At 46.3% G+C, this 60,948-nt stretch overlaps 1 protein-coding gene and 1 pseudogene across 1 annotated transcript; both read right to left on the bottom strand.

The window, feature by feature from the left end:
• Window positions 1-38,246: 38,246 nt before the first annotated feature.
• On the bottom strand, window positions 38,247-42,466 carry RGS1 (regulator of G protein signaling 1). Its single transcript, XM_047755119.1, has 5 exons — window positions 42,289-42,466; window positions 41,838-41,918; window positions 41,361-41,422; window positions 39,777-39,940; window positions 38,247-39,050 (listed from the first exon to the last, which is right to left on the bottom strand). Exons 1-5 carry the CDS (start codon window positions 42,423-42,425, stop codon window positions 38,865-38,867), a joined length of 630 nt encoding a protein of 209 aa, XP_047611075.1. The 5' UTR covers window positions 42,426-42,466; the 3' UTR covers window positions 38,247-38,864.
• A 13,161-nt stretch (window positions 42,467-55,627) lies between these two features.
• Window positions 55,628-55,719, bottom strand: LOC125113106 (uncharacterized; annotated as a pseudogene).
• Window positions 55,720-60,948: the final 5,229 nt, after the last annotated feature.

The following is a 60,948-nucleotide window of genomic DNA, read 5'->3' on the forward strand; positions in this document are numbered from 1 at the left end:
GAACCTCCATATGCTATGGGAGTGGCCCTAGAAAAGGCAAAAAGACAAAAAAAGAAAAAGAAAAAAAGAAGGATAGAAACAGAATGTAGCTATATAGGAGTAAAGGTGTGAGCTCCTTTCCCTGGAGCAGTTATTAAAGTCCCTGTGGAGTTCCCACTGTGGCTCAGCAGTAATGAACCTGATTAGTATCCATGAGGATGGAGGTTTGATCGCTGGCCCCACTCAGTTGGGTTAAGGATCTAGTGTTGCTGGGAGCTGTGGTATAGGTCGCAGATGTGGCTCAGATGCGACGTTGCTGTGGCTGTGGGGTAGGCTGGCAGCTGCAGCTCCTATTTGATCCCTAGCCTGGGAACTTCCATATGCCCTGGGTGCCACCCTAAAAAGAAAAAAAAAAGTCCCCAGTGCTGGCAGATCTGTTGTAGACCTTGTCTACACATCCACGGCACCTCGCCTCAGACCCCCAGTTAAAATGTCTCATTCTGTATCTTTTTGCCGTTCGTTCCGTACCCGATGCTTCTTACTGGGCGCTTGGATGTTTTCCAGAGCTTAGTGACTGTGAACTTTGGGATCCGACAAACCCGAGCTGAAATTCCGGCATCGGCAGTTTTTTTGCCAGGTGATCTCAGGTGCGATTTACTTAAACTTATGTAAAAACGGATGTTTAATCACACAAGTAATACACAAAACTCTTCTCCCTGTGAAGAGTAAACAATTACAGATGAAGTTAGATAAAGCTCCGTGACACCCCTTCTGCGCCCTGGTGCCTGCCTCCCTCGGGAAAACACTGTCACCCTTTTCCTCCCCTGCCCGGTGGGTGTGAGAAAAACTCCTAACCAGGCTTGTGGTGAGCCTCCCTCACTCGGGAAACTGGGTTAAAACCCACTTGCTTAGAGAAGCCATTCCCTATCTTGATCTTCCACCTTACATTGGATTTCCCTGCTCTCTGCTCTCACAATACCACACTTCTTCATAGCACTTTCTTGCCTGTGACTTGTTTTCTTAATTACAGTAGAATATTATTTACCTAGCACATGCAGGACCTGGTCTGCAAAAGACGGATGAACTCTGCAAAGCTTAGATAATATTAATCCCAGAGAAAATAGAGCAAGAAAAAAAAAAATGTCTTGTCACCAGTCCATGTATTCCATGCCCAGGGTGTATTTCGTATCTGTCTAGAAATATATATATTTGCATTCTCACGACGCTCAACAGTTGAATCAATGTGGATTTCAACCCCTTAGCTCATGTACTCAAGACATGAAATTTCTCATGGCCTCTAATGTGATGTCAGAATCTCTGGCTGTTCTGGAAGTTCATCGAACTGTCGCATGAGGGTAGGGACCGTTAAAAAAATAAACTGAGACATATTACAAATTTTAAGAGTTTATTTGAGCCCGTGCTGACTCGGATTGGGCAGCATCTGATCTAGAAGGCAGAGAGGCGATGCAACGAGCTGGACCACGGGAAAGACGTTGAGGCAGAGGGAGCAGAAACAGGGGAAGTATCTTTGCAAAAAGGCGGGGACTGGTGATGGCACCGTCACTTTCCTTTAAGGGATGGTGGGGCTATTCCTGGGGCTGATCAGGTGGATCCTGATGGCCTGGGTTAAGATTCCCTTTCTGGGAGAGCCAAAACTCATGAAGTCTCCGTGTAGTGATGTGGGGCTTAGCCTAAGCGACTCCGTTTGGGGCCTGTTGTCTTGTTTTTAGCAGAAGGGACCACCTGGTCCTAAGTTCTGTCCTCTGTCCATCCTGGCATCCCTCACACTGCCCTCTGGTCCTCGGTGGGCCAGCCACGCCGATGGCCTAGCATCCCCACTCCTGGCTGGTCCCCAGGTGTTGCAAGCAGGTGCCTGCTGAGTTCTCCTCATCTCTGGCTGCAAGGTCTTTCCCATCCAACTCTGCAGCTCTTCCCGAGTTCCCCGAGACTCAGGCTGGGGCTGGAGCTTCTGGAGACCCCGGGCGCTCTTCTCTGCGGCTTTTGTGTCTGTCGGGTGTGGGGAGCCCCCGGCCCATGTGCTGCTTTCTCAGAATCAACCCAGCACCTTCCTCCGCACCTGGGTCCCGTATCACGGAGAGTCGGTGAGACTCCTCCCCGCTGCCTGCCGCTGGAACCTCTTGACAGGTTGGGCCCAGGCCCTTGCTCCTGGTTCTCCCAGAAATGTCCTCCCGTAAGCACACAGCTCGGCACGCTCCTCCGGTGCCAGGCTCTCGCATCACAGGGACTTGCCCCGAGCCACCCTCTCTGCCCCGTTTTCGCTTTGCCTTTAGTCCCATCATTTTCCCATCTGAGCACCTGCTGCCGGTTGTTTCCCTTGGTTGCTTGTGTTCTTTGGTTTCTTCTTTCTTCCTTCCTGTCTTTGCGTCCACACTTTTCCTCCCTCCCTCTTCCTCTCCGTTGTCATCAGTCTCTCCCACTGGAAAATTGGCCCAACAAGGTGAGGACCTTTCCAGGTCCTACTTTGTCGTATCCCAGCCCTTCGCACTTCATGGACCACTGACCTTCTGAAAGAACAAACCCACGAATGAATAGATAAGGCACCTTCTCCTTATTATTATATTTCCTTTGGAATACAGTTTAATTTTCTTCGAATGAACAGAGCTTTTTCTATTTAATTCTTTCATTTTCTTCCAATTAACTTTTCCTAGATGCCTCAATTTATAACTTATTGATTTTAGCTTTTAACCCAATATTGTCTTCGCTAATTACCTTCATTGTTCATTGACTGACTGCTTTCTCTTGTGACTATTTCTTCATTCTTTTTGTGATGAATATTTAATACATGTTTTCTTTTTTAAAAAAGAAGCTATGAAGTTGTGATTTACTGTGTAGAGATCTCAATTTTGTTGCCCAAATAGTTCTGTATTTTATTTTACAAATAGTCCTTTATGTTTTCCTTTGACTTGAGGTTTTTGTAGAATGTTACAACCACAAAACTATTTTTGGTTTAAATGCGTGCTTTTAATATCACATTTTTATTGCATGGTGGCCTGCGTAATTTCTTCTTTTGGGACTTCACTGAGGACTTTCTTTGTGATGAGCTTCTCTAATATTCTCTTTGGTCTTTTGAAAATGCAGCTATTTTCTCTCTCTCTCTCTCTTTTTTTTTCCCTTTTTAAGCCATATGGAAGTTTCTGGGCCAAGAATCAAACCCGAGCTGCATTTGTTGCCCCCAGCGCTGTGGCAACACCAGACCCTTAACCCACTGAGCCACAGTGGGAACTCCACGTGTATTCTGTCTGGAGACGGTACACACATGTATGGGGTCAGACGGATTTTTACCCATCTTTGGAAATGCGCCATGTTAGAAGCATTTGGAAGAAACACCGTGGTAGGTTGCAGTGGTTGAGAGGACGGTGTGGGAGACACAGTCAGCGGCTGACATCTTTGTGCTGACCATCCCCCGTCCCAGCCTGTGCCATCCCCCGTCCCATCTCCAGGGCTGAAATGCCCCGCGAGGCTTATCCCGTTCTGTGGGATGGGCCGCTGGCCCCGTGGCTCCCCATTTCCCGTGTCTTCTTGGTACTCACCTGTGGAGTGCAGTCACTTGAGGATGCTGACTTCTCCCAGCCCTCCTGTATCCCGGGACTTGTCCTTTCTGCATGTACACGTGAAGAGAGAAGTTGATGACACTCTGACCAGGAGACTGGACTCAGAGTGTCGGACGTTTATTTGGGTCATAGATTCCTCCTGACTTCCCGGAGACGGGTGTGTCAAAACTGTCTTCTCTGTAATAATCTACGAATTTAGAAAAATCCGCATGATTCAGTGGGTGCGAAATTTACTCTTGTAGCACATCTTCACAAATACTTTATTAGGAAGTTTAATCGGGCTCTTAGGAATGAAATTACAGTAATGATTGTTTATGCACATTGTAAAAACTCTTAAGGAGTTCCCTTGTGTTGTATAGTGGGTTAAGGATCTGGTGTTATCACTGCAGTGACCCAGGTCATTGCTGTGGCATGGGTTCAATCCCTGGCCCGGGAACATCCACATGCTGGGGCACGGCCAGGAAAAAAAAAGAAAGAAAGGAAAAAAAAGAACCTCTGTGGCATATGGAGGTTCCCAGGCTAGGGGTCGAATCAGAGCTGTAGTCGCCAGCCTATGCCACAGCCACAGCAACGTGGGATCCAAGCCACATCTGTGACCTACACCACAGCTCGTGGCAATGCCAGATCCTTACCCACTGAGCAAGGCCAGGGATCGAACCCGCAGCCTCATCATTCCTAGTCAGATTCGTTAACCACTGAGCCAGGACAGGAACTCCAGGTGATGTGTTTATTTCTGATGGGTGTCATTTTCTCACAAGGTCGTATACAACAGCACTAAGATAGAGACACAGTTTCTGCCTCAACTGTTAGAAGTAAAATATAATAGATGCAGAAATGGAATTGCATTGCGTTGTTAAAATCCAGAACACAACTGTTTACATCGTATCTATATCGGCACGTGAAAATGTTGGGCATTTCGACTCACTGCTCATGTGCAGATTTTACAGTGACATGCACATGCTGTGTACAACGGGTAGTTTTTAGGGGTCGGTGATGAGGCTAAATGATGTCAGATGACAAAACCCTTTTCGGAGAAATAGGTCAGCCCCTGATGAACGGCAAAGAGCACTGGTCTTGGCCCGGGACTGGGGGTCTTTCGCCATGTCTGTTATTTGCAAATATCGTGACACTGAGTAAGTCATTAAACTTTGAGTCTTACCCTAAACAAGAATAATGAGAATGCCTGTCTTTTTAAGCTTGTAATTTTTACAGATAATAGGAAGAAAGAGAAGGTAGTCTTTTTTTGCCGTTTCTAGGGCCGCTCCTGCGGCATATGGAGGTTCCCAGGCTAGGGGGTGAATGGAAGCTGCAGCCGCCGGCCTACGCCAGAGCCACAGCAACGTGGGATCTGAGCCGCATCTGCAACCTACACCACAGCTCACGGCAATGCCCGATCCTTAACCCACTGAGCAAGGGCAGGGACCAAACCCGCAACCTCGTGGTTCCTAGTCGGATTCGTTAACCACTGCGCCACGACGGGAACGCCAGTAGTCTTTTATTAATATATCAGGTACTGCTATAAGTATCTTAACTTTGCATTGACTCTTCAAAACAATTTCCTGAGAAATGTTATGATATCTGTTTTACAGATAATACAAATAACTCTATTGCCTGAGTTCACAGGGCTAGGAGGCAGGATGGTTGGGATTTAAACTTCCCAATTGTTGCTCAGTCCAGGACAACGCACTGCATGCATAAGCTCTTTGTTCATTCCGAAACACTGCACAAAACTCATAATCCCATATATGGATGCTGTTTTAGCTCATCCCACGGACTACGTACTCATGAGTTTTTGCCCTTTTTCTCCATCAAGGCTGACCAGCTAAAGAGACAGGGAGCGTGCACCACTACGCACTAGCATTAGAGACGCAGCCTCAGCTGGGATTCCAGGTGGTGATTGCAATACAGTTGTTCAGCATCTAATACTCTTTTGGTTCAGCTGGAGTTGAAAATAATGGCAATTTGTTGTCATCTTATAAACTTTCTTTGGCAACATTTTTATTCATTAAATGGGGTCCGGGATAGTTAGCTAGCCCATTCTCATGTCAGAACTTTATAGACTTAAGAAAGTAGTGGTTGGAGATAAGTAAAAAAAATAAAATTAAAATTAAAAAAAAGAAAAAAGGGAAAAAGAAAATGGAGATAGGAAAAAAAAAAAGTAGTGGTCTCTGCCTACCTCAGTGAAGCAAGGCGATCAGATTGTTTTCAAAATTCCCAGGGTAGAAACACAAGTCACAAGGATTAATTTTAAAAAAACCAAAGAAGTACAAGGTAAGCAAACACGTCACACATCTTTGCGTCTTGATAAGGTGATGACTCTTCTGTGTGGAGTTAGATGCCGCTCAAAAGCAGAGCCAGGAGTAAAAATAGTCCCTGTGGTCAGACATGTGAGCCCACAAAGCGGAAGGAGTCTAATCTTGAGCCCTGTGTATTTTTTAGAAACATCCTAGTGCCCATTTATTTACAGCAACAAGCTTAGCCGTTCCCCAGTCACAAAAGGGGAAAGAAGCAGCTGATACAAATGCAAAATTTTAGCTTTTCAAGTTGAATGACTGTAATCTCAAAAGACATCATTTCTAGAGGGTTATGTTAAGGCAATAAGTGAATTTTATATAGAACATTATTCGCATAGCATTTGTGTCATATGGTTTTCATAATGTTATCTCGAGAAAGACAGGGTCATTGATTTTATTGTCCTTACGGTGCGAATGAGGGAATAAGGTGAGAGAAGTTAAAAGACTCGTCCTGGGGCTATGTCTGTTCACGGTGGAGCCCAGACCCAAGCTGGTCTCTGGTCACAAGACTGTCGTCTTGGAACATAGCCGGACACCTTAAAACCACCGTCCAGGTCCATTTCTGTGCATACGGTCTGCATGTTTTTGAATGAACGTTATCTCAAGAATCTGTTGGTAGCAGATCTCCTAGTATTTCGTCCAATCCCGGAATTCTAAGACTCGATAGATCCTGGAGATCTACCGGCCTCTCATTTCACTTGGTGGTGTAACATTTCCTTTCTGTTAATCCATCAAAACCAGATTTTATCTGTCTATGTTTGTCAAAAAATACAAAAAAAAAAAACAACCCACAAATAAATACAGTGAGTGGGAAGTTGGATCACATGATGCTAAATACTTTGTTTTAACGTACAAGGAAGTCCTAACTTCGTATATTGGGACAATTACCATAACCTCTCAAGAGAGGATATGACTTAAAACAGTTCATCCAAATCTGTTTACGGTATATGGTTTATGTTTTACTCTTCCCAGTAGTGTTTTTTTCTTTTTCTTTTTTTTCCCCGCCTTTCGCTTTTTAGGGCTGCACCCACGTCTTATTGGAGGTTCCTAGGCTAGGGGTCCAAATGGAGCGACAGCTGCCAGCCTACACCACAGCCACAGCAGCTTGGGATCTGAGCTGTGTCTTCGACCTACACCACAGCTCACGGCAACGCCAGATCCTTAACCCACTGCGCAAGGGCAGGGATCGAACCCACAACCTCATGGTTCTAGTCAGATTCGTTTCCGCTGCGCCCTGATGGGAGCTCCCCAGTTTGTTTTTCGTGTCCTTATGATACGCATTCTTTAGATAAAGACCAACAGCGCAGTAGAATTTATATTGGAAGATAATTGAAAGCTTGAGGATAAAATTTTTCCAAAGCTTCAACGTCATGTAAATGATCTAACTATCGTTCCATATCTGTATTTTGGTTAAACGTATAATCTAACACTTTATAATTTATTTTATAAAAATTCCACACAACTCTCCTGTTTTGAAATATGCTGATCATGGACATGCAGGTCGTGTGGAGTCAAATATCTGTTATGTAACTGCGTGTTATTCGCAACAGTGAGGTTTTATTCCTGGGGGAACAGAGGAGGATTCGACTTTTTATGTAGTACGGATTCTAACGACGTCCACGTTCAGAGAGGAGAGGTTACTGAAAAACTCAAGTATTTTTGTTGAAGAAGCATTTGAAGGGGGCTTTGAAGGATAGATTTAGCTTTGCAGAAGAGAGGTATCGCATCCTACAAATGGGAGCAGCAAAAATAAATGGGACTCATAGAAGCAGAGAGTAGCGCGTGGTCCCCAGGGGCTGAGGGCTGGCGCAAGTGGGGAGGAGCTGCTCCAAAGTTTCAGAGTTTCCGCTTTGCAGAAGAAAGGCGGTCTGGAGAGCTAATGTACACTGGGTGGCTGTACGTAGTAATACTCCCTTGTAAACTTAAGATTTGCTAAGAGAGTCACTCATAATTGTTCTCACCAAATCAATCAATCAATCAATCAAATAAAAAAGAGAACCATGTGAAATGGATGCTCAATCGTGGTAATTACTTCACAATGTATGTGTATATCCAAACATCAGGCGTTCCCTTTGTGGCTCGGTGGGTTGTGAACCTGGCTAGTCTCCTTGAGGATGCAGGTTCCATCCCTGGCCTCGCTTGGTGGGTTCAGGATCTGGCGTTGCCCTGAACTGTGGTGTAGGTTGCAGATGCGGCTCGGATCCCGTGTTACTGTGGCTGTGGTGTAGGCTGGCAGCTGCAGCTCTGATGTGACCCCTAGCCTGGGCACTTCCACATGCCTCAGGTGCGGCCCTAAAAAGCAAAAGCTCAGCAACAGCAACTGCAACAACAAGACACGATGTCTCTTAAAATCACGGAATTTTCGTCTTTCACTTATACTTCGATAAAAGTCGGGGTGGGGGGGACAAACACATGGGAGTGGAATGAGTGTTGTGGATCCTGTAAGGCAAGGGCAGAGTTTGCTGGTCGGATGGGCCCGCCTGCGGCGCTTTAGGAGTGAGGCTCAAGGGACTCAAACCGAGGCCCGCTCTGGAAGGTGAGGTCAAGGTCATGTGAGAAGTGGATCTGTTGGTCCGTCTGTGCAGCCGGGACCTTTGCCGAGAGGAGGCCACGTGGGCAACTCTCGTCGGGGGTCCACAACAAGGGCGAGTCAGCCGGGAGCGAGGCTCGCCGTCAGCAGAGGGTGAGAGAGCAGCCGACATCCGGAGGGCCGGGAGGTGGGCAGCCAGAGGAGGTGCCTCCGGGGAGGCCTGGCAGCAGCGCGTGCCTGGGGGTTCCTCCAAAGTCAGTTAGGTCAGTGCGAGGTGCTGCTGCGGAGAAGAAAGGGCGGAGGTTCCTCCTGCCAGCGTGGACGTGAGCAGCAAGGGCAGGCCACCCGCCACCAGAAAGGCCTTCCTAGCTGGACTCCCAAATTCCCTCGTTTTATGCGTAGGATTTTCCAGAGCCTGGAGGTGGCGTTGAACCTGTGTGTAGGGGTCCTGAGGCTTCAGAGGTAGGACGGATCCAGGGGTTGGGAGCCAAACGCGCCATTCTCCTCAGGTGGAGCCTAGAGCTCGCGTGTAAGTCCCGGGAATAAATGCCGTAGAAACGGGGAGAACAGACCGGGTTGGATGTGGCTGATCTGCAGGAGGTTCTTCGGGGGGGCACCCCCCTCAGGGTAGCTCCTCACCCAGCCTCCTCTGGCCGTGGCCCTGGAGGTGGAGGGAAAAGGGAGGTGGGCAGAGGGAAGGGCGAGTCGTGGGGCCTTCACCTCATGTGTCAGGCGGTTGCAAAGACGTTATGAGGGTGGAAGTTTCAGGGCCGTGGGTGGAAAGTGAACAGGAAGTGAGTCGAGAGAAGGCCTGGGCGAGAGGAAAAATGAAAAGGAAAGCAGTTGGAGAGGAACTCGGGGTATCGCTTTTATTTTCAAAGAAAGAAGTCAACTGACCATTTCTCTGTGGACGCCCGAGTTAAAACACTTCTCTGCTTTCAGGACCAAGAAGGATGGCACTTGTGGGCAATTCTTGTGGGTTTTTTATTTACAGACGCTTTTGACGGTGAAGTTGATCAGGTTTTTCCATTTTGCTTGACTGAAAAAAATTCAAGTTAACTCTGATCCAACCGTAGGAACTGTATAGATCTATGGATTTTCAAGCTTAATCCCTGGCTCCATTTTATGGCCTTTGTCTTAATTTTCTCCCATTTGCTCCTGTTTTCAATGTTCTCTTTTCCTCCCTCCCTCCTTCCTTCCCTTCCTCCCTTCTTTCCTTTGTAAACTTATAGTCAGGTATGTTACTTCCTGGAATTAGATGGGGATATGAATTAATTATACTTCTAATACTTGTAAGTATGGCTCTTGGCACAGTCTTACATAGGGTAGGAAGTTCATCAGTGTTTCCTAAGTAAATTAAATAAACTGAGCCTAGAAAATGAAGAAAAAGAAAAGTCTTACTGACCCTTTGAAGGATGACGTGCTAGGGTTGAGTAGCAAATTGGATACAGGCCCAGGAGTGAGCACAGGAAATGGGGAAAGATAAGTCTCCGTTCTCATAGGGAATATAGGTGGGTATGAAAAAGTAATGCAGATTTACGAAAATTGATTAGCTTAGATTTGAAAACCCTCTAATTGGCTGTCAAGCATAAAAAGCTTCAACTTTTTGGCACTCAGTCGATGCCTCTTCTATTCCTCTTGTATGAGTTTACATGTTAAACTTTGATTTTCTCCTGTTAAACAAAGAGTAAACAATGTTCTTAATAACGTAGAATATGAATTGAAAAAAGGTAGCAGAAATAAATTTAAATCTCGTCTTTAGGTTCAAACAATAGGAAGTGCTTCCTTCAAAAAAAGTTACTGACAATGAGTAGGAACTTAATGTAATATGGTTCAAAAATGTTATGGGATTGGAGTTCCTGTCGTGGCGCAGTGGTTAACGAATCCGACTAGGAACCATGAGCTTGTGGGTTCGATCCCTGGCCTTGCTCAGTGGGTTAACGATCCGGCGTTGCCGTGAGCTGTGGTGTAGGTTGCAGACGTGGCTGGGATCCCGCGTTGCTGTGGCTCTGGCGTAGGCCAGCGTCTACAGCTCCGATTCGACCCCTAGCCTGGGAACCTCCATATGCCATGGGAGTGGCCCTAGAAAAGGCAAAAAGACAAAAAAAAAAAAGTTATGGGATTAAATAAGGAAGGGATAGGAACACAGACTGTGCTGACGGAGGCGAAGGGGCTCCAGGGAGGTAACAGTTTGATTGTGCTCTGCTGGAATCCTCTGCTTTCAGTCTTTGGCAGACTTTCTAGGGGATTTTAACTAACCAGGCACATTCCGCGGACAGTGACTCCAGTGGAGCAGGTTCTTGGACCCGCCGGGTCAGGAGTTGCCACAGGATATAGGCTGGTTAATTCTGGAGAAGAGGAGATATGTTAGATATTTAAAACCACGTCAGGGATGTCGTGTGAAAAACCAACTCGACTTGTTCTGCACAGCTCTAGGGAATATACCAAAACCATTGAGCATGAAATCATGAAGCAGTTATTGGGCATCTATTGCTGGATGCTGGGGAATGGGGAGAATTACATTGGGATTTGCAGCAACATGGATGCAACTAGAGGTTCTCATGTTAAGGGAAGTAAGTCAGACAGAGAAAGACAGGTACCCTGTGAAATCACTTAGTATGTGGAATCTAAAATATGGCACCAATGAACCTCTCTACAAAGCAGAAACAGACTCACAGACATAGAACAGACTTGTGGTTGCCAAGGGGAAGGGGAAGGGAATGGTGGGATGGACGGGGAGGTTGAGGTTTGTAGATGCCAACTATTACGTTTCGATAAGAAGCGATGTCCTGCTGTGCAGCACAGGGAACTAGATCCCGTTTCCTGGGATGGAACATGATGGAAGGTAGTGTGAGAAAAAGAATATACTTTTATACACTCACACACACACACACACACACACGTCTATGACTGGGACACTTTGCTGTGCAGCAGAAATTGGCACAATGATGTAAATCAATTGCACTTTAATAATAATAATGATAAGAAGAAGAGGAGGAGGGGCGTTCCCGTCGTGGCGCAGTGGTTAACGAATCCGACTAGGAACCATGAGGTTGCGGGTTCGGTCCCTGCCCTTGCTCAGTGGGTTAAGGATCGGGCATTGCCGTGAGCTGTGGTGTAGGTTGCAGATGCGGCTTGGATCCCGCGTCGCTGTGGCTCTGGCGTAGGCCGGCAGCTACAGTTCCCATTTGCCCCCTAGCCTGGGAACCTCCATATGCCGAGGGTGTGGCCCTAGAAAAGGCAAAAAAAAAAAAAAGAAGAAGAAAAAAAAAAGAGAGAGAGGAGGAGGAAGAAGAAGGAGAAGAAGAAAAAGCAAAGACAGGCACACAGGCACTGCATGGAAAAAGCGAGAGGTTGTAACACTGAAAGTGAACTGAGGTGAGTGCAGGAGGGAGGTGCAGGCAGACACTGTGGGGAGTTAGATATTTGAATAATTATTATGATTATGCATAAATGAAGTGGACTTCCCCGCGTCTGGTCTCCATCCTTCCCTGAGGAGTGCATGTTTCTAGCTCAGTTCTGGGAGCCGCCAGGTGGCTCTCTACGCACGACCTCACGGGGGCATCTCCTCGGGTTCAGGCGAGACTGATGAGAGAAGCTCTTGGTGTATTTCCAACTCCAAGAATTTAGACAGTTCTAAATCTTCCACTGCAAATGTGGGTATCTACTGAAGTCCCTTAAACCTTGTTAACCCAAGAGGTAAGGAAGCAACCACCAGTCTTTGTTATGTCCCTTTCTGCCGGGACCGAGTGCTCTTATCTATGAAAGGTGTGGAGTGGGTGGAGGCCCAGTGGTGTTTGAGGAGGAAAGAGGGTGGTTGACATCCTTCAGTAGCTGATCACCACCTCTGGGTTTTAAATAAACCTGAGGAGAAGATGCGTCTCATCTAGTCTCTCTTTTTTTTTCTCTTCCCTGAAGTTCCCCAAGGGCTGGTGCTTTCTCACTTCTTGGATAACCACAGTGAGAAGGCGAAGAGTCACACAGCGTGTGTGGCTATGTCATTTAGCTCGTCATCAGAAAGATGCTTGTCATCTTTAGTGATGATTTGCTAGCTCCTGTCTCATGGTGGCCCTGCTCTGAGTCCCTTCTCCGGAGTCTGGATTGTCCTGTGAAGCTTTCAGAAGATGCTCTCTGGCCTCTAGAGGCCATGAGCTTAATCATGAAAATTCCTCCTATTGGGTTATTTTCACGTAAAGTTAGATTTTAATAATGAAAATGCAGAAGAGAGTAAAACAGCATTGAAAGAGCCCCTCCCTGAAATCCCGGAGAGCTGACTTCTAGTCCCCTTTTGTTCTGGTGAGCTGTGTAGGTGAGGGCAAACCACAGTCCTGCAAGCCTCTGGTTCCCCAGGTGTGTGGTCAGGGTTCTGGGTGGTCAGCTCTAAAATCCCTGCCAGCCCTGCTCTTTGGAGTCTGTGGCCTCTCATGGACAGGAGGGCTTCCCTTTAACAGTGTGACAGCAGTGTCCTCGGTGGGTGGTTTGTATCGTTGATACAGCCCCACCTCAGTAAACATCCTCAATGAACATTTCATAACGAGCCTCCCAAAGCCTTTTCAAATATTACTAATTACTAGCAACAGTATCAGGGATTTGCATGGCATTTTATGTTTTTCACATCCGTGTCCAAAACAGTCTCATTTTGATTTTGGAGAGACAGCAGTGCATACTGCCTTGAAGCAAGATCTTAATTCTCTGCTCTGGAATTGGACCTGGGCAGCCTGGATGAAAACTAGGCATCCTAGCCACTAGACAAGCAAAAGGCTGAGAGCAGAATTGCCGTGATTCTTGCCCCCTTTTGAAAGCAAGAATGGTTCAAGGAGGCACAGATTGTGAAACCAAGTATAAAATTTATTGTTAGAAGCACAGTACAGGAGTTCCCGTCATAGCGCAGTGGTTACCGAAACCGACTGGGAACCATGAGGTTGCGCGTTTGATCCCTGGCCTTGCTCAGTGGGTTAAGGATCCGGCGTTGCCGTGAGCTGTGGTGTAGGTCGCAGACGAGGCTCGGATCCCACATTGCTGTGGCTCTGGCGTGGGCCGGTGGCTACAGCTCCAATTCGACCCCTAGCCTGGGAACCTCCATATGCCATGAGAGTGGCCCAAGAAATGGCAAAAAGACAAAACAAACAAACAAACAAACAAACAAACAAACAAAAAACCACAGTACCACATGTAGGAGAGCCCACAGAGAAGCAGTCTGTTTATTTAAGGCAGAGGCAAGGCAGTAACACGCACCCAAAGCAGGAGCGCCGGTGCAGGTGTCCCCCTCAGTGAGGAGCGCACCAGATTTAAACCACTTCCAGGCACCAGTTCTTCCAGGTCTTCGTTCTCCTTTGCCAAAGACCTCGTTTTTTCTTTCCCGCCCCACCCAGCCGACCCAGGGCCCTCCCCATCTGTGTGCGCCTCTTTCGGCCAGCCGGATCCTAAGCAAAGCCTCATGGGACGGTATCAGGACTTCCTGTGGCCTGGCACCCCCTCCCTTTCTGACCCAGAGGGGTCTCTCTGCGCATGTGTAGTTGGGGTCTCCCTCGCCCTAAGGATGGGAGTAGTGGCTTCTCGGTCTTTTGTCCAAAGCAGGGCTCAGTCTGTCTCGGATCCTTTCGTTACCATTGTTTAACAAGATCGCAGAAGACAAGTGCCAGTTATGTGCCTTGTGCCCGCGGTCATTTTTATGTTGAAGTATCGATAGATGGCTCGTTATAAATGTCTCTCCCAGAGCCCACCTGACTCCTGCCTTAGGAAGTATAAACGGGAGGAGGCTAGTTGGACCTGTCTCCTGCCTCGAGAAGGGGCCAGTTGTAAATGCCCATCCTGGAGCCCATCTGTCTCCTGCCTCAATTTGATGGCCGTAATAAACACACGATGTAAAGTAAATTAAACCAGTTCCGCTATAGAAAAGGTTCCGAGGTTCATCCAGGGTTTTGCTGACGAGCCAAGGCTCTATGGCTGATGTGAGTTAGACCACGTTTACAATTTCAGCCCGATGCAATTTCCATACTCTTTGTCAAATGACCAGCTCTATAAACGTGGTATTGGAGCTCCCGTTACAGCTCAGCAGTAATGAACCTGACTAGAATCCTCGAGGACACAAGTTTGATCCCTGGCCTTGCTCAGTGGGTTAAGGATCCGGTGTTGCCGTGAGCTGTGGTGTAGGTCATAGACACGGCGCGGATCTGGCGTGGCTGTGCCTGTGGTGTAGGCCGGCAGCTACAGCTATGATTTGATCCCTAGCCTGGGATCTTCCATATGCCGTGGGTGTGGCCCTAAAAAGCAAAAAAAAAAAAAAAAAAGTGTTATTTATTCCTGGCATTGGGTTACTTGTATGCAAGTAGAGACGCTGCCTGATTCTCTTCTTCAGCTTCTCTGGGGGATGTTGGTGTGACCTGAAGAAGCAAACACCGCTTATCACCCTGTACCCATTTTCTGTTTGAATTTAGCATAGATTAGCAAAGAGAATTGCTCAAGGCAGGGGCCTTTCAAAGATGCTTGGGTGATGCCATTTCCTCAGTCACTTGAGAAGCCTCTGGGAAGAAAGTTTTGATTCTCTTCAGGTCCACAGGGCCCTGGTGTTGGGTGGTCCTGCTTGTACCCCCAGAGCCGCCCTCCTGTGTCACACATTCACCAAAGGCCAGGCTGACCCACCCCCACCCCCGCCCCCGCCCCGCTGCTGAGCCACACAGCACGAACCCCCGGGGCTGGTCAGCTAGAGAATCGGGTGAAGCCTTCAGGCGTGTGTCATGGATTCCATGGGGAAGGCTGGACCCTGGAAAGTAAGATTAAAGGGAAGGATTCACAACCCAGAGTCCTGCCAACTCAAGTCTGGCCCTTGCCATCAGCCTCTCCACGGAGTCAAACCTGAGCCACTGCAGCGGCCGACCTGCCGCCCCCCTGAGTGCTGCTCAGGGTGAGGACCAGGATGAAGCCCTCTGTGCTCTGGGGAAACCGGAAGGACAGGCTTCCGATGGATATTTTCAGGAGATTTATGGGCCCAGTTCTTGCATCTCCTCATAGCTGTAAAACTTATCTATAGAAACGCTAAAAGCAGTCTTTTAAGAAAAGACTAAAATCCGTCCGTGATGACCGAGGTCTGTGTGACAGTGACCTTCAGAGGCCAGCAGAAATGCCCGTAAACTGGGTGTGCGGCTGCCTGCACCTCCCTCACCTTTGCAACTTACATCTTGATATGCCCCCTCTCCTCTTTAGTTAGTGGGCAAAACAAAAGATGTCACAGCCATCTGTGAGAACAGCCACTCCCAAGGGAGGGCCAGGGAGCCCTGAGGGAACTCAGGACAGCCCATCCGAGGAGTGATTCCAGGAAGCCCAGACCTTTGCATCGTCCCATAGGACCCATTTCCTGTAAATCTTAAGTAAATCTGGTGATCTGTAAATCTTTTGTCTCTGCCACCTCCCCTTTGTTGCAAAAACTCAAATAGCCTAGCTCCCCTCTTGCCTCCTCAGAGCGGTTTCTCAGGGCTACCTGAGCTGCTGTCTCCCGGGCTTACGTCCTAATTTCACCCCAAATAAAACTGAACTCTCAACTTTCAAATTGTAATTTTTTTTTTTAGTCCCCATCGCTGGCCTCTGGAGTCAGCCTGAATAGCTTGAAGTCTTGCCTTCCCACTGTAGCAGTGGGAATTTGTACAAATTTAACCTCTCTGAGCCGAGTTACCCCATCTGGATGATGCTGAAAATAAAAGCTCGTACCTTCAAGGGTTGCCTGGCACACGGGAAGAGCCAGGCAGCCATCCTGCTACCTCTCCCTGGTGTCTCTCATGCCATGACCAGGGACTTTTATTAAGAAGCCTGAGTTATGTTGGGAAAGTGCTTTGTAGTTTTACAAAAAGCGTGTAAGTATTAGGATTTGTTTGGGGAATAGCGTTTGCATAATGCTAACGAATGGAGATACATTGAGGAATAGGAAGATATCTCTGAACTGAGGAGTTGTCCTCACTTGGTCACTAATGAATTAGCGCCCTTGGAAGAGTTATTCTGCTTTCCTAAACTTTTGTACAAGGAGATCTAGCACTTCCTCCAGATGTAATAACCTATGATGCTCAAGAGTCTCTATATACCTGTTATTTATAGGTATAAACTACAGGGAGGTCTCTGATGGCCTAGCAGGTTAAGGCTCCTGCATGCTCACTGCTGTGGCTCTGGTTGCTGCTGTGTGGTGCAGGTGCAGTCCCTGGCCGGGGAACTTCCGCCTGTTGCCTGTGTGGCAAAAAAGAAAAAAATTAAAAACAAAGCCAACCCCCAAACCAACAACAAAAGAGAGAACCTGAAATAAAGGTTGCAACTCTCATTAAAAAAAAAAGACAAATATACTTATAAATTACATACATATAATTAGGTGAACATCAACCTGTGTGTCTATTTTTTCCCTGGAAATTTCTTTTTGTAGTGTCACCATCACAAGCTGGGGATTTTCCTTTGAATAGACTAATGGTTTAAAGTCATCCTGAAAGAAGGGAGCCTCCCCTAGCTTGAGAGAGGTCCGTGTGCTCTGATAACTATGAGGAAGTATTTAGCATGCTGGTCACTTTGCTTGAGGAACTTGTCACCTCAGAGATTGCATAGCTTTCAAATATCAAGTACATCACATCCAGCCACCGTTTACTAATTTTCCATAGACACTGAACTGCCAGCTTTACCAACAGTATTTTCTCCTGCATGCACACAGACACACACAGAGACACACACAGATACACACGCACATCCTGTCACCGAGGTACTGTTCTCAGGTTGTAGTTGGGAACCCTGAGGCTCAGAGAGGTTAAGTACCTTGTCCAAAGTCACAAAGGTAGTGGTGATGCTGGAATATAGGCTTACATCGGTCTGACACTCTGCCCTTGCCCCTGACTTCCAGCTTGTCTCTATGAAATGCTTTGAATGTATAATGGTTGAGAAGCCAAGCGACGCATCCCAGGGAAGAGCTGTTACCTGGTTTTGATAGGGATGGAGTAGGCACAGGTTATTGTAGAAGTCCTGAGAAAGGACCATTTTTAAAGAGGGAAACTTAGGGGACACTGGGGGATCACTCTAAGTTAATAAGTTGCCCAAGCAAACCATAAGTAGAAGGCAGCCTTGCTTCCTTAGTGGAGCCTTGAAAATGGCCTCGGGTCATTGGGTGGGGGATGGCATGGGGCCTGCATTCACATTCAGACCGAGGGCTAGAGTTTGAGGACCACCCTTCTGCGGATTCGAATACACACCTTACGGGATACTAAGGAGGAGGTACTACTCCCAGAAAGGAAGAGGCAGTCTCTTCCCACCCCCACTTGCCTGGCAGGAGAAAACTGTAGCCCACAGATCAGGGCAGAGCTTCCTTGCCTGCCCACTTGCATCTCTCACAAGCATCCTATCCTAATAAATCTATTTCTTGCCTATCACTTTGTCTCTCGCTGAATTCCTTCTGCGCGGAGACATGAAGAACCTGACCCTCAGTGAGTCCAGACACAGGGTGAGTGATTCTCATCTAAAACCTTGGGTTCAAGTCCCGATCTGTATTCTGGTTGGGTTCAGGCCGTTAATACTGTCAGTTTCAGTTTGACCTCCATCGGGATACTCTCTTTTTCTGACTGGCTGGGAACTATTGGGCGGGGACTAGTATCTGCAGTTTTGAGGCAGAATTTCCTCTCTCCCCAGGAAACCTTGATTTTGCTCATCAGGCCTTTCGACTGATTGGATGAGGCCCTCTCACATGATTAAGGATGACTTCCTACGCTTGGAGTCAGCCGATTGTACCTGTGGACCATATCTGTAAACTACTCTTTGTAGCAACACCTAGGTTAGTGCTGTATGAATAACTGGATGCTCTAGCCCAGCCTCATTGGAACAGAAAGCTCATCATCACACTCAACTTTGTGACATGAAGAAAATCGCCCAAATGATAGGATTAGCAGTTTTCCTTGCTTTCTTTTTCCTTTTTTTTTGCCAAGTATAAAGGACTCCTTTCATGAATTGTTACATTAAATCTCCAGATTAAATTTTGCGGGCTGAGATCTTCAAGAGGAACCATAGAATTCTGAAAGATCAAAAGTACTGTTTTGATTCCAACAACAAAAAAGTTTTAAAATTGTATCCTTTCAAGTAGTGTTATGGCCAATACTTGTAAGACATTTATACTTCATTATACACAATTGAGAAAGATGCCATTTTTGTTAAGATTTCCTTTTCATTTCTTGCTACCACTTCACACTCACTCATTGAAGCAAAAACATCTTGTAGCAGATAAAGTCTGGCCTCTGTAGCTCATCGTTGAAACAGCATCCTGTAAAGCAAGCTGAGACTTCCACTTTCTCATTGCCTTTCAATGTGAGGATGAATACAGGTTCAAAGTCAAGACAAGCACCGAGTCTAGTTTAATAAAATTTAAATCCATCCATCTATATATGTCTCTGAAGCCCTCTTTTAATCATTTTACTGTAGTTCACATTAGAGAGTTCATGCTCAGAAACCACGTGCAAATCATACCTCTCATGGGGCTTTCTTTCTCCCTCTGTATCCTTGGTAAAAATGTCCCTGAAACTTCAGTCTCATCGCCTGCGTGATCCAAAAACCACACGGCCTGTTCCGTGAACTCTGGGGTAGCAGAGAGCTGGGACGAGGAGGAGTTAGAGGGTTTGTAGCCATGGTTTCCACCGCTTCTGGAGTTTCTTTTCGGTATTTGTTTGTAGGCTTTGCTTTTGATTTAGTATCTCAACGCAGACAAGCTCAGACTTTGTGCTTCATTAGCAACAATGGTGAAATATTTTCTCCACTCACCCAAAGCATTTATTAGGCAAGTAAATAGATGTTACGATGGAGGAACATGTTAAAAAGAACACCTGTGTGTATGTGTATCTGGGAAGTGGGATGAAATGAAAAGAGTCGCATCATAACACGTGGAACAGCCTCAAATGACACAACAGGTATCCAGCATTTGCCGCGTGGCCTCACCGCCTTCTCCCTGCTCTGGATTCTTCCGGCCCTGCTCTCCTCTCTCCTGTTTCTGTCTTCTGTATTTATACCTATCACTTCCTTCGAAGAGCTGTTAGAACAGCTTTGCGAGTAGGAAGCTTAGGGAACATCTTCTTTCCTCTTCCCTATTCATTCTTTTTATAATTTTTTTCTCATATGTAAGATTTTTTAAATTGGTATGACATTGGCTTATAACAGGATACAAGTCTCATGGCTCTAGCATCATATTTGCACTTCAGCGGGCCCTACAGCATGCTCGCCACCAAAAACCTAGTTTCCTGTCCTCACCCTATAGTCAAAATCCCCTTCACCCATTTCAGCCTCCTTCCTCTTCCCCTCTGGTAACTACTGATCTGTCCTCCAGATGTATATGTTTGTTTGGTTTGTTCAGTTATTTTCATTGCTTGTTTATTTTTTATATTCCACATATGAATGAAATCAAATGATACTTGTATTTCTCCTCTGACTTATTTCACTTAGCGTAACACCCTCAAGGTCTCTCCATGTTGCCACAACTGGCAGATGAACTGTTGTCACAATTTCATCTTTTTATGGCTGAGTAGTATTCCAGTGTGTGCATGTGTGTGTGTGTGTGTGTGTGTGTGTGTGTGTAAACACATCTTCTTTATCTATCCATCCATTGAAGGGCACTTAGATTTATGATGCTGCAATGAACACAGGGGTGCAGATATCATCTCAAAGCAGTGTTTTCATATTTTTTGAATAAATACGCAGATGTAGGAGAGCTGGATCATCTCCTATTCCTTCTGGTGCCATGTCCTTAGAGTCTAATTTATTCTAGGAAAAATACTGACTTTTTATCAGACATACTGTAATTAACATTAGGGAACAATGAGACATTAAGTACAAAAACTGCCTAATAAAAAGGCAATGAAAAACTGCCTAATATTTGTTGCAAGTGATGAAAATAATGGAACCTAAAGTAATACTTTTACCCAGGAGAACATAATATCCAGGTAAAGAATCATTCCCGGATTATTTACTGTTCTATGGAAAGCTGCTCTCAAACCACAGGGGAAGTTCTTTGCCTTCCTCTGCTCTTTCCGCAGCCCCGCAGGAATGTTTAGTGTTTTTCTTCTGAAAGCATTCGAAGCAGTGTTTCTACGCTTCCCTACACGATGTATCATGGTGAGCACTGCGGGAGCTTGCTGAGAGATTGACCCAAGTGTCATTCATTATGCAAACATGCATGTTTCTCAGGCGTAAATAGGAATGGAGGTGCAAAGATAAATAAGGCATTTGACTTCCAAGATATCGCAATCCAGTGATTAGCATTTAAATGAATTACACGGAGACGTGCGGTCCGTGCTATGATAAGCCTGTGTTTGGGGTGGATCGGGGCCATCGAAGAAGGGCTGGATGACTTTTCTTGACACGGTTTGGGTGTGGCTGACACACGCCATCTTGAAAAGTAAGTAACTATTAAATGCTCTGAAGGCAGGTAGTGAACCCTGGGGAAATGGAAAGTGCTTTTCTAATGATTCAAGCTGGGTGTTGGGTAAAGGGAAGGGCAGGTGTAGAGAAAGCTGAGAAGTGATGCAAAGGTGGGGTGACGATAAAGGGAAAGCGAAAGGCAAGAGGAAGAGTTTGCAATTTATTCAGCCTACGGCCACGCAGCCAAATTACCAGCAGCAATTTTCTGACAGTATTTAGTGGAATTTTGCTGTTTCCCAGCTTTGCGGATAATGGCTTGGCAAACCTTCTCCGACGAGTGTGAGATGATGAGGTGTGTGTACGCTGTGGGTCAGCACACTGGCTCTTTGTGGTTGTGATGTGGAGTCAGGATAGGGTCAGTCTCCTGATGCTGGCGTGCGGAAGAGTCACTGGCTGGAAACACCATAGAGACTCCATAGTTATTGTTTAACAAGATATTCCAGTACTATTATTGGCATGTCCACCTTGAGAAGCTTTGTAAGCCATAGATTTGCTACTGGTGTATACCTGGATACATGGCAAACTGCTTTATTCTAGTGCCTTTACAGAAAACAGAGAGCAGCCTGCAGCAGTGTAGGGCTGAAGAGTTACGGTGCACGGTTTCGCTGAAGTCTTGCTGCAATATGACCCCGTTGCAGTCGCGTGCACCAGCTGTGGCCAGTCGCAGACAAGGTCCAGTGTATGATCTGCTTGTGGACGCTCAGCTTTGTGACTCGATGGCCGGGGTGGCCATGGGTACACCGCTTAATCTTTTCACTGGGGTTTTGTAATCTGCAAGCAGGGAGAGGCCATCAGGCAGCACTACCTCTGACGTCCTCTGATTCCAGACAGTGGTGTGGAATAGTGCGGGCTTCTGCTTCCCTCCCAAGGGGTAGACGAGGAAGCCCTCAGCTACAGAGAAGGCCCTCTTGGCTTTCCCACCTCACGACTGATTTCCTCCCAGACACTGATGGAGGGGACAGATGTAAGGGTCCTTGTTTGTCAGAGAGGTGCTCTTTCAGGATGGTCAGGAGCCCTCAGATTTTTGCAAATATTCTCCGGATTTGGGCTCCAGGGGAAGATGCCCCATTTATCAATGATGTTTCTTTTGTTGATGCCCATGAGGAAAGTTGTTTTAGTCAGGTATTTTTCTGGAATTTACTTGAAGTTTCATTTATAATTGGAATTATTTTGGGGGGGGGAGCCACACCTACGGCATATGGAAATTCCCAGGCTAGGGGGCAGATCAGAGCTGTGGCTGCTGGCCTACGCCACAGCCATAGTCACAGCAACGCGGGGCTCCGAGCCACAGCTGTGACCTACACTGCAGCTGTGGCAACGCCAGATCCTTACCGCACCGAGGGAGGCCAGGCCGCCCACCGATGACCCCATATCCTCATGGATGCTAGTCAAGCTCTTAACCCACTCAGCCACAGGGGACACTCTGGAAACTTTTTTCTTGTCATTATGTTGCCGAGGTGGGGACATGAGTTCATTTTGACCAATGCAAAGTAAAGCAATCCAGGCCAGGGAGCTGCATGTTTCAAAGAGAATCTAGGGGAAACACACCACCATCCCACCTCAGAAACTCGATGAGCAAACACCCAGAGAGAGAAACAGAAACCACGGGTGACAGAAAAAGGCTCCAAAGCCTAAGAGGAGAGCAGAATGTGAAAGGAAGGGCCTGTCCTCCGACCACAGGAGAGTCACAGACACTCCCTTTGTGGTCGCCGAGGAGTCTGTCTGGGGGGGAAGTGGCTGGTGGAGGGCCTTTCCGTTTCCAATTTGAGTCCAACGGAAAATCTATCCTGTGGCCTCTGGCTCCTGCCAAAATGAGGGAAAAATGAAAGAAAGGATGAGGAGGCCCTTGCGAAGGAGGTAGCTGTCGGCGAGTGTTTTGTTTGTCTGTTTGAACATGCAGTGTCTGGCGTGAGGCCACCTGCACGGCGCGTCACTGAGGACGGCGGGCGACGTCCTGCTATGAAGTGGGAAAAACATAGAAAGAGTGGCGTTCCTGCTGCGGCGCAGCAGGTTAAGGATCCAGTGTTGTCTCTGCCGCGGCTCAGGTCCCTGCGGCGGCTCGGGTTCAATCCCCAGCCTGGCACAGTGGGTTAAGGATCCGCTGTCCCCACAGCTGGGCCATGGTTCACCGCTGCAGCTTGGATTTGATTCCTGGCCCCCGGGAACTTCCGTGTGGCTCGGGGACAGCCCAAAGTAAATAAATAAATAAATAAAAATTTTAAAAATGGACAGAGTCATTTACAGAAGAAGCTTAAGAATGTTTAGAAGACTCTCATTGAACACCTGCCTGCTCTTTTCACATCAAGGCGCGCCTTTAGACAATGACACAACGTGTGTGTGTGTGTCGCTGTGGAGAGCACTTGAAGACACCCGTTGTCAGTGTGATCGGCCAGCTCTGGCATGTGGGCCACCACCAGGCCCAACCTGACCACCCCCGAGGACCAGGGAGTTAAGTATCCTTGTTGACCTGAAATTTAGATACAGCGGGTAGTAAATGTTCTGGTGTGTTCGCTAGGAGAACGGCTATAACAAAGAAACTCCCGGGGTGCCCCCTCCAGAATTAGGGCAGGTGGACCCCCTCCCACGGCCCCCCCATGTCAACCAGGGACCCAGGCTCAAGGGCAGGCTTGCCCACCTCTGGGTCACTGTCACCACCTACAGACCGAATGCTGGGTGGGGCAGCCTGGGTTCCAGCTGGCAGCACATGGACCAAGGTGGAGGACAGGGCCACTGCCTCGAGGCCTGGGCATCCGCGGGACATGTCACCTGAGTGACAGTCCACCTTAGAGGACTCCGGCCACACCTGCCTGCCCTGGGAGGGATGGAGCAGATGCTGCTGAGCGCCCACACTCTCCACCACCATCCTTGTAACCCAGCCTTAGAACAACGTTTGTGGGTCACTCGCTTCTCCTACTAAGCAGCTGGAGGCAGGCTCGGCTGGCTGTCTGCGTGTCTTCATGTTTCACTTCTGCAGGGTACATTTATGACAGGGAAGTGGCTCTCCAGCTAGACTGCATCTCCTGGTCTCCCTTGAGGACTTCGGAGGCCAGGTCAATAGAATCTGGACTTGAAACTCTCATACCGCTTCTAGGCTCCACCTTAAACCAACAAAAAACGGACTTTGCACCGTTGGGAAATAAATGTCTACAATGTTGAACCCCTGAGATTTTGTCTTTTCCCCCATCCATGCAGGCAGAATTTACTTTCCCGAAAGATACTTTTGAGTCCAGAAACATTGGTTCTCTGATCGTCTTTCAAGATGCTTAGTCAGTTACTTTGCTTATGATGCACAGTTAAATTCTTGTATGAAGATTAGACTGTATGCCTTGAGATCTTCAAAAGAAAATGTCAAGAAGCCATTTGAGTTTTTCTTATTATTTCAGCTAAAACAAGATTTTTTTGAGTGATAAATACAAGGATATTCAGTTGATTCATAAATGCAGATAACCACCAAGATGAAGTTATTTTAAACACACACCCACCCCAGAGTGGTTTATGAGTCTGGGGGCGTAGGCACTCAGAGAAATCGAAGCGAGGAGAGAAAGGAAAGCCTCGTCTATGTGCTCTTTGCTCCACAGGGTTGGTTCTGTCTCGCTCTCTGCTCCCGCTCCCTCCCCATCCCCTTCGCTTGCTGCTAGATCAGAACCAGACTTTCCCGACGGTGCTGAGATGAGGCAGGCTGAGAATCTGACAGACCCACCACAAAGCTCTGACCAGCAGGTTACACCGAAGCAGCTCTCCATCTCAGGACGGCTCCCTGGTAAGAGGCTGCAGGGGGTAAAACTCACCCCAGGTCCCCTTTCTGGAGTTGCTCAAGCTCCTGCCCCGTTCTCCGTCCTGTTCAGCACTTGTTCTAACATCCGTTGTCTATTTTTTTTGCCTCTTTGCAGTGTCTGTCCTGAGCCTTAGTCTATTTCCCAAGCAGGGGCCCTCAGTCCTTCAAGGGCAGAGGGCACCTCGGGCCTCGTCTCCCGGTCAACAAGGACCCTCTGGGCAGCTCTTCTGGTGACCCTCCCTTACCTCAGCCCAGCCTCTGTCCAGGATAAGCCATGCCTCTGCGTCCCCTCTGTCCTTCTCTTTCCGTTGGGTTTCCTCCCGTCAAGTAAGCCTTTCCCATCTGGTGAGTCATCTGCTCCCACAGGCTTCTTTGTCGAAAGCCTGACCTTCGAACCTAATCTTTGGAAAATCGAATTCTGTCTTTATTTTCTTTGATGGTTTCTATTACCGTTAAACAAACGTCCTTCTGTGAAGCAGCAGTTTCACAACAGTGGAAATACCTAGGCTGTGAGTCAGCAAATAGCCAAGTTGTCACTCTAATCTCAGGAAGCTTGAAAGATGCGCGCTGCAGATAGTCCCCAGCAGCACCCAGAGACAGGGAGTGCTTTCTACCTACGAGACACTAACGCAGGCTATGAAGCAAGGTGACGTAAATTCTCAAAATGGTTAAATGATGTAAACACATGTCTTTCTGAAGCTTTTTGATAATGTCCCAGCAAGCGTATACTCTTTTTGGGTAATACCTTCATCCAAACAAACATTTATCCTAGTGTGAAAGAACAGTTGGATTTAAAGCCAAAGTTAATTCTGTCACTAGTTGGGTAAGTCACTTTAAAGAACCTTGGTTTGGGAGTTCCCATCCTGGCGCAGTGGTGAACGAATCCGACTAGGAACCATGAGGTTGCGGGTTCGATCCCTGGCCTTGCTCAGTGGGTCAAGGATCCGGCGTTGCCATGAGCTGTGGTGTAGGTCGCAGACGCGGCTCGGATCCCGCATTGCTGTAGCTCTGGTGTAGGCTGCTGACTGCTGCTCCGATTCACCCCCTAGCCTGGGAATCTCCCCATGCTGCGGCAACGGCCCAAGAAAAGGCAAAAAGACAATAAATAAATAAATAAATAAGTGAATAATGAACCCTGGTTTAATATCCATAAAACAGGAATAGCAACGGCCCTCTCTGGCTCATGGCGCTGTTCTAGAATCAAGGAAACGATAAATGCTGGAGTCGTGAGTACTGTGAGAGGGTCCTACATTCCTCCTTGTACTTGTTCATGCAAATGCCGTCTTCTAGATTAAATTGTGCCCATACCGATGGCACAGGATGTGCCTGGTTGCTCAGAGCACCTGTCCCAGGACCTTATTTACAGAGTAGCCTTATTTAATGTTTATTGTGAACAGTGGACAGGTATTCCCTTTCGATAGTTTTGCCTTATTTCATTGTAATTTATTCTGTTATATAATATGCTAATTGGATAACCTAAGATGGTTTATTTTTTATTTACTTATCTATTTTTTTGCTTTTTAGGGCCACACCTGTGGCATATGGAGGTTCCCAGGCTAGGGGTCAACTCAGAGCTGCAGCGGGTGGCCTGCACCACAGCCACAGCAGTGCGGGATCCGAGCCACATCTGCGACCGACACCACAGCTCTTGGCAACGCCAGATCCTTCACCCACTGAGCGAGGCCAGGCATCGAATCTGTATCCTCATGGTTTCTAGTCGGGTTTGTTACCACTGAGCCACAACAGGAACACCAACAGTTCCTTTTTTGAAGGAGACGGATTCTGAGTCTGAAACATGTATAACGTAGTTGCATCGGAGGTGACCCTTGCAGGCGTCTTGGAGGTGGAATAGTCCTTCATATGTGACCCAGTAGAAGTGGGGGGCGGGGGGGGGCAGATATTGAGACTCTGCGCTGACCAGTCATTGACTACAAGCGACTTCCAAAGAGGGGGTGCAAACCTCCCGAGGCAGCTTCCTTGGGACAAGGGTGGTTCCTGTGTTCGTGAGCCATCGGCAGCTTGAACCAGCAGCTGCTGGGAGAGAGAGAGAGAGGGACAGAGAGAGAGAGCGTGCCCCTTGGGTCTGAGGGGGGTCGTCCCCCCCGCCCCAGTATCCACTACCATCTGCCCCTTGCACCGCCCATGAAAATTGTGTCATATAGTGTATTCACCTGCATCCAAAGACAGCTGCTGCTGATTCCTGAAGGACTCTTGGCCTGGGGAGAACTTATCAGAGGCAAATCAGAGGGATGGAGTGCTCCGCCAGCCCCATCGCTGTCCTTGGTCTAGGGACCACAGTCGGTCCTTTCTTTTCTATGACCCGTTCTAGATTCCTCTCAGCCTGGCTCCGTGCTCCTGCTGGTGCTGGTGGCTTGTGTGCTAAAGTGACCCAGGGCCTGGCTGCTGCCCTTGTCCCTGTCTGTTCATGTGTCGGGAGATGCACCGTGGAATCATCTGAGTGTCAGAAATACTTTCCCTTACCCCCACCTGTAATAGCAGCTCCACTTTTTCTTAATAATCAAGATCAGTTACCTCTCCCGGGATGATGCCTCCTTTCATTGCCTGCTGGTCTCTTGGTCCAGGGGACTCAAAGTAAGCCATAGGTGCCTGTAATTTAAAAATTAAAATGACTCTGGTTTTGTTCCTTGCTGAAAGAATTCATCTTCTGGGAAGAAGGTCCCTGGGAATGATAGCAAACGGGGACACTCCTATTCTGACCCTTTGTTTCCCAGACCCATGTATGTATTCCACACACTGGGGGCACATGTAATGGTTATTACCATGAATAACCACCTGTGATGGCTATTAATCAAGGGTGTATTCTTTATTCTAAGGATGACACAGCTTCCTGGAAGGGTATCATCTCAAGATGGTGCCCTCGTGAGACCATGCCATCGCTCCATCAGGCTGGCAGCACCTGGGTCTTATGGCACGTGATAGGACCCATGGGCCATGTGGCCACTGCCGCACCACCTTTGCTGTGAAGTAGGGCCCTTTGGTCTGATGTGATATCGTATGAGATCCCGAACTGGTGGGTCCAGTCTACAAGCCATCTTATAGCGACGCTGGCTAAGGCCCTTCTGGCGGGAAAGGCAAACCTATAGCCCAGACATATGCTGATTCAAGTCAAGATGATCAGTGCCTCCTTCAAGGTGGAAGAAGTCCCATGTAATCAATTTGCCATGAGATGGTCGGTTGTTCTCTTAGGGGTTTCATTTTCTCAGCATCGGTCTCTTTTTCTTGATGGTTGGAATTTGGCAAGGGCAGAAGCTAGACCGGCTTTCATGGGTGGATGTTCACGGTGTGGGACCAGTGCATACGTATCTCTGCCACCACGGCCATGTTGTTCTTGAACCCTAACAGGCGGCTGATGCCAGAGGCTGGCTGAGGTCAGCTGGCACAGTTATTTTGGCTACTTGGTGCTTTATGTAGTTTGTGTGGTGGGTGATCTCTGCTGGGCGTTACCATGTGGTACAGAGACGTTCATACTTTTGAATATTCTCATAGGTCCATCCACATGCATCTTCCAGAGCCCTTCTTATTCCCAATGTTCGAATTATTCTCCTTTCAGGCCCTATTCGCTCCCCAAGCCATTCTCCACTGCCCATGAGCCATATGTAATCTAACCTCAGCTCGCATGTCTTTCCACATGAAGTAGCTGAGCAGGTGCATTGCTCCAGGTTCTGCCCCTAGGGAGGCTTTTCCCTCACTGCTCTCTTAGCAGAAACGCATTGCAGAATCAGTCCGTCTTCAGCTTGCACCTACATACTGTCCCAGCACAAACTTAATGATTTTCTTCCTCCATCATTAGTGGTAGGGGAGTCCTGCGCTGCCACAGGGCACATGGAAGCCCTGCTCTTGTTCAACTCCGAGTTTACCACTTCCATCTCTCCGTGGATTGCTGCTGGGCCCACCTGACCTTATGGCCTGGTGCTCTGATAGAACTCAGCTCGTGAAAAGACACTCTATCTATCTCAGTGGCCCAGGCGCATGCCGGGAGCTCTGAGCTGGACCGATTGCTCACATTTGTCCTGAGATGGAACACCTGGGTGTTGGTTCCCCACTCTGGCCGTCCATTGTATAGAGTCCATACCGCAGCCTGACTACCTGAGCAGGGCGGCAGGTTGATCTAATTCTGGGGTTGCATCATTCGGCACTGGTTCGACCCTCTCCCAGGGCTCCGTTCTCTGGCCTCACTGTTTCATGTTCATACCCTGCCCCCACCTTCCCCTTACTCTTTTACTTCTCAAAGTCCCAGAGCCTGGGTGGGGAAGAAGGACCTCGTCGCCCTTCAGGAGCCCCTGGGGGACCACCACACCCAAGGCGTCGCGTCGTGCCCGCTGACGGGGAGGTGGCCTCTCCTGAAGCTCCGCCCCTTCGGGTTCTCCCGCTTCCTGGTGTGGAGCCGGGACCTGGCCCGGCCAGGCTCGCAGCGCTTCGGTCCCAGCTCAGGCGGGGGTTCCGGTTCCGCGGGTGTGCTCACCGGTGTGCGGAGTGTCCAGGGAGCTGGGCCTTTGGGTGTTCGTCCCTCTTTCACGGCTCTCTGCTGTCCTCAGATGCGGGACCTGCCTCCAGGGGCAGCGTGAGTGTCAGGCACCTGCGCTCGTTCAAGCAGCGGTCTCCTCCAGCTCTGTCCCGCTGTGTCTAGGCCACGTTGTGCACCATGAAACTCCCTTCTTTGGGGATGAATTGTTTCATTGGTGGTTCTTTGGTGTCTCAGGAAATTGGCCCGTGAGTTCCCCCCTGTAGTTTTCCCACTGTGCACTGAATTCACACTTCCCAGCTTAACCACAGGTCTGCTTGCCAGAGCCCCACCGTACATTCGCCTGGAATCCCGACTTCTCCTGGGTGAGGGGCCAGTTTAAACCTCAGAGTATTTACATCCATATCTATCCTCTGTGGCCCTAAGTGGAGTCACTGCCGGTGAATGAAAAATACATGCGGTCTGGTTAACTCATTTTCACATAATGTTTTCATCAATTGCAAAATTTTCCATCACTTATTCTTTTCCTGCTTCTTGTTCCTCACCTCCCTTTTTTGTGTTGTTTTTGGCATTTTCTATTTTCGGCCACGTCTGAAACAAGCGTTTCACAGATTGTTCTCATCCATAGCTCACATCCTCTCTTCCAGGCAGCTCTATCTTGGAGACCATCACGAGGTCAGAGAGATATAGCCTTTGCCTAATGGGGAACTAAATAAGGCTGTGGTGGAGCTGTTGCCCTGGTTTTTTCCATGATGGCTTCATGTTATCTTTGTGAATGAAAACGGAGTTGTTTCTTTTTGAGTGAAACAAATATATGTCGGTGTCTTTGTATTTATCAGGAGAAAACTCTCTAGTTAACAGCTCATCCTCAGATCTTATGAGGCTTTCAGTTTTCACTCACACAAATGCCAGTGCAGGTTGAATGACTCTTCTGGGTGGGCCAGTCTCTCCACGTGGCTTTGCAGTGTCGGAGTGCTTTGCTTCTAGACTGCACATGGAGAAGAGAGAGACAGTCTGGGTGTCTTCTTGGCAGCCTCGCAACTCGTACCCATCCCTTCTGCTCACCACACAGAACTCAGTTTTGTGGCCCTAATAATTCCAGGTAAAATATCAAATTACAGTGTAAGAAACCAGACCAAATTCGAATGAAAGAGCTACTGAGAAGTATATACCCAGATACTGACTGTATAGGAACGTCTGTAGAAGGTGCTACATTTGCTCTTCGTTTGAAGGGGGCTGGAAAATGTGGTTTTTCTCATGTCCAGGGATAGGGTCTAAGACTGGTGAGCATCTAGGCAGGCTCATCACACTTCCTAAAAGGAAAGAGGAAGAAAAATCATTATTTGAGGACAAGAGTCATGGCTGAAGCAAAAAGACAGTGCTATGGGGAAAATCATATTACTAAGTAGTAGGACAGACTTATTCTAGCCCTTCTGCAGCCAGGAAATGCCAGAAGTTACATTTATTTGTGAGTTTCAGAGGTTGCAGTTAATCCAGTAGTATAATAGTTCAGAAAGGAACTTGGGTTACTTCGCATTTAATCCACGTTTTCTTATGCATCTGTCACTTCTCTGAAGCCATCCCCTTCCTCCAGGAAGAATGACTGTCCCTCCTCTGAGTTCACAGGGCACATTTTTCCTGTCTCCCAAGAGGAGGCTGGCTTGGGCCCCCGGAAGGCCACGGGCACAGAAGGGCAGGAGGCCGTGGTCCACAGGCCCCCACATCCCACGAAGGGGAGGCGGCGCTTGCCTTTGCACGGCTCCCACCTTCATACACACTCTGCAGAGGAGCACGGACCACGCAGCTGAGTCTGTGATGGCAGAGGGAGCAACTTGCTGAAGGAGACGCTCTTGATGTGACTTGATGCCCAAGGACGTTGCGTATGGAGCTGACAGCACCAGCAGACCTTTTGACAAGTAGGCAGTGTCCGCTCTTTCCTACTACAAGGAGGAGGGGCCACCCGTCCATCTGGCTTTTCAGCAGGTACCTGGAGAGAGGAGCCCGGGAGGTGGTTTCTCAGTCTTACCTGATATTCCTCCTCTCCTCTCTCGAGACGCTGACCTGTGGGCCTGGAGTTCTCTGGGCTTTTTCCTTTCCAGGAGCCCTATGAGTCTCACCCTAGTTGAGACCTGCGTCTTACTCATCTCTGTTTCCCTGGCAACGAGCAGAGCCTTTGGCACACAGCCGGTGTCACTAACTGGTGAGTCTCTCCAGGAAGCAATCATCTAGACTGTTCTAGAAATGTCTCGTGGAGCCTAGAATTCTGAAGATGAATATAGAAACCTCTGAGCGAGGAATATTTAGTGCTTTTTTCCCCCCTCAGTTTTGGCACTTCTCATCACCCCCATAGATCACCATTCTAGTCAAAAGTCTGCCAAATAAACATTCAGTTGATTTAAACCAAACCCACTGAATGTTCACATTCTAAGTTTGACCACAATAGCAACAGACAGTTTGGTGGGAGGCTAGGAAAATATCTGAAATCCGCAAGATTCTTGTCTTTATTTTTTTTCCCGTCTACCCAGAAATAAAGGATAAATGTAACGTCACCTGTTTTGAAGAGTTAAAGTAAGAATGATTGAATGAAAAAATGTGCCAAGAGAGTGGCTGGCCACCTTCAAGTTTCCTGCCCTCTTTTTTGTCACTCTTGTGACAAGAAGTGGACACCAGAACATTCCACTGGTGACACAGACCCAACTGTCAAGCTAAAGGCCAGGCCTGCCATATAAGGAGGCAGAATTCCTGCTCCAGAGCTAATTTCATCACACTCCTTCGTGCTGGCTAGTGCCCTTCACCCCTCTGGCAGTTTCTGTTTCTGTCTGGCAACTGCTTTGCCCATAGTCTCCACGCCTGAATCCTAGACCTCAGTTTTGTCTGCTCTCTTTAGAAGTCAACTGTAGAGCAGTTTCTTGCTGCAGAGATCCACTGGTCCTTGGTTTTTGTTTGCAGCCTGGATGATGACGGGCAAGCCTCTGCTTTTGTCTAAGAGGAAAGCAAGCTTTGAGGAAAAACACGTGGAATGCTTCATCTCCAGACTCATTGTGAATAAGGCTAATCTGCTGAGAGCGCTGTATAAGCTCTTTTGCATGTGGAGCCTCTTAAATGCACATGCCTTACTCTTCCTCCAGTGTCCTCTTCTGGACATTTGTAACTGTAGGACCTCAACGATGATATTTAAAATTGAGCCAGAAAGGACTTTGCTGCCATTGTGAGGGTGCAGGCTCAACACCCCAGAGGCACCCTGTATCTCTCACTTAATTATTCCCCAGAGCACACTGCTCACCAGGTACTGTCTTGCGCCCTTTCTTCCCCTGGCCTTGATTTCTGCCCTAGTTCCAGCCTTGATTCTCTCCTGCTGGGCTGCAGAACGGGCTTCTGGTGTGGCTTTGCTTCCTCAGTTACGCCCCTGTCGTAGCAGTCTTCCACACTCAATCCAGGACGAACAGTTTAACACACAAAGTCATCATGTAACTCGCAGGAGGAAGCACAAGATCATGGATCCACTTTGGAGACAGACACCTGCGTTCAAACCCTGGGTCTGCCACTCACCAGTCATGTGTCCGTAGATAAATTTGTTCACCTTTTTGGTTCTGCATTTGTTGATCAAGAAAATGAGGCAATTGTGAATAGTGCTGCAATGAACGTAGAGTTGCATGTATCTTTTTGAAAGAAAACAGAAATAGGTCTCAGACCCGGAGAACAGACTTGTGGTTGCCAAGGGGGTAGGGGGAGGAAGTGGGATGGAGGGGGAGCTTTGGGTTAGTAGATGCAAACTATGACATTTAGAATGGCTAAGCAATGAGGTCCTGTGGTACAGCACAGGGAACTCTGTCCAGTCTCTTGGGGTCGATGCGGTGGAAGATAATCTGAGAAAAGGAGTGTATATATAGATATAGGTATGACCGGGTCACTATGCTGTGCGGCAGGCATTGGCCCAACATTGTAAATCAACTATACTTTAATAAAAATTTTAAAAAAATAGAGAAAGAAAAAGGTGAGGGGTACTTATGTCCAAGAGCGCTGGCGTGGACGAAACGAGGGCTCGTGGATCCCGCATGAGCACTTCTGTCATTTGCTTAAAACTGCAGAGGTTCCCTCTGGTATGAAAGACAACGCTGACCTCTGGGCGGGACTGTGTCTCGTCTCAGAATCTGCCCTAAGCCCTCCTTTCAGCCTTCCCTCTTCGCCTCTCGCTTCCCCCGCATGTTGCAGCCACACGAAATACATCACCATTGCCTGACTTCCCAGCTTCCACAGACTTTTCCCTGCACCCAAAATGTTCTTTCTTTCTTTCTTCTCTGGTTGGGTTTTATTTATTCTTTAAGATCCACCCCAGTTATCTCTTTCCTGTGGGAAAGAAAAATGGGAGAACATTAGCCAACTGATAATAGAACAAGTAAAAATTCATGTTAACTATAAAACAAAAGCCAGTGCCTTTTCTGGATGAACACATCTAATGTCTGTTATAATTCTTTATGATTTGAATGAGTACTTTTTTTTGCTGAGAACACTTGGAGTTAGAGGCTTTTTTTTTTTTTGGTCTTTTTGTCTTTCTAGGGCCGCACCCTCGGCATATGGAGGGTCCCAGACTAGGGGTTCAATTGGAGCTACAGCTGCCACCTACACCACAGCAACAGCAACGTGGGATCCAAGCTGTGTCTGCAGTCTACACCACAGCTCATGGCAACGCCGGATCCTTGACCCATCGAGCGAGGCCAGGGATCGAACTGGCAACCTCATGGTTCCTAGTCGGGTTCGTTAACCACTGATGCACTGCAGGAACTCCGAAACCTTTTAAAAGGCTTACATTTTTCACTTGAGACGTGGAGGTTGGTTTATTTCTTGGGTGACATAAGAGAGTGTCTGATCAGACTGTCCCTAAACCTTTTGACTATTGATACTCAGCTCCGTGGGTCCCAGACATCTGATTCTGCTTGGGGTTTGACCGGAGAGACGGGGAGGAGGGTGTGATCATCTAATTCTCAAGTGTAACGGGCAGCTTTCTAAATCTGAATCACGTGCTTATGACAGACCCTTTCTTCTTACAGAAGCCAGTCAGCTCCCTAATGCCATGAGCGTGACTTCTTTTTCAGCCCTCAAACCTAAGGCCACATCTTCCCCAAATGACAACATTCCAAATTAGGGCAAGGTCCCCATGGGTTTATAAATGTGGCTCTTTTGGGGTTGAGTTCAAATCCCTACCTAATTTCCCGTCAGTTATTGTGAATGTCAAAGTAACGTGGTCAACTCTAAACTATAGCACGATTCCTTTAAGCTTAAAAGTTCACTTTGAGAAGATAAAATATGAGTGTGGCATTTCAGGGTCCTCAGATTTTCAAACGAGATGTAAGGTAATATGAACATTTAAGATGTGCAGCCAGTTCTCTTTCTCCCCTTCTCCCTTCATCCCTCCTCTTCATTTTCCTTCTTTTTTTTCTTTTTTTTTTCAAATTCAAGTGAAAGGGTACCTGAGAGAAAATACCTAGTCAAATATTGACTATATAGAAATATCCATATTCTGTATTTTGCCAATGACGTATTTGTGGAGAAGTTTCATTTTGGTTAGGCAAAGAGTAAGGTGCAAGATTTTGCCATTAGAATAATACATTTTTAGCTTTTGAAACTGAGCAACTTTGAAGGGACTTCTGGAGGCAGATCTTTCCTCCCCCCCATGTGTCCCCAGCCTCTTGTCTATAGAAAAGCTTCAGCCTCCTAGGGCTTCCCCAAGGTCCAAAAAGCAAATTTAATCAGGGAAGAGAGGAAATACAGAAGAAAAAAAAAAGTCAAGCAAGATAAAATAATAGTAGTTTAGCTGTAGAACAGAGTCAGGAACCTCAAGTTCCTCCTCAAAAGCTATAGATAATATCCTGAGCCATATCCTTGAGTTGTTTTGCAGATACTAAAACCCCTGCCAGGTGGAAAAAGTTGACTGAATGCAGACTGCAAGCCCGTAGACCGCAGACTGGTTGGAACCAGAAGGTTGGTGATGCTGATTCCCCAAATATCTCCCTTTTACCACCAACCCGTCAGAAGTGTGTCCACAAGCTGATCAGACCCCCCACAACCCTCACCCCTAACACTGACTTTCAAAACCCTTCCCTGAAAACTGCCTTTGGGGAGGTCAGATCTTTTGAGTCTGAGCTGCCTCTTCTCCTTGCTTGGCCCCAACGTGGGGGGCCTTGCAAAATGCTGCATGTACCTTCCTTCCCCACAGCCTGGTGTCAGCAGAGTGCCTTTGTTGTGCGTTGGGCAAGTGGATCCAAGTTTGGTCCATTAACACTTTTAAAATACTGATCTTAACAAAATGGATGGTAGTATTTCTGCTGTTGCTCAGTATTTTTTAGTCCTATAGATTAGGTTTCACGCCAGTCTGAGGAAAATCTACAATTCTATGTATAATAGCAATTATTTATATCTATGATAGTTTCAATCACCATTTACTCTATTTTTCCCTTCATGCATTTCAGAATTCCTTCTTTTCAAGCATAAATCATCAAAGATTCCTATTCCTCTACTCCAGCCCGTGTTTGCACACAGAAAGAAAGCAACTTCAACTTTATCCCACATGAGCTAAATAGGTACATAGGTCCTTTTTATAGAACATTGGGGACTCAAATTTCTATCTTCATAGATTCCCACTCTTCTATATTATATGCATGAGGAAGAATGTAAAATCGTGTCTGAGAAAAGTCAATTTGTTTTTACTTTTTAAATGAATTGGTTTTAAAATCGTACATTTTGTTGACTGCCCCTGCTCAGAGTCACGATAGAAGGCAGGAGATCGGCAGAGAATCTCAGATGGATCCGATTTCTCTAAACCGTAGAGCTAATCACATTTCTGTGATTGATGTAGTAGAACCGCTAAGCCCTACAAACAATTCCAATGAAAAAGAAGCTGTCTTTTCAGGTCTCTTATAACATCTTGAATCTGTACAGCCATGGTGACTTTTTGTTTTCTTTTTGAAAATGAAGAGGTGTCTTAGATGTTTGTTTTAGCCGTCTGTCCAAAAACTGGATGGCTCTGTAACGTGGCATCTTATCAAGACAAAGACCAGAAGCATCCCTTTTATGATCGGGGTGTGTGTTGGGCAGTTACGAGTCTCATGCCTCTCAGTCGAAGGGCCTGGACTTTTTAATGTGACAGTAATACTCAAAATAGGAGCAGAGCGGCTTGTGTTTATATGGACTCAGGTCAGCTCCATCAGACATTGAAAGTAACGACACAGTGCTGTAAGGTCTTAGAAAGCCTTTATGGAAGAGTAAATTCTACCTGGACCTTGAAGAACGGGTGGGACTTTGAAAGCTGAGAAGGGGTAGGAAAAAGCATTTTAGAGAGGGAGAAGATTAACCAAAGGATGGTGAGGATGAGAGCTCCATCAGGAAAAAAGGCAGTTAATCCAGCGCTATATCAAGGTAGAAAGTGCACCTAGAGGGAGTGATGGGAATTATACTCTGAAGGTCTCGCCGGGAGTGTTTTGAATCCATAAAGGGAAGTTTGAATGGCGTGTTGTATATCGCAGGGATGACCTGGCCAAATCTGTGTTTCGGAAGGTGGCATTTGTGGCTCTTCAGAGGATGAACTGAAGATAAGAGGCTGGAAAGAAAGAAAACAAGTCACATTAGCAAGCAATGAGAGCCTATGCTAGGGCAGGGGTGGCTGAAAATGGGCAGGCAACATGCCAACTGCAGATGCTGATTACAGAAGGAGGATGGAGGGAATTTGGTGTGTAAGGGAGTAAGGGAGAGAGTGAGTAAGGGGGAGAAATACCTGGTGACAATGATGGTGGTGGTGATGAAACCAGCTCCAATTAGACCCCCAGTCTGGGAACCTCCATGTGCTGCGGGAGCGGCTCCCCTTCCTAAACCTCCTTTAATATATTTAACCTGCTAACGCATGGAATTAAGCTTAAAGTAGAGCCATTTGAACTTTGTCCCATGGAAATTCAAGGAGAATAATTTTAAGCCCATCTATACATGGCCCCATGCAATTGCTGCGTGCCTGATGGCTGGGCAAGCCAGTACCATGAATATTCAGTGTTTCACTGTGGTGTGGGGATGGCTAGTGATTCAATAATATATACAACAGGAAGGAGTTCCCATCGTGGCTCAGTGGTTAACAAATCCCACTAGGAACCATGAGGTGGCAGGTTCAATCCCTGGCCTTGCTCAGTGGGTTAAGGATCTGGCATTGCCATGAGCTGTGGTGTAGGTTGCAGACATGGCTTGGATCCATCCCTCATTGCTGTGGCTGTGGTGTAGGCTGGTGGCTAGAGCTCCAATTAGACCCCCAGTCTGGGAACCTCCATGTGCTGTGGGAGCGGCCCTAGGAAAGGCGAAAAGATATAAATAAATAAAAATATATGCAACAGGGTGCTTGGGAAGGTGCAGCACACGGGCTGTGCTGGAATGGGCGTCATCCTGGACATCTTACTGTAGGTTCTCCCACAGAGCTGACTTTCCTACTTAGGTCACACCCAGGACTGCTGAAGACCTGAATGATTAGGAAACATCTTCTGGTCAGTGGGGGGCAGTGTTGCACAGGGGAAGGAGCACAAATTGTGTGGTCAGAGGATTTTTGACTGCATGACTGTCTCTTAACCCTAGGGTCCCCATCCCTGGATTACCAGAGCATCCTCAGAGTCTCCTGGAAGTTCCTTTGCAAATCTGGGTTCTTATACGCTATCCCTTGGGGATTCTGATTCATTCTGTCTGGGATAGGGCCCTGAAATTGGTGTTTGTTTTTTAGCATTCTAGGCAATTTTGATAGCTAAATTTGGGAAGTAGTGATTTAATCTTCCTAATCTCAGTTTTCACTGGATTGCCATGAACATTCAATGAGAAAATATATCTGGCTTTTATGAGCTTTAAAGCACAATAAATTTTAGTGGTTAATTAGATTACTTCTTGAAATAAATTTTCCAGCCCTTTTTAAAAGACTTCTTCCATTCCTTATCTGTTTGAAGCTTGACTACATGAGAGTATATGTGTTTGGTCTTTATACATTGTGATAGAAAACTAGTGGATTCTGTCTAATACATGTACACAATATGTAAAATATCAGGTTAATTGGATGATAGTTTTAGATAGTGAAAAAGTAATAGAAAATAGAAGACCCTTGCTTAATTTTTGTTAAATCTGAAAAGTAAATGCCAGCCTTGAAAGATGACAAAGATATGTAAATAGAAATTGCTTCTGTATGTTTAATACAAAACTCATATTTATTGTTGACGCTATGATAACTTAATTTACAAATATGTTCTGATTTTCCCAACTTTAAGGCAATAGCATAAGTTAAATACATTGTTTGCTTCTTCATCTCTTTCAAGCCCCAAACAATCAGACAAACAACACAAAACACTTGGTGTCAATAACAGCAATGGTACTTTCCCAACAGTCCTCCAAATAAAGGAGACTTCTGCAGCTCAGCGCCGTCTGTATACAACGACATGCAGCATAAATGTCAGTTGACCTTGAAGCTTATAGCACAGTTTAACCAGTTTCACAACCTGTATTCACAGTTTTTGTGGAGCTCGAATGACCCGGCCTTCTCTGTTCTGAGGGATGTTCTGCTCCCTAGGTCCCCTGAGTTTTATGACAGTACCGTGTATCTCCTTCCTTCTACCCACTCTCGGTTTTCATGTCATGCTTCTCTAGCCCTGAGCCTGGATAACTGCCATGTTAGTCCATTCTGAGTCATTGCTTCTTCTTCTGGGCCTGTGACTCATCCCCAAAGGCCAGAGTGTTCCCCCAGGGAGGCCGGCTGGTACATTCCTTCTGGACTTGATACCATCTTGAGTATCTTACAGCCGGGAACCGGTCACTTTAGACTGTTGGCCTGAAGGTCATTCAGAAGATTTAAGTATATATTTGATTTGAGGAACCTGGGGTAGGAGTCCTTCTCCATAAGAGTGTATATGGTTTTCTGGGCTTCATCAAAACACGTGGGTGTTGCTGCTTTGATCTTCCTGGCTGTAGCTTCCCGAGTGTGAAAGTCAATATTGATCTGAAAAGAAATCCTCATTAGTTTAGGCATACTTCCGCCTCAGCTGCATATTTTATGATGTGCCTGTGCTTTTGGAAGCCCTTCAAGGCAGTGACTTTAAGCCCTCATTTAAATCAGCTCAAATCTCTCTCAAAGGCCTGCTCTGTTACTGTGTTTCTCGAGTGCCTTATCCTAGGTGTGGAGGAGTTAAAAAGGCATATGCCACAAGACAGCAAGAATATCTTTGTTCCACGTGAGCTCATAGTGTATCTGGGAAATGCAAAAGAGGCAGACATAAAGAATTTAAATATTTATACAAGATGATGCGTGCACCAAAAAAGCGAGGGCACATGTAAGATTGACAGCAGGAGAGGACATTCTGTGCAACTCTTTGCTGCCCTAACCAGGAACAGGGAACCGGACGGTGGGCACTGCTCCATGGATTGCACTAATCTGCATTTTATTCTCAACCAAGATGAGCTAGCTTGTTAAGGAGCCCCTGACATGTGACTCCGGCTGGTACCCCACCCAATCGCTTGAGTCCATTCTACAAATCCCGTCTTTTATCCAGTCTTTTCACACATACAGCAAATTAAACTATCATTGCACTGACCTATATGATACAGCAACATGTGTAGATAACAGTGAAGTTATGGTACTCAAGAGGGATCTCATCTTGCTGTTGAATGCTACTCTGCAGCTAAGTCCCTTTGCACATGACCCGGTGGTAAGGACCTTCACACTCACTTGTTTGGCAGCGTCCGACTGCACAAATGCTTTATAAATTTGTTCTGCCTTGCGATGCAAAAGATCGGACTCTGTTTTTTTATAGTCTTCACAAGCCAGCCAGAACTCAATATTCTCCTCACTGAACTCAGACTTTAGGAAATTTCCGAAGACATCTTGACCAGCTAAAAAGAAAGGGTGAGGGTGAGATAAGTCAATGGAGCCAATAAATGGATAACTCGAAGACATTTGGAAGGAAATTACCACTTCATCCTCTGTGCACAGAAATGAACAATGGTTGCTGCTGAAATAGCTGTGTCATCGTTTGTAGAGATAGGAAGGAGGGCTTTAGGGATTCTTTCACTTGTAGTTTATCTGGGGTCAGACTAACTTGTCACAGTCGCACAGCCGCTTAGCAGTAGCTAGGAAACTATGCTTTATTTCCATCTACTAATTAAATTAAAATTCTGCTCTGTTACCAACTATAATGGAAAAAACAAAACTCATTTAAAAAGTAACAAGATAAAAAAAATGCTGCCCTGTGGACTACAAAACCATCTCTCCTCTTCTAATACCAACCCTTAGCCGGGGTGCAGAACATTTTAGGAATCAAATATTGACAAAAGGCATTCACATCAGGTTAACCCTTAACAAATGCAATTTCTCCAACCATCTCGTGTTGGTCAGGAGATGTGAGGCTTGTGTGTGAGGTGCGGGCTGTGTTTGCTAGAGCCACTGAGACTTTCCATGGGCCGTTTCTAGAGCATTGTTTGTCATGTGGAATCATAAACTAAGATGAGACGTAGGTGAAACCTGCTGAACTACTTCATCCCCGTGGGAGGCTCTGTCGAGCGGCTGGGGGAGAAGAGGATCAGTTCGGATGGGGACCAGCTGCCCATTCACACCCCTGCCCAAGGTACTGAACCCAGTGGAGTTGCACCGCCCGTGCTGCAGGTTAAGGCAGGCACATCTGTCTTTCACCTTCTCTCGTCAGAACCTCCCCGCAAGACTGTGTTTAAAAAGTCGTTTTCTCACATCTGTGTTATCACACATGTCACATTGTATCTGGTGCAATTATGTGCCCTGTATCTCAACCACCTTCAAGGCAGGAAGCACCGTGTCTTCGCTTTTGAATCCTTGGTGCTTCTAAAACACCTGTACCTGCCCATAAAGGTGGGCTGAGTGAGTGACTTAATGTATGTGGAACAGGACATGACTGACCGAGTGAGTCCTAATCCTACATCCAGCGGTGCAAAAATACATCCCATGCGTAGCTTTCAGGATAGCAGCTCGTAGCTGGAGAGGTGTGGTTTATTTTTGCAATAATGTGAAACTTCAGAACTCCAGCATAATTGTAAATTTTGCTCCTGTAATGATGCCTGGGAACACTGAGGTGCCTTGGCAAGTCTGTCTAAAGGGCAGTGATAGAAGTGAGTGCTGAGTCATGCCTACACCGCAGCGTGGCGTATGCTGAAGCTGCAGAACAGCCAGGATACAACTTTTCACACACCCTCCCATCCAGAATCCTACGTTCTGATGAAGCCACTCAGCCTGTGACCATATTGCGATAAACCCAGACACATTCAGTAGTTACTCTCTACTTACTTTGGTTGGCAAGAAGTTTTTCCAGAGATTGAGACCACTGCATGACTTCATCCGCAGAGAGTCTGCAGGAGGCAAGATTTCCACCAATTAGTGTTTTTTTGGTGTAAGCACAAGTGAAATCAGAATGGATGGTGCATTTTAATAACGTCACAAACTGACTCCCATTCCAATAAGTGTTATTAAAATGTATGTATAAGGAAAGAAAAATTTCCTTAGAATTACTATAGTTATGAAAATATTTGCCAATAAAATGTAAAAAAAACCCACCAAACATACCGCAACAGTATAATAAATAGCAAATGTATGCACACACACTTGCATTTAATTTACATTGATACTAAGGTACTTAAATCTTATTAGGTTTTGTTACTTAAAAGAAGTGAAGTCCATTATGTGTAGTATTCCTGTCCTGCTAGAATATGGAACTAATATATAGGCCCCTTTTATAACGATAGCTCAGGTTATTAGTGTACATACATGTCTTTGGACTTGGAAGGTTTCATTCCAGATTCCAGATGTGGGATCATTGATCTCAGGTACGCTTTCACGTCCATTCCACTACAAAAGACAAAAAAGGTAAATATTCCTGTCTCTTCAGTAGAACACATTTTCTTTGTAGAAAGGACAGCTTGATGTAAACTTCGCCAAGGAATAAGTCCATGATAAAAATAGTTGCTACAACATATTGCTATGTTAAGATTGAGCTGATTTTTTATGAGCCAAAAGTCTGAAAACATTCCCACCTCATTTAATGCCCTATCAAGATTCATTCTTAAACACACCCGAAGATACTTAGAAGTCACAAGAGCTAATTGCGCTGCTCTGGCCAAGCCAAAGGCTCATCTTTGCTTCCCTGCATTCTCAATCCTTCTGCCATTAAAGACTGACGGAGTCAAAACTCACAGAGTGAGACCCTGAGGGGACTTACAAAGTCTTTGGCCTCCGTTTTTGCGCTTTGTTGTCTAGAAGTGAATGGTCAGTTCCCCTGAGTTCCTTTGGATGAGCCGAGAGAAACATGCCTGGCATCTTGTCCAGCCCCGGCGAGGAGATAGCTGCTGCTCGCATCGTCCTTGGAAGGCAAGTGCCTGCTGGTCTGCGGCTCTGCTGCTTTATATAGTGACGGCTCACAGGCCCTGGCTGCTCAAAAGAGTCTGTTTATCAAGTGGTGTTACCACAGACACTGGAAGTTCCCCCTTTCTTGCTGTGTTGTGACGTGTATCTTAAAAAAAAAAGCACACAGTGATGTTTTGTGGTTGAAACTTAACCAAATGAGGCTAGGTCACTTGATTAAGACAGAAAGAAAGAAAATTAAACCTACAGAGCGGCGCACACATGTGGACACACACACATGCACGCACACACACACACATGTCTAAAGCCTTGGCAAGATCAGTTTGGTTCTAGAGGATGTTTGTGTCTTCATAACAATTGCATTGATTTCAGTGAAATGTTTCATTGGTGTCTTTGTTTGTATCCCATCGATTAGAGATGGACCCTAACATGCGTGGGATAGTCCTTGACTATAAAACTCAGCTGACCACAGTATTTTAAAAAGAGTTTTATTTTGTCTTTCCAGAAGCAATGTAAGCAAATGCTTTTTCGTTTATGCGTGCATATGTCTGGTAGGAAGAGAGTCATGAGAAGTTATTTTAACTTTCCTGCTCCAAAGCTCATCCCTTATATCCATGGCAAGAGATTTCCATGTTATTGTTTTTCAGGTGTCCTGGACCTTCTACCTGTGACATCCAAGATGATTTTAAGGGGTGCAGGGATTTCGATACTTATTAGGAATATAACTAATGTATCAAACTGGGATTTTTTTGCATATTACTGCTTAGGATAAGAATAAGGTAAAATTAAAAACAGAGCTGTAAACGAATAAAAGTATAGTTAACGCAAAAATATGACATAATATGTAAAAATGCTGATACAAAAGAATTGCAGTTATCAGGAGAAAAACTACTTATCGTAAAAATGAGAGCGTATTTGGAGAGTTCCCATCGTGGCTCAGAGATAGCAAACCCGACTAGGATCCGTGGGCATGCAGGTGCAATTCCTGGCCCCACTCAGCGGGTAGGAATTTGGCGCTGCCATGAACTGTGGTGCAGGTTGCAGGCATGGCTCCGATGTGGAGTTGCTGTGGCTGTGGCGTAGGCCGGCTGCAGCTCTGATTTGACTCCTAGCCTAGGAACTTCCATATGCCATGGGTGTGGCCCTACAAAGCAGAAAAAGAAAAAAGAAAAAAAAAAGCATATTTGGACAGACCAATAGTATACTTCTTAGGTGACAATCTTCCAAATTTCAGCAGCATCTCTGGAGTGATACAGCTTTCGTTAAGATTAAGGATTAAAATAAAACTCCAAGGAATTAGATGACTAATCACTCCTCAGGGCTCATCAGAGAAGAGGGGCTTGGTGCACTATAAGCTGTAACAGAGCCTTATGTAGAATGTGGCTTACTTCTGGGGTGTCCAGGTTAATTTAAACCTTCTTTGGCTTTTACCTCTGGAAAGACAAAACACATTTTACTTAGAGAGTTTCTGAAGGTATTAGATAAAGCTGACAAAAGGGAATTGAGTATTCCTTTTCCTGTCTTAGTTCTATCATCAGGATAAAAAATACTTGAAGGAATCCTATTTACATTAAATCTACTTACTACATAGTCATGCACATATGTTGTACCTAGCAAGCATCATTTGATGTTTGAACGATAAGGTGATGCATAAAGGAAGAGACCTAGTGAGATAAGCCGGCCACTTTGGAAGGAACCCAAACAAAATGATAGGGTTCCGAGACTGATGACAGAAAGGCATTTGCTTGGCTATTTCTTGTGGTTCAGTCCATACTTAGCCTTTCTGTTAAAATCTTCAGCATAGCTCATATTTGTTTATTTAGCAACCTCTCCATCCGCTAGATAATTGTAAGTTACATTAGAGAAAAATGACTTAAAGTTTATTTTTAATGGCCACTGTTATTACTATCCAAACACGCTGGCAATTTCCGAGGCATGTTTCCATAACAATGGTTAGTTCCTTTGGATATTAATAAGCAAATGTAAAGACTATGCCAGCAGCTGCAGAGGTTCAGAGGCCACATTCATTTGGGAAATGCTGGCTTAGAGTTGAATACGTTTTCCGTTTGGTTGTTTCCTTTTGGGGGACCACACCTGTAGCATACAGCATATAGACGTTTCCAGGTTAGGGGTCGAATCAGAGCTGCAGCTGCTGGCCAATACCACAGACACAGCAACACGGGATCCAAGCTGCATCCGAGACCCACACAGCAGCTCAGGACAATGCCAGATCCTTTAACCCACTGAGTGAGGCCAGGGATCCAACCTGCAACCTCATGGATACTAGCTGGTTTCTCAACCCCCCGAGCCACAGTGGGAACTCAGAGTAAGTTTTTTAAATTGATCACTGAAGATCTTCTGAGACCCCATGTTAATGCACATGGGTCATTCTTTAAAAGAAGGGTAGAACATGCAGCAGTGTCCTAACGTTTTTGAGAGCTGAACTCTCAGTACGTAGGGAAAACAGTTTTCAGAAATACTGTTCTCTTGACACCACCTTAGGAAGCTTTGGTCTGAGAGAGAAATACGTATCTCACATATTAATACCCGATACACCTTCAACCTTTGGCTACCTCAGTATAGACCTTCAAGCTCCAGCATTTGCAAGCAACTACAATGGTGTGCTTCCAAGTCCAAACTCCTGATAGAGGGGGGTCCATCTGAAATTCCTACATCACCATTGGCTGTTGAAGCCACCTCAATGGCCCAGTAATATAGCTGCCATTTCAAAGGCTGCTTGGAAACTCACAAAAAATCTCTATGGCCCAGAGCTGGCACATCTGTGAAGTTGCATGGCTGGCATCACAGTTTCCTAGCAGACACACACAGCATCACTGCCTGGTCCCTCTTTATGAAATTCATTAAGAAACCACAAACGGGAGTTCCCGTTGTGGCGCAGTGGAAGTGAATCCGACTAGGCACCATGAGGTTGTGGGTTCCATCTTCGGCCTCGCGCAGCGAGTGAAGGATCCAGTGTTGCCGTGAGCTGTGGTGTAGCTCGCAGACGTGACTGGGATCTGGCGTTGCTGTGGCTGTGGTTAGGCCGGCAGCTGTAGCTCCAATTCAACCCCTAGGCTGGGAGCCTCTGTGTGTTGTGGGTCAGGCCCTAAAAAAACTAAATAAATAAATAAAATAAACCAGAAACCACAAATCATTAAATATTAAATAGTATCTTTACTGACTTTAATTGAAGTTGTAGAGGCGTTGACAAAAGCCAACAGAATAAACAGTGGCTCTCCCATAAATACATCTTGTTTGCCTATTTCCTGTGTGAGACTGTGCTTAAGTAACCAGACTGGGGTCCTAAGACAAGGAATACTTCATGTGGTCATATTTTTAAAAAAAGTTAACGCTGTATTTTTACAGCAGTTTTAGCTTTATAGCAAAATCGAGCTGAAAGTACAGCATTTCCACGAACCCCTTCCACCCCCCACCCCCGTAGCCTTTGCCGTCACCACCATCACGCACCCGTGTGGTCTGTTTGTCCCACAGCCAGTGGGGAACCTGCACGGACGCATCATCATCACCCCAAGTCCCCCGTTTACATTGCCCTTCAGTTTTGCTCGTTCCGTTCCTTGGGTTTTGACAGATGCAGAATGATGTATTTCTACTGTTATATCGTCATAAGAATGGTTCTCCTGCCGTAAAAATTCCAGTGTTATATTTTAAAATGTCTAAGAGAGTGGTTCAGTAAAACATTTCAGATTATGGCTATCAGTTTCAACAGGGTACATTTTAATCCTGGCACAGTTGAGTTTACCTTTAATTGCCATTCATTCCTACTGCCTGAATCTTTGTGAGGAGTGCTTTACTGAACGACTTTTTCAGTCTTTATATTGAGTAAACTGATGTTGAGGGGTTTCTCGTCGTGGTGCAGCGGAAATGAATCTGACTAGGAACCATGAGGTTGCGGGTTCGATCCCTGGCCTCACCCGCTGGGTTAAGGATCCGGCGTTGCCGTGAGCTGTGGTGTAGGTTGCAGACTCGGCTTGGATCCTGCGTTGCTGTGGCTCTAGCGTGGGCTTGGCAGCTACAGCTCCAATTAGACCCCTAGCCTGGAAACCTCCATATACCTAGGGTGTTGCCCTAAAAAGGACAAAAAGACAAAAAACCAGAAAACTATGTTGAGCCCTTATAATATTGCTGAAACTGTATTCTGGACATTAGGCGATATGGGAAAAGGACAAATAAGGAGTATGAGATTAGTGGGTTGGTTTTTTTTTTTTTTGGTCTTTTTAGGGCCATACCCGTGGCATATGGAGGTTCCCAGGGTAAGGGTAGAATCGGAGCTGTAGCTTCTGGCCCACACCACAGCCACAGCAACGCTGGATCCGAGCCACATCTGTGACCTGCACCACAGCTGATGGCAACACTGGATCCTTACCCCACTGAGCAAGGCCAGGGATCAAACCTGCCTCCTCGTGGATACTAGTCAGGTTCGTTAACCTCTGAGCTATGCGGGAACTCCGAGATTGTATTTTGAAAATAGAAATATATTTATGTGTTAAGACTCAGTGACATGAGCAAAAATTTTGATCCACTGAAACAAAATATCTTGACTTAACAAACTTTAAGTTATAGTCCTACTATGTATCAGATCTTGGTACTACAGATAGAAAGAAGAATGAATCTCTGTCCAGAGGGGCTCCCAGATCAGTTGGACAGACAGATACTCAAGCAAGTGATCAAAGTGAAAAGTGCCATCAGAGAGGACTGTTCTGAGCAGGGATTAACTCCGAAATGATGGCACAGAGGAAAAATGCTGTTATTAGAGAGCCCAGAAATAACCTCACACACCTACGGTCAATTAATCTTCAACAAAGGAGGCAAGAATATACAAAGGAAAAAAGAGAGTCCCTCCAGCAAATGGTGTTGGGAAAGCTGGACCGCCACATGTAAATCAGAGAAGTTGGAACACACCCTCGCACCATGTGCAAAAATAAACCCGGTGTTCCCTGGTGGCTCAGCATGTTACGGCTCCTGTGTTGTCACTGCTGTGGTGCGGGTTCTGTCCCTGACCTGAGAAGTTCTGCACGCCATGTGCGAGGCCAAGAAAATAAAAGTAAAAATAAATAAATAGACTCAAAATGACTTAAATACCTAAATAGAAGACATGACACCATGGAACTCCTAGCAGAGAATATCAGCAAAATCGTCTCTGTCATAAATCATAGCAGTGTTTCTTAGATCAATCTCCCAGGGGAAAATTAATAAAATCAAAAGTAAACAAATGAAAACGAATCAAACTTTAAAGCTTTTGCACAGCAAAGGAAAGCATAAACAAAACGAAAAGACAGTCTACAGATTGGGAGGAAATATTTGCAAATCGTGTGACTGACAAAGGCTTAATTTCCAAAATATACAAACAGCTCATACAACTCTATATATATATATATATATATATATATATATATATATATATATATATAAAACTCAATTAGAAAATGGGTAGAAGACCTAAATAGATGTTTTTCCAAAGATGATACATAAACGGCCAACAGGCACATGAAAAGATGCTCAACATTGTTAATTTTCAGAGAAATGCAAATCGAAAGTACAAGGAGGTACCACCTCATACTGGCCATCACTAAAATGTCTATCAATGATAAATACTGCAGAGGGTGTGGAGAAAAGGGAACCCTCCTAAATTGTTGGTGGGACTGTCAATTGGTGCAGCCACCATGGAGAACAGTAGGGAGGTTCCTTAAAAACTGAAAATAGAGTTGCCATATGATCCAGCAATCCCATTCCTGGGCATATATCCAGAGAAAACTGTAATTTAAAAAAAAAATTATGCACCCTAATGTTCATTGCAGCATGATTTCCAACATGGAAGGAACCTGAATGTCTATTGACAGATGAATGGGTAAAGAAGGCATGATATTGTGTGCGTGTGGTATATGTACACCCACACACCCACACACATGCGTGCACACACACCCACACACACACGCACACACTGGAATATTAGTCATGAAAAAGAGTGAATGTTACCATTCACAGTAAGATGGATGGACCTGGAGATTATCACACTAAGGGAAGTAAATCAGACAAAGACAAAACATTGCACCTACATGTGGAATCTAAGAAAAAATAGTAGAAATGAATTTATTTATGAGACAGAAACAGACTCAAGCATGGAAAACCAGTGGATGGCTACCAAAAGGGAAAGGGGCCAGAGGGATAAATTAGGAGTGTGGGATTAGCAGATACCCACTGCCATGTGTACAGTAAATAACCAACGAGGGTCTACCGGAGAGCACAGGGAGCTCTAGTCAGTGTCTTGTAATAATCTAGAAGGGAAAAGAATAGGAAAAAAGAATATAGCTGAATCACTTTGCTGGACACTGAAACTAACACCATACTGGAAATCAACCGCACTCCAATAAAAAAAAGTGCCCTTGCCGTTTACTACAAAATCAGCATGGACTATCCTGCCTCTTCCTGCACTGAGATCTACGCCCCTTGGAAAGTACAAAACACTGCATTAGAGAAACGGGTCTTCGGCGAGTAGATACCTCTGACCCACATGGAGACCACGGCAGAGTGGCCGTGAAGACACAAAGCTTTGCCCAGTTTAGAAGAGGCTCTGCAAGACTTTGTCGAATTAGCATAACCACTCTGTGATTAGGGAATTAGGACAGTGTCCCTCCCTGGCTCTGTTACGGTTCCTTCACCCCCCGGCTTGTGGGTAGGGCTCCTGACAGTGTTTCAGCTTCATTTCAGAGTTTATTTGAAAAGCTTCAACCAAGGTGAATCTGGAAGGATTTTCCTCTGTGTCCATGTAGAGCATTGGTGGGGACGTTGATACTTACATCGTTTATGAATAAAAGGATTAAACATTTTAGACTTGTTCATGATTTTATTTTCTAAATGAAGAAATCAACTGGTGTTCCTGTCATGACTCAGGGAGTTCCCGTTGTGGCTCGGCAGTTAGTGAACCCAACTAGCATCCATGAGGACGCAGGTGTGACCCCTGGCCTCACTCAGTGGGTTAAGGATTTGGCATTGCCGTGAGCTGTGGTGTAGGTCACAGACACCGCTCAGATCCCACATGGCTGTGGCTGTGGTGCAGGCCAGTGGCTACAGCTCCGATTGGACCCCTAGCCTGAGAACCTCCCTATGCTGCGGGTGCAGCCCTAAAAAGACAAAAAAGAAAAGAAATCAACTGATAGGTTTTATTAAGAGAAGATCTTTGCAAGTTGGGGAAATTCAGTGACCTCAGTAAATGCAAGCTGAACAAGATAAGAATCTAGTTTCTTTTTCTCACCCTGTTCTAATCTACTTATAGTAAACACCAAATACCTCCTTTCTATAATTCAAGAGATTATAAGAAAATCGAATGTGGGGCCTTAAGTGAACTGGGCACATGTGATTCTATAAACCTCCCTCAACTTGGATCTCATCTTATCAATAACATTTTCATCAGGAGGCCCTTCTTTCAAGTTATTCTTGATGAACATACACTTTCTGCATATTGGATTCATTTTCATTTATTGTCAACCTCTGACTTCTAATCATTTCCACCAAAGCGAGTGGTCATGTCAGACTCTATTTGATTAGGTTTTGCAAATGAAGTTGAGCAAGGACCAAAGCTGGTGTCTTATTTCCAAGTTCAAATAAACGGAAATGTTGCTGCAAGAACACGGACATCTTATTTGCGGTTGGACTGGAACATTCTCTTACATGACACAGGACTTAAATGCCAGAGCAGAGATGCACAGAGGCAGCCTGGAGAGGCCGTTTGGAAAGAAGCATCTATCTGGTTATCAGAGAACAACTTCCATAAGCGACTGTGCTTCATTTTTCCAATTTCTAATATCAGGATTCCAACGGTTTGCCTTTGCTTCTACCACACACTAAAACGGTTCACGGTAGTGACTTAGAGCCTTTGTTTTTCTCCACTGTGTGGTTTTTTCCTGAAAGCGTCTATCGAGGTTGCCTGACATGCTCTGTCCTTCCCAAAGCCATGCTGCCTATTTCTTGAGACATCCGGACTGCATTTCCTCTTTTCTCAAGATTTGCTTTTGTGTTTACTTACGTTTTTTGTTTTTGTTTTTTTTAAACCAAGTACTGATGTCAGACCCTCTGCAAATGTCACACTCTCCTACTGAGGTGGACACTCTGTCAGCCCTGACCACTCCAGCGTGGTTCTGCTTCTCTTGTGGGTACCAGTGGTCTGTGGTTCTCCTGTTTCCTGTGTCTGCTCTGTCCTTTCAAGGAGGCTTGGTTCACTATCCCCCTTTTCCTTTTTTTTCTTTTTCTTTTTTAATTGAGCAAAAGGGTTTGAACCCAGTGCATCTTCGTCTTGCTAATGTCGCCGCATGTCAGAGGGCCGTGGTGGGGGTTCAGTGCCAGGCCGTACGTTTGGCCTGACTCGTGGGTTTGATGGTATCAGCCAACTTCTTGCTGGCTTCCTCTGTGCAGAAGTCACAGCAGCTAGTCGCTGTGGCAGCGCTGGAGGGAGATTTTTGCTCCTCTTGAGTTTCTGCAGTTACCAAAACTAGACCCAGAAAAAATGGGACTTAGATGGACTTTGTTCTAGGTAGTAGGTTTTCTAGTTTTATTTGTAGGTTAGAGCCCTTTGCCTAGATTCCTCCTTCCTAAAACTCCTAGAATTTGGCAAGCCAGCTGCTCCAGAGGCAGTGCTCCTGCCATGCAATGCTGCATCCACGGGGCTCATCTTCCAGACTGTTCCTTTTTCTGGCGATGGGTATTTCTCATAGATCTCCTTTGCTCCTAGCTGGTGTATTTTTGTAAACTTATATGTTAGGACAAATGTATGTTCAGATGTTAATGATGTGGAAACATCACAGACTGTCCCAGCCAACCCCATCTGATTATCTCGCCATCTGCTTTTTGCAGATACCCACAGCTGGAAGGAGCCAACATTCCCAGCTCCAGGCCTTATCCAGCTCCAGTTTCTGAGCCAGTCCGTGACGGTCCGAGTCCATTCAGTTTGAATTAGATCAGGGATATCTACAAATTGAGAAAACATGGCTGCCACCACCTGGGAAGGCTTTTCTGACAATTCCAAAGGTAGCTGAATCCCAGAGTATAAGGAGCCCTTCTTCTAGTGTCTTCTTCTGTTTTCTTCTCTTATGTGTTTGGTTATATTTGTAGAAGCAGGAGATTAGGGCAGTATGGTGGGAATTCAAAGTTAGAACAAGCTCTCTCTCTCTCTCTCTTTTTTTTTTTGTCTTTTTAGGGTCACACCTGCAGCATAGGGAGGTTCCCAGGCCAGGGGTCAAATAGGAGCTACATCTGCCTGCCAACACCACAGTCACGGCAACACCAGATCTGAGCTGCATCTGCAACCTGCACCACAGCTCATGGCAATGCCAGATCCTTGACCCACCGAGCGAGGCCAGGGATCGAACCCGCAATGTCATGGATACTAGTCGAGTTCATTACCATAGGCATCATCCCGGGAACGCCCAAGGTCATAGTCTTACTTTATGATAAGTTTATTTGATGATACAGAAGAGCAGGATGTCTAAACTACAAGCTGCTCTGGCCTTCTGTTATATTCTTTGTGAAAATCAGGTAATTTTTACCTTGAGAAAATTTTGTCTTTTATTTCTTATCTTTGTGAGGTTTTAAATTCTAGCTCATCTTGATTTGGTGTCTTGTTTATCTCCCCTCTGCCTTTTTCCCTTTGTGATTCTGTTTTGCCCAGGCCCCTAGTGTGAGCCGGTGAGATCTGACCACACCAAAGACAGTGCCTCGAACTATTAAAAGCAGCCTGGTTTGCGTGGGAGTTTGTTCCATTCTTCCAGCCTGGGGTTTCTTTTCTCACATCTTGTTGATGCAGAATTGAGGCTGTTTGCCTCCCCCACATGCGCAAGTGAGCAGGCAGTGCAAAGGGAGATGCTTGGTAAAGTGTGCACTGAATCACAGCAGGAGGGGGGACGTGGGCAAGAAAGGAGGGAAGCTGGTCAGAGAAGGAGAAGGACTGCCAGTGTCACGGGGGCTGCCGTGTTGTGCTCTCTGACCTGACCCTCTCCTGCCTTCACTGTTCACCCTTCAACAGCAGCTGATTCCGGAGAAAACGGTGACCTCTGCGTAGGGAGTAGGTGCCTCGTGAATCCCAAGCTTCTATCCCGTTCTGGAAGTCACATTCTTTCAAACCCATCTCTGGTGGATGGCTACCTTTTATGATTCATCCTTTCAGTGATCCATTGTTCACCTTTCGTAGACAAGGAACCTCAAAATGAGATTCCTCCCCCTTTCTACAGAAGTCCCCTGACTGGGGACACTTTGCAAGATAGTGGAGTGGTCCTGGGAATACCAGGGAGAAGCTTTCCATCTCAGTTCTCCTTTTAGCAGCAAAGGTGCTTGACACAGTATATCACACCAGAACTCAGGATCAAAGAGCTTTGAAATGTTGGGGTTGGATTTTTTTTTTTTTTCCCTCCTGGCCGAAACCACACCCAACCGTTCAAATCGAGCATCGGTCAGTTCACAGGAGGAGGGTCTGAGCAGCTGTGAATGTCCCTAAAAGCAGAGGGGTGTCTGACGGCAGAGCTGCCGAAAGGTGAGAATGCTGACCAGGTGTCTGATCTCACAGACCATAAAGGGCCTGTGATCACAGCAAATTAAAGTCTGTTTTAATAGCCACAGCCTCATACCTCATTGGCAATAGTTGGTTTTAACCAATGATTAAACTGTACCAAATATTACACAGTAAGGAGTTCCCGTCGTGGCTCAGCAGAAAGGAATCTGACTAGTATCTATGAGGATGCAGGTTTGATCCCTGGCCCCACTCAGTGGGTTAAGGATCCGGGGTTGCCATGAGCTGTGGTGTGGGTCGCAAATGAGGCTCGGGTCCTGCGTGGCTGTGGCTGTGGCTGTGGCTGTGGTGTAGGCCAGCGGCTACAGCTCTGATTCAAGCCCTAGCCTGGGAAGCTCCATATTCCTATTACATAGGAAGTAAACAGGTCATTATCCAAATTTTTTTTCTCAGAAGCACGGAACAGCCCCCTTTCCTCCTCCTCTGATTTGCTTTTTTGGCTAAAACCCTTGCATGTTTGCACCCAAACACTCTTCTTTGCCCCTGTCCCCCCCTTTTTTTCTTCCCTGACTTCGTTAGCTTCTGACTGTGTGGACAGACCATGGCTACCTGATTTCACTGTGAAACCCTCAGCTTCATTAAGTCTTTCTTTGTGTAATTAGAGGCACAGAGAAAGCTTCTGGTTAGTTGAAAGCTTACGGCCTCTTTAGGCTCTGCCTCCCCCCACTCCGGTAGAATCTATAGCCTTTCAGTCAACATCTACAAGCAAAGCAGATTTCTTCTTCATCTTTGTCTTCCTATTCTTTTTTTTTGGCCGCCCCACCGCATGTGGAATTCCTGGGATCAGATCCAAGCTGTAGCTGCAACCTATGCCAAAGCTTATTGAAGAAGAGGTGAAGGGCTGAGGCTTACACTAATGCCTTTAGCTCTCCAACAAATATTTATTGAGTGCTTATTGCATAGCAACTGCTCTGCTAAGTATTAGGGTTCTAGAGATGAATCTTATCCTGGAGAGTGACATGTAAGTGGGAAATTACAGAACCTATGTTACGTGTAGTGCGTAGGGTTAAGCACAGGGTATTTTGTGGGGGGAGGAGGTAAACTGGCACCTAAGCCCATATCAGCAGGGTGATGAAACATAAATTCACTCAACACATAGTACTTACTCTGTGCCAGTTACTGTTCCAGGCCCTCTGAGAGCGGCCATGCTCAACAGGCAGGTGCTTCCGTCCTTTGCCCTTTTGCTTTCTGCACTCAGCCAGCTGCCACTTTGCCACCACAAGCTTTCCAAGGACAAAAGCTGGGAGCCAAGGATGGCTGAGCAGAACCAAAGAGGACCTGGGGCTCCGATGCAATTCCAGAGCCACAGCGCAAGCCTGGTCAGCAGCCCGCCGGGTCTCGTACCAGAGAAAAAGAAAACGCACAGACTCAGTCATCTCACCGACATTATGCTACGTTTTCTGTTCTTACTGCTGTAACACATATAGTCTGGGTGATTTCTTTTCCGCTGTTGTCTTAGTTGGTATTTGTATTCCTCCTGATTAATGCGAAGGTTTGCTTTTTGGCCCCTGCGGTTATCTTTGTAACGATGACTTTATGGTTGTATGCTTTAGCCTTTACTGCTTTCAGTGGTGTCTCTTGCTATGAATTATCATCCTGATAGTATATCTTACTTTCCCTGCTTCTCTCCTTTCCCTCCGCAATACATTGTTGGCATCTGATATTTTCTTAGCTTGTCTCAATACTTTCAAATACTATTAACTCGACTCGGCTTTGCGTTCTCACTTGACCCCCAGCAAATGTAAGACGGGAACCTCAGGGTATCCCCAGTGACCTCTGCCCTGCCCGCCCTCTCCAACTTTTGTTCATTGGAGCATCCGTCCCTGGGTGACTGGGGCATGAGGATGGTGAAGGGATGTGGGCTCCAGCCTTTCTGGAAGGAGTTCATGCTCCAGGCAAAGAGAAGCCTCCTCCACCTTTTTCTAGTTGCTTTCATCAGCAGTTGTGCACCAAAGGCTTCTTTCCCAAAGCCATAGATAGGGACAGCTGAATGCAGCAGAGGGCTAGAGATTTCATTGGCTGTTTCAGACAGAAGCTCAGCCCCCTATGCAGCAGAAGCACAAAGCAGGCGAGCTGTGTGGAACACTGAGCGTGTGCTCGGGACGCCTCTAGATTCTGACCCATTTGGGCAGCCCATGTGGCCACGGAGAGCTCTGCTCCTGTCTTCTCCGCGGTGGCGTCCTCCCTGCCTCGTCGGAAGTCCTCCCTCCGCCTCTGCCTGCCTGTGGCGAAGGGATGGTGTTCGCTGCCCACCGACAAAGGGCTCTGCCCTCTCTGAGTCTTAATTCGAGTTTTCTTTGCTTCTATAACAATCTGTTATCTTAAAAAATGTGACATTCTTTGAAATTACTGTCTGGAAAAGATATCACCTGCACCCCAATGTTCATAGTAGTGTTATTATTTTTAAATGATTTTATTTTTTCCATCATAGTTTGTTTCCAGTGTTCTGTCAGTTTTCTACTGTATAGCAAAGTGAACCAATAACACACACACACACACACACACACACACACACACACACATGCTTTTTCTCACATTATCCTCCATCCTGCGCCATCATAAGTGACTAGATACAGTTCCCAGGGCTATACAGCAGGAGCTCATTGTTATCCATTCCGAAGGCAAAAATATGGAACGCTTCCTGAATTTGCGTGTCATCCTTGCACAGGGGCCATTCTAATCTTCTTTGTATCATTCCAATTTTATTTTTTTTAATTTTTTTTTTGTCTTTTTGCCGTTTCTAGGGCTGCTTCATGTGGCATATGGAGATTCCCAGGCTAGGGGTCTAATCGGAGCTGTAGCCCCCGGCCTACGCCAGAGCCACAGCAACTTGGGATCCGAGCGCGTCTGCAACCTACACCACAGCTCACAGCAATGCCGGATCCTTAACCCACTGAGCAAGGCCAGGGATCGAACCCGCAACCTCATGGTTCCTAGTCAGATTCATTAACCACTGAACCACGATGGGAACTCCTGTATCATTCCAATTTTAGTATATGTGCTGCCAAAAATGAGCACCATAGTAGCATTACTTACAGTAGCCAAGACATGGTTACAACCTGAGTGTCCATTGATGGGTGACTATAATATTATCTATCTATCTATCTATCCATCTGCCTTCTATTATAGATAATGAAGTATCACTCAGCCATAAAAAGGAAGACAAATTGCTATTGGGGACAAATGGCAAAAACTTGAGGACATTAGGCTAAGTGAAATAAGTCAGACAGAGGCAAACACTGTATGATCTCACTTATAAAATGGAATAAAAAAAACCCCAAACAACTCATACCTTATTCACAAAACAGAAATAGACTCCAAGATTTCAAAACCAGACTCGTGGTTACCAAAGGGGAAACACTTGGGGGGAGGGATTGATTGAGAGGTTGGGATGGGCACACCCCCCCTCTGTTCACAATTGCTCCGCATCAAGGACTTACTGCATAGCTTGGGGAAGCCTAGTTAATACTCTGTAATAGCCCATGTGGGGCGAGAATCTGAAAAAGAATGGATATACATGTACATGTCTGGCTGATTCACTTTGCTGTACCCCTGAAACGAACACTGCACATCAGCTACACTCCAACTGATGTGTAGAAAGAAGCAACGCAACTCGTAGACATGGAACCCAGATCAGTGGTTGCCAGAGGTGAGGGGCGGGGTGTGCAGGAAGTGGGGGAAGGAGGTCAAACGCACAAACTCCGGTATGAGACACCGTAGTCCTGGACGTGTCAGGTACAGAACGTGCAGCCTGCTGACCCGGGGTAACAGCACCGTCCTGTGCGTTTGAAAGTCGCCGAGAGAGTAAGCAGATCGTGGACGTTCTCGCCACCAGAAAAGAGTGTTGGGAGGTGACGGATGTTGACTAAACTCATTGTGCTCCTTTCAGCCTGTGCACGAGTTGAATCACTGTGTTGCACACCTGCCACTAGCTCAGTGTCCCATGTCAGTTATATTTCAGGGTGGGGAGAAATTAAACCTGTAAGTAGGAACACTTTTAAGAAGTACCAGGGAAGACGATGATGTTGTGGCTATTTTTCTGTTTTTATTTTCCTCGTTGTTGCATCAGGAGCTGTGTCCGAACACTCCCTGTTTAAACTCTGCTTAGAAACAGAGCTCTGAACTCTGTTCAGAGACTCAGTGGCTCATGGATATACGTGGGGACTCCACACTGGGGGACTTCTCTCTCTCTCTCTGTTCATGTTTTAACGTTTTACTGGCATGGAGTTGATTGACAGGTTGTCCAACAAGGTGACTCCGTTGTATGCAAGGACACACATCCATTCTCTTTCCGATTCCTTTCCTACACAGACGAATCCCAGGACTCTGGGTGGAATTCTCTGTGCTCTACAGCAGGTCCCCACTGGCCAGCCATTCTGTATACTCAGTGTGCACACGCCAACGCCCAGACCCAGTCCACCCCCCACAACCTGTCCCCTTTGGGAACCGTAAGTTTTTCAAAGTCTGTGAGTCTGTTTCTGTTCTGCAAATAAGTTCGTTTGTATCCGGTTTTTTAAGATTCCACATATTAGTGATAGCATGTTTGTCTTTCACTCTCTTGAGCCTCGAGTGTGGGCACAGCTGTTTGCAGCTTTGACCTCGTTCCTCTTAGGTTATTTTGAAAGAGGCGCTGCTCGCTCTATCATACCGCTCTGAGTGCCTTTAAAAATGGGGAAAGAGGGAGTTCCCGTTGTGGCTCATTGGAAATGCATCCAACTAGTATCCATGAAGATGTGGGTTTGGTCCCTGGCTTTTCTCAGTGGATTAAGGATCCGGCGTTGCCGCGAGCTGTGGTTTGACCCTTAGCCGGGAAACTCTCATATGCGCGGGTACGGCCCTAAAAAGCAAAATAATGCTACTACTAATAAAATAAAGATGGGAAAAGAATAGCTTGTCAAGCTTAACTTGGACACATGTGCTGAAAGGAGGCGGTGAAGGTGATGGCAAGGTCAGCCGAGCCTCAGGCCGAGCTTCCTGTTCTGTCGCCTGCTGAGGACCCAGGTCTGGGTGTCTGGTTATCACAGTTCACAACTGCCTCTCCACCTCCCACCATCTCGCCCCCGCCCCCGCCCGCAGCTCCTGAGCAAGGAGCTCCTGTTGAGCAGTCTGATTATGAAATGATACCATTGAATCTTTCAAACAGTTCATGAGGTCAATATAATTACTTCCACTTAGATAAGGAAAGGGAGGCCGAGGGGCATGGATGACGTAGCACACCCACCATCACGCAGCCCATCCCCGTGGTGAACCGAGAGGAAGAACCCTCCTCCCCGGCCCCTCGGGCCCTGCCTGCTCTGTTCTCCGGGCCAAGGACCAGCTCCCCTGCCTGCTCTGTTCTCCGGGCCAAGGACCAGCTCCCTCCTGAGGAACCGTCTCACTTCTCTTAGAGGCTGGTTCCTTGCGGTGTCTGCTTGTGGCTCTCCCTTCATTCCTGGATCTCTGGGGCCCGGCAGGGAACACCTCCTCCCCTTGGCTCTGCCTTCGTTTCTGTCCCTTCCCCTCTCGAAGGAAAAGGAACACACACACAATTAATGCCCCTAAAAAAGGAAGTAAAAATCTCCCATCTAAAGTTGGTTTTTTTGTGTGTGTGGAAGTTCCCTCCTGGCCCAGTGGGTGTTAAGGATTCTGCTGTGGTTCTGGTGACAGCTGTGGCCTGGGTTTAATCCCTGGCCCAGAAACTTCTATATGCTGTGGGTTCAGCCAAAAAAATAAAAGTAAAAATAAAAATAAAAAAGTGATCTCTCTCTCTCTCTTTTTTTTCCCCAGTGATAGGACATTTTTACATACCATTGAAGTTTTCTCTGTTAATCAATAAAAGGGTTTAAGTTTTTATATCTTGAGGCGCTGCCTATAACTTCCTTTTCGGGAACTGAGATGAATGGGACACACACACACACACACACACACTCTTATGTTCTCCCTGGAGATTTAGTCTTGGTTGTGTAATAGGACTTTATTCCATCCAGTGCAGTTTTCATTTTGGAAATGGTAGTTTTCCTCTCAAGAAGTTTAATTTGTATCTTTTTATATCTTCCGTATCTTCTGCTAACATCTTCAGTCTTCTCATTTCTTGAACGCGCGGGATGCAGTTATCGTGACCCTTCCGATGTGCTGGCATGCTGGTTGTGTTACTGGTATCATTTCGGGAGAAGCCGCAGCTGACTGATTTCCATCATTAGTGTGGATTGTCGGTTTTTTTGCACGCCTGGTCATTTTTTGATTGGATGCCAGAAGTTAGGATTTTACCTTTTGGGGTGCCAGATAATTTTCGTGCTTATGAATTTTCTTCGACACAGTGACTTGACAGCATTTTGATTTTTCTAGGTTGGGATTTCTTAGCTGGGATCAAAGCAGTCTTTGGTCACAGGCTGCTTTCTTTCCTGCTTTGGAGACAAGGCTGTTTGTGGTACTTTACCCAGGATCCTTTGAATTTTAGGTCCTGTGCTCTGGTTTGGGAACTAATTCTGTCTCCATGGATCTCTGAGTATTGTTCCCGCGTATCCTTTTCCTTTTCCATGGTTCTCTCCTTGGCCTCAGGCAGTTTCATCCCAGACACGTGCTTAGCAGTGCTCACCTGATGTGATGTGGGCACTCTGCAAGCTGGACAGTCATTTCTCCGCGTGGCTCATTCTTTTCCATTTTTTTTTTTTTCCTGCTGACGCTAGCTGCTCTGGTCCCTCTCAATCCCAGCATTGCCTCTTTCTCAGGAAGGCTCTGGTGCCCTGCTGGGCTCCAGGCTTTCCGCTGAAAGCATCTCCTGGCTCCCAAGGGCCCTGGCTCATCAGGTCCTCACATTAGGGCCTGATGTTTTGAGAGCCCTAACACAGGGAGTCTTCGAACAAAGAGATCTCCAGCTTAGTGACATCCTCAAATCCACTGGCCATGGTTTTTATGTCACTTTTACATGGATATAAGCATGAGCGGGTCCTAACTCCTTGCTGTGGCATTCCACGTTGACAGCCCATTCCTGTCAAAATGTTATTCTCCATTCAGACAGTGACTCGATTACAACTGCGGCCTTCCGAGCACTGCCGTACTGACCTTATGGTGCCCACTGATGAATCTGCTGTAACGCAGTATGTATATACATTAGACACAATGTAATATAATGAGTGTAGTTCTTAGCAAGTGACCTGGATTTGCCGGTTTTTAAGCTGGAGTGTTAGACTCTGTCTGGCGTGATGGCATTTGAGGTTTGAAAGAAGTAGTGTAAATGAACGAATGGGCTCTCATTGGTCAAATGACCCCCCAGAGTCAGCCACCGCATCACTGTCAGAGGGGGGACCCCTCTTGGGAACATGACTTCCAAGCACTTGTCCTGACCTCCAGCCCACACTGTCCATCGTTCAAACCCTGCTTGTGATAAAGGAGGCACTGCTCGTTGCACGAGGGTGTGTATGTCACATGGTGACGCTCAAGTTCGTATTTTTTTTTTTTTTCTTCTTAGGGCCGCCCCTGTGGCATGTGAAAGTTCCCAGGCTAGGGGTCCAGTCAGAGCTGCAGCTGTCAGTCTGTGCCACAGTCAGAGCAATGCAGGATCCGAACCATACCTGGGACCTGCACTGCAGGTCGTGGCAATGCCAGATCCTTCACCCACTGAGTAAGGCCGGGGATCGAGCCCACATCCTCATGGATACTAGTCGGGTTCTCAACCCCTTGAGCCACAAGGGGAACTCCTGTGACTCTCATGTTTGGACGTGTCACAGGCGGGTCTAGAAATTCATTCCTGGATGAGCATACATCACTCTACCCTATCACTGCAGGCAATAACACAGTGTATTTCCAACAGTTTCACCTGCAAAGAAAGCCTTGCCATAGTACATGCATCTGAAAATGAAAATCCCCTTCAAAACGGATGTCACCTGGTGGGTTCTTCAGTGTTGTGATGTGGGAAGGGATAAACTCAGGGAAGTAAAGTGTTCTGGGGGAGGCTGGCTGTCAGGA

This window comes from Phacochoerus africanus, chromosome 12 (genome assembly GCF_016906955.1).
Source record: "Phacochoerus africanus isolate WHEZ1 chromosome 12, ROS_Pafr_v1, whole genome shotgun sequence".
NCBI lineage: Eukaryota > Metazoa > Chordata > Mammalia > Artiodactyla > Suidae > Phacochoerus > Phacochoerus africanus.

Coding starts and splice junctions, on each gene's coding strand:
- RGS1 (XM_047755119.1), bottom strand. CDS start 42,425: ATGCGAGCAGCAGCTATCTCCTCGCCGGGGCTGGACAAGATGCCAGGC. Junction 41,423..41,837: donor CCTTCCAAGTCCAAAGACAT/GTATGTACACTA, acceptor TGCCTCCTGCAG/ACTCTCTGCGGATGAAGTCA. Junction 39,941..41,360: donor AAAACTTCTTGCCAACCAAA/GTAAGTAGAGAG, acceptor CTTTCTTTTTAG/CTGGTCAAGATGTCTTCGGA.